The sequence below is a fragment of the Equus asinus genome, chromosome 6 (genome assembly GCF_041296235.1).
Source record: "Equus asinus isolate D_3611 breed Donkey chromosome 6, EquAss-T2T_v2, whole genome shotgun sequence".
Lineage (NCBI taxonomy): Eukaryota > Metazoa > Chordata > Mammalia > Perissodactyla > Equidae > Equus > Equus asinus.
The window spans coordinates 88,120,192-88,192,090 of record NC_091795.1 but is presented as its reverse complement, the minus strand read 5'-3'; the positions used below and the strand labels follow the sequence as shown (position 1 = coordinate 88,192,090).

Genomic DNA, 71,899 nt, shown 5'->3' with positions numbered 1-71,899 from the left:
GAACTAGTGGCAGAGTAACTGGAAAGTTATATGGACATTGATATGGCAACATAACTAGATTGTGGATCTGTAAAACTAGGCGACTACTTAGGATAGTGAAAGGAGGTGGGTAGAAAGAGCTAGAGCTATGGTGAGCTTGAAACACTTCCCACCACAGAGAAACATGGTACCTGCTTGCTTGGCCAGGAGATGGTGCTTCCTCTCACTCCATGTAGTTTGTCTCATACGTCGTCTCTCTGGAGCACCATGAGGCACAGGGGCAGCTCACACTGCTCTGATCAGGAGCAACATCAGCTCTGGTGGGATCGGTGCCAACACTAAGTTGCATTGTTACGGTGAAGTTGACATCTCTCTGGGAGGAGAGAGCACTGGCCTTAGCAGAGCTGCATACTTGTTTTTCACGTGAGGACCTATGGCTAATGTCGGAAGTTTTCACTGAACCAAAGTTGATTAGCTTTCTGTTACACACCCTCATTGGATAGCACATTTCCCTCCTGTCCCCACAAGAGCAGAAGCCTGTGAAGATAGGCTGTTCACTACCATATCCCAGATCCAAAGAGAGTGCCTGGTGCATAATAGGCACAATTCAAATGCGTGGAACAAAAGAACCTAAACATGTGGCCTCAACCTGCTTCCATATAAGTGTCAAACACCACCCTCTTTCCAGGTACCCTCGTGAACCCACACTTGGGTGCTCTTAATGCAACTTGTCTTCAAGGTCTTAAAACTCTGAGTGGGCCTTTGGGACTGCGGGAGGGGTCTGAACGTCTCAGAAAAACAAGTGCAACTAAACTTGACAACCCTTGGTTAGATGCCAAATACCAGTTTCACTACAGTCAAGCTAATTTCATTTAATCAAACTAAGCCAAACCTCCAGCATCTCCCACATAGCCCACTTCTCCATGAACTCTCTTAGGAAGGGGACCCCCGCCCCAGGAATAAGTTGATTTGCCAAGTGGGTGTGATTATAAGTGACACATCACCGAGATGCGTACAAGAGCCCTCAACAGCATTGCTTTTGCGGCATGGGTTTGAGTTGTTGAAGGGAATCCTTTGGATGGGGGTCTGACTCCAGCACTGAGTGGTGCTTTTGTGTCTGACTCAGCTGATGTCCTTTCCCCAAGAAAGGGCTTGGGGAAGCCAAGGGTAGGATTCCCAATATATCAATAACTCAGGGAAGACCCCAAACTCCAAGCCCAGAGCTGCTCCTGAGGCCAACTGTGCACCATCCAAACAAGTGACCCCCAGAGGCCCTGGGACGCTCACCTGTATACAAGTGTAGCAGCTGAGGAGAGATGCCTGCAGGTCCACGTTCCCCTAGTGGTTTGAGAGGATGGTGTAGCCATACCAGGCAGCCAGGGCCTCAGCTATCTTTCTTCCTGAGCCAAACTAGTCTGAACAGAGCCCCAGACAGCTTCTCACCAAATGCCCTTCTCCCTACTCAGCTAAGGGTCAACCCACGAGCCCTCACTTGGTAGATGAGAAAAATCTTGCCTAAGCTCACCCAGCTGATACGAGCTGGAGCCAGGGTTCAAATGCAGGCAATTGACCCAGGGCCTGCACTCTCAGACATTTTTCTTTTTAAACAAAAGTAGAAATTTCGGTAGGCTGCCTCATTGACCCATCTCCCTCAGCCTCCAGCAAGTGCCTGGTACACTGTAGGTGCCTAATGATGCCAGTTAAGGAATAAGTTCCTACGATGTGGCAGGGGCTATGCTGGACACTTGACAACAATTATCATTTCATCCATTCATCCCACTGTCCTCTGCAAAACACACGGCACTCTCCCCAACTTACGGGGAAACTGAGGGTCAAAAGTTGAGTACCCTTCAAAGTCACATAGCTAGTGAAGAATGGAAGTGGAGTTAAATTCCAATCTAAGCCCTCTTCATAATCTGTTGTGGTTTCTATAAGATACACAGCTCCTTTTTGAAGTGTTGGCCACCCTACAACAGTTGTTTCTTATTGATAGTAATCACCTGTTTACATACATACATCCACTCAAATGTGAAATCTACCAATCATGCCTGGGGCCAGAGGTCTAGGTCCCAGTGAAATGATACTCTACAGACAGCAAGAGGGGCTGTGTTAATGCTAAGAGAGCCAGATGGTACCAAGGATTTATGGGAAACTGGAGGCCTTTTTGAGCTCTACTTGCAAAATATGCAATCTTCTGCCAAGAGTAAAACCAAGGAGAGGTTGTACAACCCACTATACCTTGTGAGAATTGAGAGCAGTCAAGGCTGTGCTCCCAAATTACGCGGCACTCACCACCTGCATAAAGTTGAGATACTTGTCGTGTGCGGCCTCTAGAGTTGATCATATGAGGCTCCCTACATAATCTAGGGTCATGAAGTCCGTATCTGCATGCATAGAAGCAAAGAGAAGGGGGGCAACGAGCCTCTGAATACCACTTTTAGCCCCTCCATGCCCAGGGGGACAGGAAAAACCTTATCATCCGCCTGTAGGGGCCCCATGTCTGGAAACCAAAGCTCCTAGAAGAATTAATCTGCGATGGAAAGAAAATGCACACTCTATCATTAAGTCTATACACGAATGCCTTTCCCCCTTCCTGCTCTGAGAAGTAGTGAGAGAAGTTTACCAAACACTCTGAGGAAGGGGAGTTGGGATGGGAGACACGTACACAAACACACACACACAAACACAGATACACACACATGAGACACTCTCACACACATAGACACTCTCACACAGAGACACAGAAAGAGAGAGAGAGGACAGGAGAGACTGAGGACAGAGACCAATCCTCTGAACCCTATTGTCTAAAAGACTGGAACCCTGAGGTCCTGTGGCCTGTCTCAGTTGCAGACCTACAGTAAGAGCCAGGGAGACTTGCTCAGCTCACAGCAAGATGCAGAGGCACGGCACAGCAAGAAGCCCAGCCTGGCTTCTCCACCTTTCTCTGCAGACAACCTCTACTTTCTGCTTGGCCATCAGCATGGAACTGCCTCAGTGGGGCCAGTAGTCACCAGGCGAATCCATTACAGCTGCCCTTCCTCCTTTCCTAGCAATGAGGCAGGATCCAGAAGAGCTACCTTGCAAGGAGGCCCCACCATCTGCTGATTCCTTCCTCAGGCTTCCCTTTCCACCTCACTCAGAATGTTCCACAAACACTCCAGTGGAGGCCCCAAAGTAGGGGTGCCAGACAAAATACAGGATGTCATGTTACATTTGAATTTCAAAAAATATTTGGAATATTGCAATATTTGGAACATACAGTAAAAAATTATCCACTGTTTAGCTGAGATTCAAATTTAACGGGGCATCCTGTATTTTCATTTGCTAAACTCGGCATTCCTACTGCAAAGCTTTTGGTTTTGCTGAGCAGAAAAAGAAAATCTTAGGAGGAGCAAGAATATATATACTTTTCCAAGCAAAAAATTTTTTTCTGCCACTTTTGGTCAGATGTGCAAGTGAAATGGGCAAGCAGGAAAGGCCTGGGAAATGTTCGGCCAAACTCAGTGAAACCAGTCAGGGAGTCAGAAACCCTGAATATGTTTGTGCACCTCGAAAGCGTCTCCTACTTATTGGAATGGGAACTTCTCCATGGCAGGAACACGTCACGGATTAAAACCCTTTTAATGAGGGCCTACTATTTACCAGGGATTGTGCTGGAAACCAGGGATGTGGGAGTGAATAAACAGTTTAATCTCTTGCTTACACGGTTAGTGTCTCACTCTCCTGATAACCTAGCCCCCAGGCTGTTGGTTTGCAACCTCAGGAATTTCCTGGTGAAATCTGAAACTGGCCCCTGAGCACAGAGGGCAAGGGGAGATGGAAGAGAGAGGCAGACCACTCCCTATTAGGAGGTGGCAGGTTCAATCAGCAAGGAACTGACCTATGAGGCTTGTCTTGGGCAGCCACAAGATCAGTAGATATCCACACCTGCCTGCCAGAATCTTACAAGTATATATAGAGGCCTGAACTGGATTCAGTCACATATACTGTCCAGATGGTCTCAACAGCACACTGTTCTCTCAAGGCTGTGTCCCTGAAGCCAGCTCCTACTGTGGGAACAGTGGGCAGAACGTACATTCCAAGGACAAGGGAAGGGGTGAGGAGCATCCAACTGCCGGGGTCTAGCTTGTGGGTAAACCAGTGGTCAGTTCCTCTCAAGGACCTCTCCAACATAGGCGTGGCTCCCGGGACACACTCAGGAGGCATGTGCTGATCTGCACTCTTTGTTAACTTATTAACACTCAGCTGCTAACCCGGATTGGGCACCCAGGGCTCGGAGAAGCTCACTAAGTGGTTCCTGGCTGATGGTCCCTTACTACAGCCTGCCCTGTGATCAACCTCTTACAGGCTCTGGTTTTTCATTTGCTGTCAGCGATGGGCTTAGACCTGGGAGGGTGTGGCTGCCAGTGGAACAGGGCTCAGTGACTACTGGGGGAATTCAGAGATTTATTCACTCACAGTTTGGGACTTCCTGGCTGGTCACATCTGCTGGAGCAGATGCTAAAGCATGACCATGGGGAGAATTCCTAGGGTCTGAAACATCCCTAAACCAACCAAGGAGCATTTACTGGGAACAGGAGAAAGCAGACCCAGGAATGACTCCTGCAGGGCAATGTGAGTGCCCATTTGAGGAGGAACAGTGGGAGAGCTGGGGCCATCCTGGTTGAATATGTAAAACTGACCAAAAAAACTTTGGAAATTGTCCCAGGTGATGTCATCTGATGACACCATTTCAAGGGGTGGGAAGATGCTCTAGTTTGGCAGGTCCAGTATTTCAGAGCTAACAGGGCTTTGGGGTCATAGAAGAGTGTGCTGCATTCCTGGTCTCGACACTCACCAGGTGTGTGACCTTGGGAAACTTATTCAACTCTTTCGAACTGAGGTTCCTTGTCAGTAAAATAGGAACTTTCTGTGCCACAGGGTCTCATGTAAAAAGCACCTGGGAAATTTGGGCACCCATTCAGGAAAGCATGTAAGAAACTTCCTTCTCCCCTCCCTCCCCAACTCCTACCTGGAAGAATAAAGATCCCGAAAAATGTGTGTATGTGTGTGTGTGTGAGAGAGAGAGAGAGAGAGCGAACTACTGAGTGTAAAATAAGTAATTGTTCCTCAGTATTTCAGCAATTACTTTACTGTTTTGTGCAATAATTTTTCTACATTAAAAAAATGCCCAAGAGTTGAAAAATTAAGTAGTCTTGGGCAGTTAAGTGACAAAAGGGTATAGATCTGTATACTTACAGGGCTCATGGAAAGCCAACTGGAAGTAAATACAACAGAATTGTAACGTGATGATTTCCGCCTCTAGGATATACGTTATTCAAAGTTTTGGAGGCGGCAATCTGGCTCAGATGCAATGGCAGGAGCCGGCCACGTGGAGGAGCCTGTGTTCCTCGAATGATTTTTAGGACTGGCCACGGAGAAGCTGGGGCAGAAATTGAGCGCAGAGTGAGCCTTGGGTAGTCCTAGTCCCTGAAAAGGTCCCCCACTGAAATAAAGCCTGAGCTAGCTCAACTCTCCTTTATTACATTAGCTGGCCCCATTAGGCGGGGGGGTGGGAGGGGTCAAAGTGCTTCCGTGAGGCTGAGATTGATGTTCTTGGGTCTGGAGGGTGTGGACCAGGGTCAGGAGACCAGGCTTCCCACTGCCTCACTGGGTTGAGAGGGGCTTTCCCTCTGCTCCCTATGGATCACTAGGAACCAAAGTGAACAGGCGCAATCCCGCCGCGGAGGCGAGTGCCCACCGCAAATTCAGAGGCAGGAGGCTCCAGGAGATTCAGGCAAGAGATTACTGGAAGGGGAGACTGGGCACCTGCCTGAGCAGAGCCCCTGCAGACCTGCCCCCGGCCACCCTAAGCAAACAGGGAGAGAAGTGGAGGACCGGCCGGGAGGGAAGCCGGCTCTATTTCTACCCTTTGGCGGGAGAAGATGGCGAGTTTTCCGTGGGCCGGCTTGATCCCACCCTGGCCCCTGAGGCAGCCAGGTTCGCCTCCTCGGAGAGCTGTCCGGGGAGGGGCCCTAATCGCAAAGGAAAGTGGGAGAGGACAGAAGAGGCGCAATCGGGGCTGGAACCTCCGAGGTAGTGGACCCTGTCAGGTCCTCTGACGTGTGCACACTCCTCATCCCCACCAACCACGGAACTCACGTCGGACACCCAAGAACATCAACGCCAGTGATGGGGACCAGAGGAGCCAGGACCACTAACAGAGAACCACAGCGGTAGCCAATTCAGTAAAAACAAAGAAAAAAGTCCCAAATAACCACACACACACCGCAAAATACTTGTTTTCCCCCCTCTTTCCCTCCTCCCTGCCCCAATATGCTGAAGGTCCTGATCCTAGAGAAGGAACCGGGGCCATTGGGAAAGAGCAAGTCACCTCTCTCCACTCCACGGAGCCTCTGACTCCAGGTCCCTTCAGCCACAGACCAACCAGGAACTGGGGGAAGTGGAAGCTGTGAATTGGCTGTCGGACTATTGGCTGTATGAAATTATACTTCAAACTATCCTGGGCTTTTAACAAGCAAAACTACCTGACAGGTTGTGGCATCTGCCCAGGGTGTCACTAAGGGGAAAAAGGGCCATCGGAGAGGACATGGTTAAAATCTGTGATTGGAAAAAAATTCCTTTTCAGGTTTATTCTCAAGTTGAAGCTGACCAGCAAGCCTCTTGTCTTCAATTTTCTCTTCTTTAGCAAGTGAGCAGCGCTGATCCGTGCTCTTCCCACCCCGCCCAGCCCTGAGCAGGCCAAAGGGGGAGAGCCCTGAGGTAAAATGCATGAGGAAGTGTAAGGTGGTCAGCCCTTCTCTCAATATCCCTGCTCCTCCTCGCCCCTCCCAGGGTCTGACCACTTTCAGCCAAAGCACCTGAGCAGCATCTCTCCAGGCTTCGTGGGATCCAGAGGTGGCTCTTTTTAAAATTTTTATTTATTTTTATCTATTTTTAAGATTGGCACCTGAGCTGACAACGGTTGCCAATCTTTCTTTTTTCTTTTTCTCCCCAAATCTCCCCTGTACACAGTTGTATATTTTAGTTGTGGATCCTTCTAGCTGTGGCATGTGGGATGCCGCCTGAACGTGGCCCAAAGAGTGGTGCCGTGTCCATGCCCAGGATCCAAACCAGTGAAACCCTGGGCCGCCCAAGTGGATCCCACGAACTTAACCACTCGGCTGGCAGTAAGAGGTGGTTCTTTAGTTAACTCGAGAAGAAAAGGGATTGCAAATCACAGGAGAAGAAGGCTTCCACGGGCTGGGGCAGGGTAGGAAAACTTTTCCTGTAAAAGTCGGATGGGAAATATTTTAGGCTTTGGTAGGCCACGCAGTCTTTATTCCAAATATTCAACTCTGCCTTTGTAGTTTGAAAGTAGACAGAGATAATACACAAAGAGTGTGATGGGTTCCAATTCGAGCTTAATTTATGGACAATATTTGAATTTCATATTATTTTCATGTGCTATGAAATATCGTTCTTCTTTTGATTTCTTAACCATTCTTAGCTTGCAGCTGTAGTTTATAGACCCCTGGCCTAGATTGTTCCCTTTAAGATTCTTTTGATCAATAAATATAGCCCTGGGTGTTCCCTGCAATCAGTTTCTCTTAAAAACCACACAAGTGGGAAAGCAGAATGCAGAGGACGTTATAGCTCCCCGCAGACTCTTCCTTCAAGCCCCTGAGCTCCCAGAGCGAGGAGGAGCCTGCTGCTCATTCCACCCCTCAACGCCCCTGGCATTTTTTTTTTTTTTTTTTTGAGGAAGATTAGCCCTGAGCTAACATCTGTGGCCAATCCTCCTCTTTTTGCTGAGGAAGACTGGCCCTGAGCTAACATCCTTGCCCATCTTCCTCTACTTTATATGTAGGATGCCTGCTACAGCATGGCTTGCCGAGTGGTGCTATGTCTATACCCGGGGGATCTGAACCGGCGAACCCTGGGCCGCTGTAGCGGAACGTGCGAACTTAACTGCTGGGCCGCTAGGCCAGCCGCCCCCTGCCCTCCCCCTCCACCCCTGGCATTTTGGCTCAGCTTCAGTCCTTGTCTCATCTCCTCTCTTCGGATGTGAAATTCTCGGAGGATAGTGACTGCCAGCCTCAGTGATGACTAACTGGGAGCCCTGCAGAGTGCATGCAAGAGCATGCGGAATTCATGGAAGAATTCACTCCTTTGCAGGGGAGAACACTGTAGCCCCAAGAGGGAAGTGGTTAACCCAGCACTGCACAGCAGCTCAGCACCCAGGTGGGGACTAGGAAATGGTTAAGTGACCTGCGTGCTTTTGAGAGCCATCTGTGGCTCAGTGCCTTGCTAGCTGCGGTGGGAAAACGGACAGAACAGGTTTTCTGAGGACCCTCTATTCACTGGGCATAAATACAAAATAGTGCTATTTCTTACAGTCACTGTCCCCAGTTGGAATATAGCCGACTCCCCCTGCCCTCGTCTTGGGCAGATCTCACAGGTTATTGTCCCTTATTAAAACTCCAGCCCAGTTTATGATGCCAACGTCACATGTGATTCAAATTTGTTCTCCTCACCCCTTTTAGGAGATTGCCACACTCAGAGGGCTTGCAGCGGAGAGTGGGAGAGTGGGGCACGCTCTCCTTCTCCTCTCCTCCTGCTTCTCTTCTGTCTGCCTCTCCTGCCTAGTCTGGTCTTTAATCCAGCGCAGTGTCAGGGCAAATAGGCGGAAAGGGGGCAGCCGTGTGGTGGTAAATGTTTAACAACCAGCTCTTTGGAAAAGATGCCCCGATTTGTAGTGTTTCTGGATTTCTGTAGGGTAAATGTCCCACCGCAGCTGATTTCAAGCTACAATGTGCTGTCACTGGATGTGGAGTTGGGAAGAGATGTGCAGTGGCACACTCTCCAGAGCTGATGTGAGCTGGTGTGAGCTGGTGTGAGGCAGCGTGAGCTGGAGTGAGCACTCTCTTGGATGAAGGATTAAAGAGCCAGTCTCTACCTGGGCGGGCACAGATATAGTCCTCTTCTGCTGACTGCCACTGTTGCTCTGGCTGACACCGATGGGCGCCAATGTCCTCTGTGGGCTAGGTTTCTGGTGGGTCCCCAGGAGCCCCACTTCTCAGTCCCTGCACATGGGAGACCTAACTCTGCCACTCTTCCTCAGCTCTGGCCACGAGCGGGCAGTCCAGGGTTGTTGCTGATGGAGTCCCTGGGCCAGGTGGGCAGCCTTCCCATGTTGGGTAGCTGCAAGATGATCCAAGCTGAGCCACGTTCCTTAGTGTCTGCTTGACCTATGGGGAAACCGCATATCCTGACACAACATGTGACAGGAATGCAGGTAGTTTATCCCTTATCTCCCCACCCCCAGCTCTTCCTATGAACTATTTTTCACTCTCACAACGCTTCTGACACCAAAAGTGTGGGGTTTCCACTCCAAGCAATTCTCCAGTTCTCTGTGGACACCACCTGGGTGTCCTACAAGTCAATTCAGTTCTGACACTAAGTACCTGGCTTCCTTCCACCTTGTGAGGACACAGTGAGAAGACGGCCACCTATGAACCAGGAAGCCAGTGCTCACCAGACGCCAAATCTACCAGCACCTTGGTCTTAGACCTTCCAGCCTCCAGAATCATGAGAAATAAATTTCTGACCTATGCAGAGAATTTTATGAATGAATGTCATTCAACTTGGGTTTTTTAGAGAAAGTTGGATTCCCTCAGGAGAAAGGAGAGTTTTTCAGCAATACAGCAGAGTTGGCAGGAGGATGTGAGCAGCCACTGGGATCAGTGGTGGTCACATAGGGAGCCTGGACTGGTTCCAGGCTGCAGTGTTGGAGGCTACCAGTTCCCCAAGGCTACTGATTTATGTGCATATGTTGGGGGTGGAGGTGGGGCAGGGCATACAGGGAATGCACTGGTAGGAGACGGTGCCAGAGTTAGCAAAGAAAACAAAGTTTACACATGCACACACACACACGTGTGTACACAGGCCAGGAAGAAGGCTCCCACCAGGAACCAAATCTCCTGGCACCTTGATCTTGGACTTTTCAGCCTCCAGAACTGTGAGAAATAAATGTCTGCTGTTTAAGCCGATGAGTCTATGATATTTTGTTATAGCAGCTAAGCTGGCTAGGATATTATATAGTCCAGTTAAGATTTTTTAGTATAAATACATCCCATACAATCTTTGGAGAATCTTCTAAAAGAGCCATTCTGTCAGAGAGCAATGATTTATGGAATTATAATAAATCAGTGACATTATATGTGTCTTAAAATGAATATGTATCCCCACTCATATTAGAACACACAAAAAATCTGAAAAATTAAAATATGTGTGAATTATTGGACACTAAATAAATGGATTAAAAAAATATTCCCAGGTTTGGAATGCCTTAGTCTGTTCAGCCTTTGATTTTAGATGGGAGTATTACTAGACAAAGTCCTGGTTGAGGAAGCAAAGGAAGGAATAGCCTTAGTTTCTTTTCTGGCGGATGATCATGATGATACTCTTTCCTTTTGGTCTTCTCCAGAGTGCTCACCCTATTCTCGCAGCTAGTCAAGAGAATTCTTGGGAATGTGAACTGTTTGGTGGAGCTTGCATGTTTTATTTTACAGAAAGGAGTGGGAGGGCTATTAGTAATGGTTCTCTGAGTGCTAGCCTGTCCCAACGAGACAGCAAGGGCACTTCCTGACATGTGTGAATTCTCCAGCATCTTTGAGAAATAAGTGGCAGACAGTGTTCCAGTTGAGTGAGCTCTGTTTGGGAAAGGTTTCTTCCAACACCAAGTGAACTGGCCTCACTGACCGAGAGAACTCAATAAATTGGCAGTGGTGGTCAGAGGATAGTCTGGAGTTTGAAAAGAGTAAACCGGGATTACAGCTTTCTAACTGGCAGTCTAATGGACTGCCTGGGTCCTGCGGGGCTGAGCTGGACAGATGGGAACATGGGCCTCTGCACTTGCTCAGGAGAGAGATGGGCTGAGGCCTGTGAGAAGAGATCTGAACTCTGAAGGAGTGGCTAGACAAGGATTTGCACTGAGTTTCACTGATCTTCATGAGCCTTTTATTTTATACACTGATACCAGCTTCAAAGGCTTGGGGTGGTCCTCTATCAGGAGAAAGATCAGGAAAAGCATCTGTGGTATTTGCAAAATTGGTGGAGCTCACCTAAAGGCAACGTCCAACACCCTGTTCATAATGTAGGACTTTCTATAAAGTTAAACTTTTAAGTAGGTCATTATGTCCGTTTCAAGGCTAAGTTGAGTGCTGTGGGGCAGCCCTGGTGCCAGCTCTAGTAAACATTAGTGTTAGCATTTGTCATCAGTCAGGTGGAGGCACAGGGACTTAGGTCTCCTGTCCTGTCTCACCCTCAGACCATCGGCATCACTTCCAATGAGAGACCATGGGGCATCTGAAATGGTGAAGAGACTGATCTCCTGAAGAAGGTGGCATGGCTGACAGCCCAGGAATATCACTGGGACAGGAGACTAGGTGTACATTGGTCACAAATTATGTCACTCTGATCTACCGAAGAAATTTCTCAAAGATCCAGAGATGCAGACAGCAGCCGGGGAAAAGAAACAAGCCTTTCTGGTGGTGAATTTGATAGAGTCCTGGCTGCCAGTGACCAAGAAATGACTGACAAATTTAATCGAAGGGTAATTTCCTGGGAGCTCATAGACTTCACGAGAGAACGGAAGATCATGGTTGGGAATGGACAAGAATCAAGGGCCCTCTGGACTGTCAAGAAGCAAAAAGCAGAAACAGAGACTATATCAAACTGCTGCCACATCCATGGCCACCACCACTGTGACAAACCAGCTCCACCTCTTGCTCATGTTTGCATCACATGCTTACCACACAGCCAGGGCAGAGAGAGGCTGACTGACCAATCGTATACCTCCATATGGAGTTCTTCCTATGGAGTTAAGTTGCTTCTTTTTCTTAAATGGAATCTGAGTTGTTTTGTTTTTTTTAAGAATGATTGGCCCTGAGCTAACATCGGTTGCCAATATTCCTGGTTTTTTTTTTCTCCTCAAAGCCCCCAAGTACATAGTTGCATATCCTAGTTGTGGGTCCTTCTGCTTCTTGTACGTGGGACACCACCTCAGCATGGCTTGATGAGTGGTGCTAGATCTGTACCCAGGATCTGAACCGGCCAAACCCTGGGCCACCAAAGTACAGTGCACGAACTTAACCACTTGGCCATGGGGCCAGCCCTGCTCCCTTTTCTTGAGGAAAGCTAATCACCCCAGCATTCTCCAAGACCCACCCATCTTTTGCTCTGACCAACCTTGTAAATTCAGTGAATATGGGAAGTAACTACTTCCCTTACATAGTGCCTGGACTCACAAAGGACTAAGGACTTAAGAAAAGGCTAGAATAGGAAAAAAATACTCCTATTGGCAAATGAAGCTGACAAGAAAGCTTGACCATTACAGTCTGGATTCTGAGTGGAGTAATTTTTCCTACTCTCGCCATCAGGCATGGGATTTGTATTTACACTATCTTATGGTCCGTAGAACCACGAAACCAACACATTAACCTAAACATGGTGTCCAGATAATAATATATCCAAGAAAAAAAAAGCCTTTTGGTACAACATAGCCTGAAAGCAGACCTTGTAGATACCTTGGATGAGTGGGTTGATGTGTTAATTTGGATGGGTGTGAGATTCTCTTATGCTGTTGGAAGGAACCAGAATGGGAAGGCAAGAGCATCAGATAAGAGACTGAGAGCCTCTATCTGTCCTCTTATCCCGGCCCCACAAATGTTGGGGACAAAGCTGAATCTATGGGTTACTTTACAAACCAGTTTTTGCTAATCACAGCCAGTCTTTGGAGTTTATATTAGATCCAGTCAATTGGCCTAACTTGCCAATTGTGAAAATTTTCCATTGACTGCGAGCTTTTCAATGGCTGGGACCATGTGTGGTTAATATGTATGGAGGTAATATTTTAAAATATTAATCAGAGTGTTTCCCCCTTCCACATATTTTGTACGCAGTCTTTCCCATATTTACTCAAAGGCTAGGATTAGGATTGTTATTATAGGAATGCAAAGAGGAAGAAATGTCAGAGTTTCACTTTTGACTAGCAAAATAGACTCTTGAAGCCCATAACAATGACATTAAGAGACAGAAATTAATTATAGAAGCTCAAGAGCCAAGGTTCCGGCATAAACAATAAATGGGAAAGGGAATAAATGAAGAACCAGTTTTCTAACACAAAGTTGATCGAGCAAGCTCTGAGGTGGCGGGAGGAACTTTGGATCTTAGATCTGAGAGAGTTGGTGGAGGCCCTGAGAAGGAGAGGAAGATGAAAAGGATCCCAGAGCAAAGGATATCACTATTCATTTTTGCAAACCATATAGAGATATCTGCCCCCAACATGGCATTCGAGCCAAAGAGTAGTGGCTGCTGAGTGTGCTGTCTGGGAATATGGGCCTAAGGGTACCTTACGGGTGCCTCACACCCCATGCAGTGCAGGGAAAGGGGCTGAGAGTTTCTAAACCCTGCAGAGGTACTGCAGAAGTTCTGTAAGTGGGGTGATGGCCCAAAAGCACCAGGGTCAGGTCCACGAGGGAACAGGGTGAATTCAACAAGCAACTGAGGGCCCAGGGAAAACGTGGATGTCAGTGATGAGTGTTGGTGTAGGGTCAGTGGGCAGCCCATCCCAGCAGAGGCCCATTGTGGAGACTTCACTCCACTTACCCCCACTGTTAGGGTGATACAAAGCCCTCCACGGATCGTATCGTATGTACCGCAGAGGTTAAGGGAAGGAAAGGAGCGGGGGAGGAGCCTGAATTTATAGAATTTAACTCCAGAAATCACCAGATTTACCAAGATAGTTTTCTGTTGCCTCACAGAATTGAGTTCTTAAGAACTAAGTCAGTGATAGAGAAATAAAGAAAATAAAAAATTTGCACCTCTGAATCTCAGTCTTTGAAATTCACATTCAAAAATTCCAGTCCGTTGCACTGAGCCTGGTATAATGTTAATGTTCAGAAAACACTTGTTGACCAGGAGAAAGGATGAAGGAAAATGTAGCCCTTCTGAGGATTAGGGAGGGCATATTTGGAAGCCACGCTGCCAACCCTCTAGCTAAGGGATCCTGCCTGTCATCATTTGGCAGGACTTGCAGGCTCTGCCCTGGGATGGTTGACATATAATGGGAATGCAGAATGGAAGGGTGTGCTTCAAAGTCTATGTGGGTTTTATATTGATGCTTCTCACTATCCAAGTAGGAATTTATTTTGTTTATGAGAAATTCCTCTTTGTATATAGAAAAGGAGCCTGAGTACCAAGGGCAAGGAAGGAAAGTGGAAGATAATTCACATTTAGTACTCCCTCTTGTGCTTGGTGGGGCACGACAACCTCAAGATAAACTCTTAAGTTAGTATTCTTATCCCCATTTTATGATGGTTAAGTTGTATCTGTGGTTAGTACACTTCCTACTCGATAGAGCTTTAAACATTGGTTGAAGGAATTAACGAATGAAATTTGAGTCACATGCTCAGGGTTACACGGGTGGTAAGTGGTGGAGCCTGGAAAAACCCCTGAAACCTATATACTTCCACTATGCTATGACATGCATTCTAAGATTGTAATTAGTTCCTTGGTGATCATTTATTAAAAACTTCTTTCTCAAGTCTTGAATCTCTGGGTTGTCATTAATTTTTCTCTCCAAAGTACTTGGGTATAAGAATTCTTCCTCAAAGCAGGGGGAACAGCGAAGATGCTGAAGAGTCAGAGAAACTTCACGGTGGACAAGATGGAAGTTGAGGGACCACAGCTCCTGTGTCCTCTATCTTTTCAGTAAGTAGGTGGCCAGATTATCTGCTAAGGATGAGACCGGGGATTGAGTTGGGATGGAGACATTCCAGGACTTTAGAGTGGAAAAGATTTGAATGAGATTTTATGGGAAATGTTGAAAAAATCAAGTTGATAAAAGTTTTGTTGAGCATCAGAGGGTATCCCTAAACAATTTGTGAGGGGAGTTACTCAGCTCACAATTCTCTGAGGACAGAAGTTATTGTTTCTAAGTCGTGGATGATAAAACTGAGAATTTCCCAAGGTTCTACAGTACTATGTGGCATTTTAGATCTGTGTCAGCTCCTGTAAATATCCATACATTCTCACGGAATTGGCTGTCAATATTAATTTCTCAACTGATTATCTGATAGAGTGCTCACTTCTTGAGAGCAGGGGCTAAGTTTCTTCATCTTTGTGTTTTCCGAAGTCTTTAGCTCAATGTGCAGTCCTGAGCAGGCTCTCAAAAGACTGAGATCCAAGTCAGTGGCTGAGCTCCGAGAGGCATCAAAATATAGAAGCAGGGATTGAATCAACTGATAAACTCGTCTAGAGGAGCAGCCCTGGAGGGAGAAGAACAGAGGCTCAGGTGGGAGCTTAATTCACACTCTCATGGAGTGTCCTCCACGAAGGTGAAGCTTCATGATGTCCTGATTGCCCCTGGCTCACCAGGGTTCTCCTTCTGACCCTGAACCGGTGTGTGTGAGAGGGGCTCCTCCTCTTCTGTCTTCTCGCTTAGGGCTCCTCCTTGGTCAAGGATTGACTACGGAGCTTCCTCGCTTTTGGTCTTTAGAACTCAGAACCTACTTTCAGCCAGGATAACGGGTTATTGAAAATAATAACTCACAGTAGCTTAGTGTTCTGGTGAAGGGGGAATCCTTCACAGTCATGGGACCCTTGGAGCCTGCCATCAGTTACAGATGCCAGGATGTACCTCTGTGTGTGTGTGTGTGTGTGTGTGTGTGTGTGTGTGTGTGTGTGTGATGCATACGTCTAGCTTCCTGGGAGTATGTGCACACCCATGCAAGTGTGTGCATTTGAGTGTTTATGCATGTGAAAGAGGGTGCATTTGGGCCCAAGTCCTGTAGAGCAGATTTACTCCCTAGAAGTCTACCCTGTTAGTTCAGAAGAAGGTAGCATTTTCTAGACTTTTCAGTCATAAAACGACCTGAGCCCAAACATTGATTTGAATCTCCTAAATGTAGTTGTGAAAATGCCTGCAATGCAATGCTGCACCACCATAAAACTTGACATTTCAGAAGCTAAAAGAAATTCTTGAAGTCTTCTCTTTTAAAAAATCTCATCAGGTCTTTAAGAGCTAAGCATGAATAAAATTTATCAATATTAAGTATTGTATCAGTTGAGATTAGGATCATTGCACTAATATACACACAGACACACAAATACATTGTTTATTTTTCTCTCAGGTAAAAGACACTCAGTGACTGGCAGTAGCGAGCATTGATAGAATAGATCAGAGAAGCAGTGAGGGCCCCAGATTTCATTGAGCTCACCCTCCACCATCCCTAGGGTCTACCTCTTGTTCTCATGGTCCAAAAAGGCTGCCAGAGCTTCAGTCATCTTATCCACATTTTAGGCCAGACTTGCAGAAAGGAAGGAAAAAGGCATACCTCCTCTTTTTAAAGAGACTCTCTGAGAACACTTGGGCTTACATGTGACTGTTAAAAGTTGCTATGGCCACACTAATTGCAAGAGAGGCTGGGAATGCAGCATGTTTAGTCGGCCACATGACTGCTCTGTAAACACCGGAGTTCTGCTCCTAACATAGATGGGAAGGATGGAAATTCAGTGACAAGTGGCAGTCTCTGTCACATTCTATAGGGCTCTTATCTCTCAGCTATACCATCCTGCTCTGTTATCTTCATCCCCTGCTTGGTGGATAAGGCAGGTGCTATTATCCCAGTGAATTGTGAGCTCTTTCAGGGAGGAGCACTTTTATCAGTATTTTCAATCCTGTCTCTTGAGGTCCCTTCTTTTGCTTGGTATCTGGCGTATTATTAGTTCAAAATCCTCATTTTACAGGTGAGAAAACTGAGCCAAAGGGAGGTGAGGTGACTTACAATGCCATTTCAATTATGAAGGACATTTCTTGTTACACTAAGAAAAAGAGAAATAATTTTTCTTTGTGGTTTCCCCCTTTGGCAAGGATGACATGGAGTCAGTGAGCATGAGGTAGGTCTTCCAACAGCATTTAAGAAAGCCCTTGGTTCAGTCCCACCCAGGCTCTGGCAGTGCCTCATCCTCTGGCTCTCACAACATCCTGCCGTGACTAAGCTCTGTTTTTTCTTTTTGCGGGAATAAACTTTTACCAGACCAGGCACGATGCTGAGTGCTTTATAGCTATCATTCACTTTGATTTTACGACTCTTTGAGTAGGTGTCTGTTCTGATCACCTCCTATTCACCCTGCTAGTGAAGGAGGGATGTTCTGCCCTAAATAGTATGAAGTGGCTGCATACACGACCCCTGACACTGGACAGATGAGACTGACATTGGTTTGTTGGTCACACACACTCACAGCCCTGGGGAGGAGGACGCCACATGGGGCTGCACTCAGGAGCAGAGTCAACCAGCAGGGGATGCAGGATGCAGGCTTTGTAGTGACAAGCAGGTGAAGCGACTCTTGGTTCTCACAGCAGGATGTGATTGGCTAGTTTGAATAGTTTTGTGGACTGGCAGGGAGGTGAAAGCCATTAGGTCGAGGACCTGGTGGGTGCAACTGGTCCAGCTGAGAGAGGAACTAGCCGGGAGGGGAGCCATCCCATTGGGTGGGGGGCATATCCGGCCAGAGCAGGGGAACTCATGGCTAAGCCTCTGGGACCCTGTGAGGCTCAAAGATGTCAAGGCAGCATATGGAGTCTCATAGTAATTGGGGGATATCGTAAAGTATAATTATCCCCATTTTACAAAGGAGGAACTGAGGCCTTGGGACGGCCAAGGTGACACAGCCAGTATGATGCTGAATCTGACACCAAAAGGCTTTTTCTTTCCTTGATATTGTTCTGCATCACAGCATTATCGTATTTGAACCCCACTCCCACTATGTGAGAGAGCATCTTGCCAACGAGGAGACTGAGGGTCAGAGAGAGATGCGAAATGCTCCAAGTCACACAGTAGACAGAGGGCGGGCAGAGCTAAGTTAAAACTCAGGGTGCTCATTCCAGTGCTTTCACCTGCTGGCACAGCTGCCTGTGGGCTTGGCTCTGATATGAGGAGAGTGGTCACAGCCTACCAGCTCCCATATCTCTGCTTAGCATTGGGTAGGACATGCCCTTGGTGAAGCAGATAGGAACATCAGCAAGGTTTCTGCAGCTCTGAGAATTTCTTAAAGATAGCACAAGAGACTGGACTAAACTATTTAGGTAATTTTTTTTGGTTTCTCTGTGGAGAAATAAGGACTGGGACCATCAAATTAAGCATATACATATCCAGGGGTGATATTCAAATATTTAATAACTGCAGGAAAGACAGTCAGTTCTAACTGGACCAGGCATTAACTATGTAGTTGGTGGATGGTGGAAAGTTCTGGGGGCTCCTGAAGAAGGGGCTGGGGCAACAGGAAGGATACTTGGAGATCTTGGGGGCAGGGCTATTTGCCAACCAGCACAGAAGTATTTCAGTATTCTATTTCAGTATTTCTCTCTCTCTTTCTTTTTTTCTGAGGAAGAGTAGCCCTGAGCTAACATCTACCACCAATCCTCCTCTTTTTTTTTTTGCTGAGGAAGATTGGCCCTGAGCCAACATCTGTGCCCATCTTCCCCTACTTTATATGTTGGGACACCTGCCACAGCATGGCTTGATAAGCTGCGCATAGGTCCACACCAGGGATCTGGACCGGTGAACCCCAGGCCACCAAAGCGGAGTGTGCGAACTTAACTGCTGCACCAATGGGCTGGCCCCATATTTCAGTATTTCTATATCAGTTCTGGCCTTACCATATGGCCAGCAATCCTGCTGCTGGATATATATACCCCCTGAAATTCTTCCCAGGTCCATAAGGTGACATGTGCGAAGATGTCCATCCCAGTGTTGTTTGTGGTGGTGGGGCATTGGGGGCATTCTGGACACCATCAATGGGGAGTGGATGATGTACACAGTAATAAAGAGGAGCAGACCAGACAAGCACAGAGCAACAGGGACAGAGCTAAAAGCCACCACACTGTGTGGAGTGATACACACGAGAAGATTGAGATAAAAGATGAATGACTATTTGTATAAATTTTAAATGTATGCATTTGAAACAACCCTACACATTCCACAAGGACACCTGGAAATGGAAGGATATCAATAAGCATATTAGAATGGCTGCCTATGGAGGGTGGGATGGCAATGCAAGTGTGGAATGGGGGAAAAAAGCATAAAAAACAGGAGAGGGGCCTTGTGTGTGCTAATGACGATAATACGTCACAATTGAGAAGTATGAGAAATTTAACCTTCTGCAACCAAGGGGAAAAAAAGAAAAAAGAAAGAAAGAAGAAGTCAGTGCCGCTGACCTGTGCTTATGGGTATTTGCAGCTGCATTTCAAGACGAAGAGTGGGTGCATTCGAGAGAGCGACCTGCCAGTTACTGTGAGTCAAGATCAGCACTTGCTTTCCACCCTGCTCCCCCAGAAAGCTCTTTTGGTTCCTTCGCATAACCATATCTCGATATGGTAGAATTTCCTCATTATTACAGTAGTGCAGCAAGAAGTTGGGATTTTTTCAAAAGAAATTGTAATAGAAAATTTCTTCTGTCCCAAAGACTGAATGGACCACTTTCACTGACATCCCATGGGAAAGAATTCAGTTGCAAGCTCTCCCCTAGTGGCGTGGGGGCTGGTACAGGTGGACTTTATCCTGGGCAGCAATGTACCTACCAGGATGACCAACTGTTCTGATTTGTCTTGGGCTGAGGAGGTTCCTGGGACACTGGACTTTCAGTTTTAAAACTGAGACAATTCCAGGCAGACTGGGAAGAGTTGGGCACCCTACTACCCAGGTAACCACTGGGGAAACTATTACTGGGGAAGCAGAAGAGAAAAGATCATGGGGTTGTACCTAGCAGTCTCTGCCACTTTTCACTCTTCTAGTTGGAAGTGAAGGCTAGATCCTAAGTTCTATCATACAAATGAAGGATTATTAAGATAGGTAGGTGCAGAACTCCCCCAGAGGAAAAACCATGAGTTGACACATCTGGTCTTTGGTGCCTCTAGGTTTGCCTTTGTGCATCCTTCCTGAAGTCTGAAGGCTTTAGTTCATCCATTCATCCATCCATCGATCCACCCATCCTTTTATTCTTAAAGCAGTCACTGAGCATCTATAATGGGCAAGGCTCTGAAGATACTGAGATGAATAATATCACATAGGGCCAGCCCTCAAGGAGTTCACAGTTTAATGCAGGAGACTCAATCCAAAGCAGGTGACAATAGTACAGGGGTATAACTGTATATGAGTATAACTGGAAGTTTGTACAAAGTATAACAGGGCCCAGTAGAAGGAATAGCTAAATATGATTTGGGTTAGGGGAAGTTTCAGAGAAGGGGTGATGGTAGTGGAGGCTAAACTGGTGTTTGCCTGATAGAGAAGGGGATTATAGAAGCAGGCTCCAGGCAGCGCCAAGGCTCAGAGAGCACACAGTGAGCACAGTGGAAAGATGGAGCTCATGTGTGGGCTGCAATCTAAGAGTGGAGAGTGTGTGCGTTGGGGTTGGAGTGTGTGTTGGGATGTATAGGCATGAGTAAGACAGAGAGAAAGGTGCGAAGAGTTCGAAATGTGGCTGAAAAGCTAAGTTTTGGCCAGATTATGAGTCATTTGGAAGTCCATCCCTTGGAGCATTTTTATGACCTGACTTCTCAGACAAAGCCTTTACTATGATAAAGGGTGTTATGAGTATCAACAAGTGGAATGTAATACACACTTGCCCAAAGGCTTTGGACCATGGCACAGGTGTTCTATGGAACTCACCTTGGGAAATGCTCAAGGATTCTCAGACGACACCTCCAAGTACCTGAGGAGAGTGTTTCTTTGACCTGGAGACTTAGGCCATTAGTCTGTCACAGGGTTTTCTGTTTTTAATAATTGATAAACTGTGTCCTTTTATCTGTAGAACTGTAAAGCTTTTAGAGCTGGCAAGGCCCTTGGAGACCATCTCATCCAGACCCAAATAGAGAGCCAGTGAGAGATATCACTGAGCTGATCAGGGGAAGAGGCAGATTAGAATTCAAGCCTTTGGATTTTAAGACCATAAATATTTAAGATACTTTCAATATAAAAATAATATAACAGGGCATTTAAAGTAAGCATAAAATAATTTTGTGAAAGAAGAGTGATCATTGTAGCAATAATCTGGAATAAAAGTCTGCTAACTAATTAACTAGATTCAGTCCTGAGCTGCCTGACATCCAAGCAAAGAGACGGATGTGATGGTTTATGTGTTTTCTTTTTACCTGATAGAAGGTATGATAAAAATAAAGAATGCCAGTTGCCCTCAGGAGCAGATGGAACCGAGCAGCCCTGTGACAGAGCCTTTAGTAATTCACTTTACAAATGTGCAGAGCTTATAAAACGTCCTGGAAATTCAGTCTTTAAGGAGGTTGAAGATAAACAACTAAAATCCAGTATGGTATGTGCTGTGAAAGAGAGAAGTAGAGGGCGCCGAGAGAGGGTGGAGAAGAGATACATAATCCAGGATAGCAGGGGCCTTTCCAGTGGGTGGCGTTTATTGCTTCAGGGAAAGCGAGTTGGTTGAGCAAAGAAGGGCATGGTAGTTGGGAAGCCTATTCCAAGCAGAGGGAGCACTACTGTGAATGCAGGGAGATGTGAAAAAGCCTGGTGAGTTTGGGAAATTTGCAAGTGTTTCAAGTGCTCAGATGGGCTGGGGTGACATTCAGCCTGCTGGCTAAAGGGTAATGAGTAAGAGGCGCCAACTGAATAAATGTTAACTATTCATTCCTAATAGCCCTCACTCTCCACCTTCCTCCCGGAGATGAGAGCATCTTCATTTTCACAGGTAGACCTGTCCCAATTTAAAAAGAAAATTAGTACTTAACTTCCCTCCAGGAGTGACAGCCAGCTGGTTTTCTGTCATTTGACTTTTAGTGAGAATGAAAGGTCAAGGACAAGTTCAGGTGGGGAGAGGGAAGGGAGTACATGGACGTGTGGGTAAGTGGGTAAGAGAGAGAGACTTCAAAAAGGGGAAAGTATCAGAGCAAGGAGACTCTGGAGGCCTGCCAGACAGACTGCACGCACCCCACGTGTGCTTGAGGCATTTCCAATGACTCTGGGTGTCCTTTCTGAAGCCGTGGAGGAGTGAGTGCCATTGTCATCTGATGGTTAGCCCCTTACAGGTTAGTGCATGGCTTATCTAGACGCTCTCCTATGGGCATGGTTAATGAAGAGGGGATAGGATGTCATAGCATGTGGCACAAAGATGTTTTGATGGGGCAGGAAGTGGGCGTGTGGGAGGGAAGAGGCAGTTGGACAGCTCAGAGCACGCACTGTGGCGATGGTGACTGAGGCCAGAGAAAGGGCCTATGGACACAGGGAGTGAGAGCAGTGCGTGTGTGTGCCTGTGCACATGCATGCACGTGTGCCTGTGTGTGTAGGAGTGCATTCATCACTTTGCCTGGCTCAACCTGGGTAAACTTTCAGGGAACAGGCATGCTTTTTATGGTCCATAGAACACTTTCCTGTTTATTATTTCATTTGCTTCGCATGATCACCCTCGAGGGAGGAACTTTTCTTACAGATGAAGAAACCAGGGCTGAAGGGCTAAGTGACGTGCTCGCGGGGCTCCCCACAGGGTACAGCAGGCTGACAACCCCAGTCTGTATGACTCTCAAATCTGCACCCCCTCTACATCCACCCCCTCGTATGCCCACAGTGGAGGCCTGTCCTTCCTGTCCTCAGTCTTCACAGATGCCAGGTGGGGGCCCTTTCTGGTGCCTTCCCTCCAGTGCACATGCGCCATCCAGACCTGGTGAGAAGGACCTCACTCCCTGACTCTTCTGCACTGCAGACGCCTTCCGCAGTGCTTAGAGATTCTGAATATATTTCATTCTCGGGTAAACAATGCTGGACTTTTTAGATAAATTTAGTGGTTTAAAAATGATTAAATAGCTAACTGCTGGGAGAGATCTGGGAGCATTCTTCTCAGGTGCTGATAAAATGTAAACATATTTTGAGAATAATCTTAGATCTTATGCTAAAGATGATGAATTGTGTATGAAAATTACCTTCTTCAGCTGCTTGCAAACAGCAGTGTAGACAAATGCTTTGGATCCTCTTTCACAAGAGAGGGGGTAGGCTCAGGGGAGCCAAAGAACCATGGGATTAGGGACAGAGGGCCCCCAACACCTGTTCCCCAGCCACCTGCATCTCCACCTTGCCTTCCACGAGCTGGACCACCATGCTGGAGTCTGAGAGAAGACTGGCTTTTGCTTTTGCTTCTCCTCTGCCGTTTCTACTTGCTACTACCCTCTCCTCTGCCAAACCTCCCCGTAAGGTGCAGGTTTCACCTCCTCTTAGAAGCCTACCAGACAGTGTAAACATGGCTCCTTTTGTCTCACTCCCACTGTGGGTTTTGGTCAAATAAAAATGATGAGGAAACCCAGACACCATCCGGTACTTCGATGAGGTCAGAGAAAGTGTCTTTCACCTTTTCCATACATCCCTTTGCCACATGCCCTCCCCTATGCCTGGCTCAGTGCCTGGAGCGGAACTACATGTGGTCTTTCTAGGTGGTTCTCTGAGGCGAGTGGTCAGCAGGTGCCGGGTTGGGGGCAGCTGGCAGATCGCGGGATGTGGGTCGGGAACCCAGAGAACACTGGGTGCCTACAGCTTGGAGCAGCTGGCTCTGAAGAATTATTGCAAGTCTGCACAACTTAAAAATCTGCAGTTTGGGGGCGGGAGGGGGAGCGCGGGGGTGGGTCCCCGAGCGTCCCATTTCTCCTCCGGGCGGTTCACTGAACGTTCTCGCTCACTGCAGAGGGGTCAGAGATGCCTTCTGGACCACACGCTGCCCTCGCTGAGGTCCTGGTTTGTTCCTCAACCTCAGCCTAAGGCATCTCCATCTGATGTCCTCTTCCACGCTTTGGCAAGGGGACCCGACTCGTCCCCCCTTCCGTTCAGTGCATATGTCTGCTACCTCTTCTGAAATGGTAAGTCGAGGAATCGAGCGCGTAAAACAATTTCCTTCTGCACTGTGCCTGAGTCTTCAGGCAGCTGGGCTGGTGGTAAATAGGAAGGACCGGAGGCTGTTTCCTCCTTCGCACTTTGTTTTAAAACAACTTGGGGCCTCGAGACCTCCTAGGAAAATCCCAGCAAATTTGCAGAGTGTAGCTTGGGCGGCGACTTTCCAGAGGCAGTTGCCGGAGCCGCCGGGGCCACCGGGTCGTGATGCTCCCAGCCCTGGAGGGCGCGCAGGTGGGAAGCGCGGGGCACGCTCCTGCTGCCACCCGGACAGGGTACGCCGCTCCAGGGGTGACTCTGCACTTGAGTCTGGGCGGGGGCGCGCGTCCCGCAAGGCCGCCTCTCTGTCCATCCATCGGTCTGCCTGTCGCGCGGCCTGACGCCCGCAGGCAACAACCGCCGGAGGCTGAGCGCCGCGCCCTCGGCTAGGGGAGCACAGGCTGCGGGCCCGATACAAGGCGGCGGGCGGAGCTGGGACTAATGGGGCGGTGGCCGAACGTCTGGCCCCGCCCCGCCCCGCCCGTGGCTCCGGGGCGCCGCGCTCCTGCCAGGCGGGACCGACCGACGGACCAACGCCGGCCACCCGGCTCTCCTTGCCGCCGCCGCGGCAGGCGCGGGACCGCGCGGCGAGGCCTGATCCCTGCAGCGCGGACGGGCGGCGTCGCAGAACGGAGCCAGCCAGAAGCGCCCGGACTCCTGCAGGTACCCGCTGGTGTACCCACCTCCGAGCGCGCTCCGGAGACTTCACCGTGCCACCCCTCAACTTTCCCCACCTTTTGCTGCCTGACTCCCTCCCGTGGTCATGGGTGCACGACCTCGTAGGTCTATGCCCGCAGGGGACTTTGCGTCCTGCTGGGTGCCTGTCTCGCGGCGCTCCTCATCCTCCGGTCCCTAGAGCCCGGAGTCGTCGCTGGAGCCTTAAGGATCCGCCTGTTGCGCGAACTGCGGGCAGTCGGGATGGTGTCTGAGTCCCTCGGAAAGCTGCTCTTGGGGGTAGGGTGGTTGGGGTGGAGTGGAGGACGGGCTTGGAGGCGGGAGAATCGCTGAGGCAGGCAAAGGCGGCACTTCGCGGAGGGGCATCCCTGGGGCGTTTCCTTAGCTGGGAAGCCGTTCCTTCCCTTCCTCAAGAGGAGGCGCTTTCCCGACGAATGTAAGTGCTCTCCAGGCCGCCTGCTCCGCCTTCTTCCCTGTCATTCCTCCCCTCCCCTTTGCCCTGCAGCGGTGCAAGGAGCCCCGCGACAGTTGCAGGGAAGAGCGCACCAGGTCCCTTGTCCTGGCGCAGTGCTGCGCCCAGGAACTGCGGGCGCGCTCGGGGTGGGAGCCCCTTGGGGTTTGCAGGGCCCATATCGAGTCGCCTGCAGCCTCCCCACGTTTGGATCAGTGGTGGTGGTGGGAGTAGGTGGTCCGGGGTCGGAAACTTCCCTGTCTTTCTGGAGGTGAATGGGCTGGCGAGCGAGTCAGACCTGCCGGCAGGGGCCGCGGCAAGCCAGGCTGGGCGCCTTTCGCATTGCAGGGCTCATTCTGAGCAACACCACGCCCCCCCCCCCCCCCCCCCCCGGTCCCCCCCAGCTTTGTGTCTCCTCGTCTCTTTTGGGAAAGGAGCACCTTTTGCGCCCTTGGTGTCTCCACCATCTCGGCTGGGGAGACTGAGCTGGAGTCTAACTCAGGCAGCTTTCGGCAGGAGGGGAGGACAGCAAAGAACTGCCTTCACCCGCCGGAATAACCCGGGGACCCTGGTTTGATGCCCGAGTGAGGGGCGGGGGGCGGGGGTGTTCCTTGTCCTCATAGAAGGTAGACTTTTGGTTCGCCCCACTCTTGGTTCTTCTACTTCATCTTACCCTCTGAAGAGTAGGGCAGGTGGGGAAAACCAGATCAGAAACCTTCCCCTTTTCATATATTTGCTTAAGCGATTTGCATGACCATTCGCTTAGAACTGTGTAAGTTACCCCTAGCTGCCCCCCTTTTTGGACTACTTGCAAATACCTGCCCAAGTAAACAGGAAGGAAGCATTTTCCTGCGCACCTGCCCCCTTGCTAAAGGCGGATGCTACAATGTCTGTCCTCCCCACGTATCTCAGGCTGAAAGAGGGTGGCATTGATTCTGTGGTTGCACTTGGTGTGATGTATAGGTCTCTCTCCTTCCCTGGGTTCTGAACTCCTTGAGGACGTTGATTCATTCAGTCTGTGTTTGCAACCAGCCCAGGGTGGGTGGGCCAGGCCATGGGCTCTGCTCACTAGCATACACTGTAAGGGATGAAGTTTCTGCTCCAGTCTAGTTCAGTTCTTCCTTTTTTTCTCACCAGATTCCTTCCTTTGCCTTTTCTAATATTAAATTTGTCATTTCAGAACTAGGAATTGTCAATATTGGGATAGGGAGGAGAAGGTGATGCTGAAGTGCTTAAGAACTCTGAATCAATAGCTTGCTGTGCATATTCTAAGGAGATTTGTGGGATCTGTTTTAATTCAGTCTCGCGTCTGAACCATTATTACCTGGAAAAGCAGCCCAGATAAAGCCATTAATGAGCTCTTGCTGGTCAAGTGTATGAGAGCAAATGGGGAGGTTGGAAGCAGACTTTGTTCTGTTCAGAAGTATTAAAATTTTAAAAATCCAATGCTCTGATGCTTGGGTTTGCCAGCAAAGCACCAGCTAAGCTTTTTCTTCTTTTTTTATTATTGTTTTTTTAATAAAGAGAAGGAAGAATGGGGACTCCAGCCACCCCCTCTGTCTTCAGTGAATTTTGCCCTTCCCTGTAATCCTTCACAGACTCTGCATCCCTCTGTTCTACCAGAGATCTCAGTCTGCGCTGTGTCTGGCATTTGGGATGAGAATGTGTGTCAGCTTTGAGAGAGCAGGCACCACAGGGTTTTCCTCCTCCTCCTCTTTTTCTTAATAGATAACATTTGTTGGCTGGGTACCGTATGCCAGCTACTCTGCTCGGCACTTTTCCAGGCATTATGTCATTTAATCCTCAGAACAGTCCCATTAGGAATTGAGACTTTCCTTCTTCATCGAAGTATTTCCGTGGGAGCCAGCAGTAGCTGGAACCCCTCTAGGTGCATTCTGATTGCATGGGGCTGGGCCGGAGGTCTCACTGGCAGGAGAGGACAGCTATTCAGGGTAGGTTGAGGCAGAGGGGAAGGTGGGTGTGTTTTTTGCCCCACTTATAAGGTGTCAGGAAGTACCTCCAGAGTACCACTGGGTGAAATACCCACAAGGAGAGGTCACAGAGAACACACTAAGGCTGGGGACCTAGGGTCCAGCCCTGATGTCTACCTGTGTATGGCTCCTTGACTTGACATAAGTATCTAGGCTTCTCTGAGTCTCAATCTGTTTAGCTACAAGGATCCAGATGTTTAATATTTGTCTTTACCGTGTAATAGGACTGCACTGTATTAACTCATTTCATCCTGATGAAAACCTTAGGAGAGGCTCTATTATTACCCTATTTTAGATGAGAAAAGAGACAAACTGAGTAACTGGTGCAAAGTCACACAACTGGGACAATGTAAAGCCAGGATTCTATCCTGGCTGTTTGGCTGCAGAGCCGTTGTGAGATTCTGTTCTCCTTGTTTATTCCTACAGCCTCAACACTGTGCCTTGTGCTTAGTAGGACTAAGACTGGGTTCATTGAATGGTGACAGGTAGAGGTGGCTTGCCATTACCAAGTGGCTTTTTGGCCCCCTGCCCCCCATCTCATCCTTAAAAGAAACCTTGAAAACTGTGCTAGAAAAATGTTCTATTTGCTTTCGCCAAAGTAGTTGTCTTTCCAATGGAATTCTGCCCAGCTGGTTGGGAAAAAGGAAGACAGACCATACAGATCATGGGCTAGGTAAACATTATGGCTATTTCCAGAAAATATTATCAATGAAAAACCCAGAAATGTGCCAGCACACTGCACTCTGAGTCAAATCCATCAAAAAAGCAAACCGGTAACCAATAGTCCTTCCACAAAAATTTATCGTGTGGGTGCCATGTGCCCAGTACTGCAGGCACAAGGGCAGGCAGAATCTGAGACATGTCCTCCAAGCTTGAACTTACAGTGGACCTGAGACTCACACATGTGTCAGCACATGAGTATGGTGATGGATGGTAATCAGTCTTTGGGTGGTGAACGTGATATAGTCTACACAGAAATCGAAATATAATAATGTACACCTGAAATTTATATAATGTTATAAACCAGTGTTACCTCAATTAAAAAAAAGCAAATACCTATAAAATATAAATAGGAGAACACTTTGTTATTTGCATTATAATTTAAATTTCGTTATTTTTTAACTTGTGTTTTATCATAGAGGTGACCGGCAAAAAAAAGATTGACAAGCACAAGACAGGACAATACTAGGTGGTAAATATGAGTCCTGGTAAAGATCACCATGCTTGTCCCATTTGTATAGCCTGTTGGAGTTTGTAGAAACTTTCACTGAGTTATCTCATTTCAGTTCTCGTAGTAACTGAGTGTGATAAGCGACAGGCAGGGTGGAGGTTAGGAAGCCCATATTGCAGATGAAGAAAATAAGGCAAAGTGAGGCGTGGACTTGGCCATAGCCAGGGGTCTTCTGAGTCCAAGTCTGTCATCTTTCTGCTTCACAATGAGGGCAGTGGAGGGTCCTTGGAGGTGGCGGAGTTTGAATTTCATCCTGAATCTAGCTTTTGGTTACTGCTCTTGGCTTGCCAGCGTACTTAGTAGGGGCTGGAAAGGAGGAGGAAGTACTTTTTGCTGTTTTATTTTTGCATTCAGGGACCCTGTATGTGAAGAATGGAGAGAAATTGCAATTCTGATGAACACAATAACAATTTTTAGAATGTGCAATCAAATATCGAAGCTGACTTAGAAGAATTTCCATCCTTGTGTTCCTTTATCATTTCTCTGGAGCACCTTTTGCAACTTTGCAACACATGCACACATCCCCCTTATAAAAACAAACTCTTTTTTCTAAGCTGTAGTTAGTAGATTAGGTTGTAGTATATTTCTTTGTGGGCAAGGGGGGCTCGCTCTCTTTGCAATCCTGCAGAGCCTTGCACCATTTGTTTTCTCTGAGTAGACACCCTGTAAAATTGTCTTTAATTGCACAAGCATTGAATGATAAAGGCCCAATATCTGCTTTTAGTCAATCATTTTATAGATAAGCAGTTATGTTGACAGCAGCTGGCTTCAGTTTGCTTGTTGAAGTCCCCAGTGAATGAAGCATCCTGCTGATCATCCAGAGCAGATCAACTGAGTTCAACTGAACACCCCGCAGATGATTACCAATGTTGACTTAATAATTATCTTATGTAGTCATAAATATCCTCTTTACAAATACAAATATGTACAAGCGTTCGTTCAACATGTATGGGAGTACTTACCCAGTGTTACATACTATACTAGGGTCTGGGTACCCCCAGGGTAAAGGAAACAGTTACAGGGGGTGGGAGGTTGGCAAGTAGACAGACCTTACACCAACAAATGCAAACATTTAAGTAGTGGCAAATGCTCTAGAGAACTTCATAGGGAAGAATAGCAAGGGTAGGGAGGGCCCTAGTTCAGCTGGGGCAGCTGGGGAGACCTTTCTGAGGAAAAGACTTCATTCTGAGGGATAGGTAGGAGTTTATCAAGTGAAAAGTGGGAGAAAGGGAATCCCTGGCTGTGGAAGTGGTGTGAGGATTCTAAGGCAGGAATGAGCATTGAGTGTCGGAGGAACTCCAGGAAAAGAGGTGGTTGGGAGGAGGTTGGGGAGAAGAGCAGAGACCAGATCATGCTGCACCCTTTGGGCCAGCTTCAGGATCTTTGAGTTTATCCCAAGGGCTGTGGGAAGGAATTCATGGATTTGTAGCAGGGGAGTGTCAAGAGCCAATTTATATTTCTAGGAGATCACCTGTGAAGCCTAGATTAGAGAAGAAAAGATTAGAGAGGTTCAAGTGTGGCAGATGGGAGCCTACTTAAGAGGTGTGTGTGAGAGGTGGGACCTAAAGCCAGATTGGACTGAGTGAAAAATGAATGGGAGGTGAAGAAGTGAAGACCATACATGTATAGGTTGGTTATGAAAGGGAACAGAGGGACAGGGTGGGTGTGGGGGAGGGTTTGCGTACATGCATGTCTACAGAGAAGGCGACCTTGGCTGAGGTTAGGGAGCTGAGTCCAACTCTTCAATAAATCAACGCATGCACATCTCTGTGTGTAGACTTATATGGTGCTAGCACTTCTAGAAGATTAGAAGTGTGAGTCCTATCTCTGGCCTTGTCTCCAATTGCTGAGTAAGTTTGAGTATGCTCCCTCATGAAGACTTCTTTCAGGAAGGCTGAATTATATCCTGGCAAATAATTAGTGTGTTGAAATAAGAGAATGCTGGCAGACTAAAATTTTGCGCTTGAACATACTTACACGTTTTCACTTTCATTCTTCTCTGGACTGGTTTGGCTTTCCTAAGTCCTGATTGACATGCCCAGGTGAGCCTGAAAGCATTTCCTATGATTTACTTAAGGTAAGGCGTTTGATTGGCCAAAGAGATGGGAGAACTCCGTGGTTGAAGACTGTGGTTTGTAGATTTGGATTGAGAAGAGATACCTGGGTTCTGGAAAGGATATTTCAGTAGTTTTGTCTTTGAGGTCAGTAAATCATACCTTCTGGGGAGTGTTTTTCTTTTGGGTTTTTAAGATCCCAATTTTCGAAGTGTGGTACCCTCATGAGGTCACTGACATGAGACCTCTGTCCACCTACCTCCCTTTGGTGATGATTTACCTGGCCAAGATTTATATCCCAGTCTGTTTCAGGGTCGAGCCTTCCTGGTGAAGCTTGTCTCCTCTGAGCTAAAAGTGTAAATGAGAAGTGTCATTATGTGGCAGTGTCCTTGTATCTATCAATCAATCAATCTATCTATCATCTATCATTATCTTTGCTGAAGTGTCAAAGGTATTGATATCTCCATACCTTCTCATCATCTCCTTAAGTCACAAATCCTGCAGTGTAGGATCTCTAGATATGCAAAAATAGGAATCTCATGAAAGTTCATATGTTGCCTGAGAACTTCGCCTTTTAAGCAGTTTCCCCAGACTTCTTGATCTAATTAGAAATCAAATCTCAGCATGATGCATCTTTTTGGTGATGAGCACTGTGTTTTCTTCTCTCAGCTCCTCCAGACTTAAAATGTGGAAGGTGCATCATACTTACCTTTTTATCTCGTGTCTTTTGTATGGGGCTTTGAAGTAAAGGGTACAGGATGCACAGTTATGTAATGTGGCCCTAAACTCTAATGGGTTTGCTTTTAGTTGTTTTGTTTTTTTTTTACCTGTCACTCCTATTGCCCACATCAGTAGTTAAGAACACACAAGCAAGTCCTGTTTTACAACCCTTCATCTGTCAGTTAGTGTCAGCAACTCGGAAATCATTCCCACTTAAGCATTATTAGACATTGGGGTTAGGTTTCAGAATGCCCCACAAATGCATTACATTAGATGGTTTTGAGTCGTGGAACTGCAGGGCTGTGTGGTATGGAAGGAAGAGAGGGAGTTCTCTCTCCTGGGAACAGGGCCCTGCTCCACACACCCATACGCACAGACACACACCCTAGAGACTTAGTGCTCATTACTGTGGGCTGCTTAGCTGATTGGATAGAAGTAAACAAACCACAGAAAAGGCCATATTGGGTATAGAGTTTCAGTTTTACAAGATTAAAAGCTTTCTGGAAATGGTGGTGAAGGCCGCATAACATCATGAATGCATATAATACCCTTGACTGTACATTTAAAAATGATTAAGATGGTAAATTTTATGTCATGTTTAATTTAGCACAATAAAAAATTGGAAAAAAAATTGAGATTCTAATGCTATGAAACAGTATTCTCAGGTGTTTTGGTCTCAGGACCTTTATATGCTTAAAAGTTGTTGAGAATCCCTGAAAAGCTTTTGTTAATGTGGGTTATATCTGTCAATATTTATGTTAGAAATTAAAAACTATATATTTTAAAATATTTACTTACTAATTTATATAAAATAACAATAATACTCTCATTGCATGCTAACATAAATGGCATATTTTTATGAAAAATGTCTTTTTCAAAACAAAAAAATTTTCAGTGGCACTGTTTTACATTTTTACAAATTTATTTATTGTCCGATTTACTAGAAGACAGTGGGATTCTTAGATTTGCTTCTCCATTTAGTCTATTATGTTCTCACACATCATATGCCCTCTGGAAGACTCCATTGGATACTTGTGAGAGAGTAAGAGTGAAACAGGAAAATAACATCTTAGTTCATTGTGAAAATAATTTTGACCACATGGACCCTTTAAAAGGTCTTAGGAACCCCAAGGGTTCCCTGACCACACTTTGAGAACTACTACTATAGAATAAATTCACCGCCAAGTTAATTTTTTTCTTATGTGGTATGTTTTAGCCTCTTTTCCTCTAATATTTTCTGAATTTGAACTTTAGCAGTTCAATATATTGCTTATCTATGATTTCAAATAAAAGAACTAGGTGACTTCTTAAAAAAAATGTGCCATCTTATTTTTTTCTGAGTTTACGTGACAAACAACAACAATGCTCCCCAAACCCTGTTTGCACCATTCCATTGTGAATCTCTTCAGAAGCTAACAATTAGTCAAGTGCAGAATTAGTTTGAATTTTTCTTGCTAAACCAACTTGAGTAGAAAACTCTTAGACATGGAAACTTTGAGTGTGAAAACAGGTAAAGCTAGCCATGTTTTACTCCAGAGTCCACAAGCTTGTTGTTTCTTCCGACTGCGCTCCTCTGTCCTGTGCAGTAAGGACTTTCTTTCTGCATCTCAAGGGGAAAGCCTGTGCTTGTACCGAGACCGTGCCTACAGCTGTCTCCGGGGCTTGGTCCTGAGTTGTCAGCTGTCACCGCCGTGCTCGCTGGAGGGCGTGGGTGCTCCTCAGAGGATCTCCTCTTCTTCCTTCCTGCTCTGTCCCACCTTGTTTTTCTTTCTATGGAGAACTTGGAAACTTAGAGGGGGCGGTGCGCTTAGGAAACAGATTGGAGAAAGGAGAGGAGTGCGAATTAATTTTAAGAAGTCAAACTGAAAACTCTTTTGACTTACATTGCTGTGGCATCTCATTATTTCATGATTTTTTTCATCTTGATGAAATGTGGAATTACTCATAGCAGATAGTTCTGGGCAAAGCATTAAAAAAAAAATCCTCCCAGGAGCTGGATGTGGATGTTTCTGAAGCGTAAAAACGTTCTTTTTTCTACCTTCCAAATAATGGATAAGATGCTGTATGAAACCATCCCATTTATTTCACTATATCTTTTAAAAACTTAAGTGAAACTTTTTTTTGTCATGCCATGAAATAGATAGTCACTGTGGCAACTTTCTACAGCAATAGACGCTTGGCGCTCTGAGAGTTTTGTTGTTAAATATGCTGAGGATTTATGATTTGGCAAAAGCGCTCTGTTACTTCTAGCAGCAATAAATGCCTTTCTACAATCCTTTAGAAATTCCAGAACATGTCAGGTGCTCAGACTGGGTAGAGAGAAACAATAGCTTGGTCAGACATTCTCTTCCCACCGTCCTGGCGCCTCGAGGAAGGGCTATGTGATGGAAAGGGACCTCCCAAACAGCCTTCTCCACTCTATTTTGAGCAGGAAAATCCTTGTCTTTTACCCTGAAGCAGAAAAATCATTGAGCCATCCATACACCAGACATCTCCCACTTAGCTGCTGTGTAGCAGACACTGATATCACTATGTATCAATGTGCTAAGAAGTAGGATTCTGCAAACACAAGGGGGAGGTGCCTATTTAGCATTACAAGTGTGTGTGTGTGTGCGCGCGTGTGTGTGTGTGTGTATTCACATGTGCATGTGTGGTACATCAAAGGAAAGTGTCCCGGCAGACGTGACATTTTGGGCTGATTTCTTGAAGACAAAACTGGAATTAACTGAAAAAGAAAGGAACAGAGGGAACAGCTTCAGTGAGGTTTGGAAATGAGAGCTCACCATAAGGTTGAGGATGGTAAATAATTTGACAGCGCTGAGGCAGAGGAGTTTGAAGTAGATTGGTGGGCGCTGAGACCAGAGAGAAAGGCAGGGATGTTTTTGCTTGACATTAGAGGAGGAGTTTGGACTCTATCCTGAAGATGCTGTGGGACCACTGAAGGTTTGTGTAGCGTACAGACACATACGTTCTAACTTGTAGTTTAGACAAGTCCCTCTGGCGGGCTGTGGAGGGGAAAGGGGCATTAATGAGAAGTGGGGGCAAGATAATGTCACTGACGTGTCTTCTAGTGTGATTTGGGGACACTGGATAAGGGCTTCTGTCACCTAGGTAGTTAATTTGGCCTGTTCCTTGAAGCCTGACCTTCCTTAAACTTCTATATTCTCTGCATAAATTTACATTTATATTTTAAGTTCAAGAATGGAGAACTCTCTGGGAAGATTGAATGGAATTTTTGGCCACACATCTGTTTCTTCTTCCTGAAGCCTCCTAATTTCCTTTGGGTAATTATCTCTCCCTGTTGAATGTTGTCTTGGTGGGATGCTACACGATAAGGACATCCTCCGAGGTTCCTCCTGCCCCAGTCCAGCCATTGGGTAGGCAGGTGGCATAAGTCCAGCCTATCAGACACTTTGTCAATGGAGTTACTCTAGGATGGAAGAGACCACTGAATGTGTTCCTTCCTGTGGCGGCTCCCTGACCAAACCTCTTCTTCCATGAGTTGTTTCTGCCTTCAAGTCCTTCTGAAGTGAACAGACAGGAGCCAGGTGTGCTTCTTCAAACTTCTGTTTGACCCTGAGAGCTTCATGTAGACTTCTGAAGTAAGCTGAATTTGTTTAGTGGGCTAACACCAGTTGCTCTTGCTTGTGTCCAAAGAACCCTAATAGAAATGGGAAATGCTTGGAGGCATTCACATCAGAGCCTAAAGACTAATCTCTTAGGGGAACAGGGAGCAAACACCAGGATCGTGTTTGCTGAAAGGGAGCAAGGGATGTACTGACAGGACATAAGAAACTAAGGCCCTGCAGACGAGCTTTGCTGGCTTCCCAGTGATGCTGCCGTGGTCCTGCTACTGGTGTGTCTACCTGGAGGGGTCAAAATAGCATCAAATAGAGGGGGAAATTTCTGTGTGCTTAGAATCCAGTTCTCACTCAGATGCCACTCAGAGTTCTGGCAACACTCAATGATAAAAGTAATAATAATAAATATTTATATAGCACTTGTGTGCTGGGCACTGTTATAAATGTGATATAAATACTAACTCATTTAATTCTCATAACAATATCTTTTATTAAATGGTTATATTACTTCTTCTATCTATTTATCTATCTATCTCTCAATCAACAGATGAGGAAACATCAAGGAGAGATTTTAATAATTTACCCAAATCATAAACTAGAAAGTGGCAGAACTGGGGTTCAAATCAAGGTACAGAGTCTGTGCTCTCACCTATGAATTTGAATCTTAGCTCCACCACTACTGTCTGGGAAAGTTATTTAACCTCTCTGGCCTCAGTTTCTCCATCTGCCCAGTGGGGATAATGATAGCATCTGCCTGAAGGTAGATAAAATAAGGTGTTTGAAGCAGTGCCTAGTACAGAGTAAGCACTATCAAAAAGTTATTTTGTAACAGACACTATAAAAACAATTGAGTGTATATTCTTTATAGAGGTTAGCACAGAAAAAATCATGAGTTTTCTCATGATCACCTGTGTTCTATACAATGACCTTTGTAGCTCTTCATACGAAGAGCATGAAATGATAAAAAGTCATTTTTGTTCTTCCCACACTCATTTCGGGAGACAAGACAAAAGTAAATTTTGTTTTAGGGACATGAGCCTGGGGCGTAAGGACAGACAGCAAACCACCGCCCACAGGAGCAGAGTGTGACCAGCTTCCCCAGCACGGGCCTCACTGGGAGAGCCGGACATGGGCTCTGGGCTGCCACCTCCCTTCCATAATTAACCATTCTGAACCTCAATTTCCTCATCCATAAACGGTGGGTGCCTCTTTGGGGTGACCTGGGGATTAAAGGAGATCATTCATTCATTCAGTATTTTTGCTGGGCATTAAGGGTGCAAAGATTAAGGAAAAACAGGCCCTGCCTTTGCGGAGCCCACAGTGCCATGGTAGAGGCTTTGAGGAAATTGTTCTACTGCACTTCAGCAAGTTAAATACTCGGATGGAGAGAGGCACTGGTGGATGGGGTCGGGGGGCCAGGTTTTGGGGTAGGGAGAGGTCTGGGGTCAGGGCTTGGTTCTGGAGAATGTAATAGACCTGAATCTTGAAGGCCATTTTGAGCAGACAAGTGAGAAGTCGAGGCACTTTTGGAAAATTTCAAGTAATTCTTTATAGTTCTTGAGTTTGAGTTGGGTTGTGGCAGGCGAGGATAAGGGATGAACAGTACTGATGACAATACCAAGCACCGAAGACTTTATTTTTTTATTTCATTTTCATTCCTCCTAACTGCTTTATGTGATAGGAGGTATTTAGTATCCATATTTTACAAATGAGGAAGTAGAGACTCAGAGAACTTAAATGGCTTGCCCAAGGTCACACAGCTGGTGAGTGGTGAAGCTGGGATTCAAGCAGTCTGGACCCAGAATTTGTCCTGAAGGCCAAGAGGACTTTAAGCCTGTGCATTTTAGAATGAATTTGAGGCCAGGGAATAGGGATAAGTCTAAGGCAGGGGAGCAATTAGAAGTCTACTGTAGTAAACCATGGAAAATGACTGAGTGTCTGAATTAAAGCAGAGGCAGGAGGGAGAGAGAAAGGAAAGGGATTTGAGAGACGTCTTGAATGTCCCAATGGGACACTCAAATGGACATGTCCAGCAGGCAGTTATATGAGTTCGAAATGAAGGAGTCAGATCTGGGTTGGAGATACACATCTGGGCTCCTAGTTAGATGAAATTCCTGGGGTGAAGAGCAGAGGGTCGGGGGAACCCATGGAGGGGTGCAGTGGGGTGGGGAGAGGACACAAATTTGAGGCCTGCACATTGTATCCAGGCTACAGATCTGTTTGATTTGGCTTACAGTATTAAAATAGTAAAAACGAAAGTTGCCAACATTTAAAAAATTGAGAAATTTCCCGTAAAAATAAGATTTGTGGGTGTTCTTGACAATGTGTGCAATCCGACCAGGTGATGCCGACAGATAAGGGCTAGCAGTCCCCTTTTTGCAGTGCCGGTGCTCTCTAGCTTGTCACAGTGGCCAGGTGTCCTCTTCTTTTTCATTCTGGACACCTGCCCTGCCCCTGCAGGTATTTTATTGTATGACCTCAGATTTAAGGTTTGGGAAGAGGAAGCAGTTTCCCAGGAAACCAAGAATGAGTAGTCAGACAAGTGGTGTCAGTGACCTGCAGGGCTGAGAGGTTGGCAGTGACAATGCCTGGCACAAATCAGTCACATGCAGATGAGTAGTGTCTTTGAGGTTTGGTCACCTGGAGCTGCCTTTAGCCTAAACACTTAGTGGAGCGTTGGGGCAAGATTTGTAGGAGCAGATGGAAGGATGCATGTTAAAAAATGATTTCAAGAAGCTTTGTTGCAAAGAGGAATTTGCGGTTGGGAGGTTTTATTTTGTTACTTTTTAATATGTGAGCGACTTGCACATATCCGTATAAGGACACCTGTGATATGATAACACTTTCTTTATTTGTCCTTGACTTACAGTTTATAACTACAAGGAGTCCAGTCTTAGCCTTGGTAGTTCTTAAAACAGGGTATAGAATGGAGTGAAGTGCTTTACGTCTGAAGACAGCCCTGCCAACTTCAGATCTTACCAGTGTTAAATGCATATTTGCTCTTTTAATACGTAAGCAGCGGTGCCTAGGTGGGTAGGTCTGCGTTGGAACAGCAGCAGGTTAAGTCAAGCAGTGCCCACGTGGTGATTCATCCCCTGCGTTGACTCATGTGTCTGTACGCTTCCATTTTCTTTTATCATTTCCAGGTGGAATCTGCGTGACGCTCTTAATCAGCATCGCTTCTATTGCAATCTGGCATAGGGTGTTTTTATTGCTTTTATGCCATATGCCAATTTTTCCATTTACTTTTTTGTGTTTGTTTTATGATCTAACTTGATCCAAAATCTTATCTTCTGAGTGTGTTAGAACTTATCTATCTTGTCTTTGATGAACACTCTTTTTATTAAGGAAAAAAATATATCGCCCTTCTTCAGCGGCTAATAAATAAACTGCTTTGCTTCTGTGGTGACCACTATTTCAAAAGCACATTTGCTGTGATTTTTCTTTTCTCCCAGTAATGCAATGGGCAAGAGAGACTTTAAAGTTCGACATGGAATGGAAGCAGGCAGTAGCCAAGCCGTGTGACAAATGTCAACCAACTAATTGATTCATCAATTAATTCAACAAATAATTTTTAAGAACCTACTGTGTGTCAGGTGAGGTTCTGGGTACTTGGGACATGGTGGTGTAAATGATAGACACAAATTCCTGCCTCCATGGAGCTCATATCTGAGTGGGGAAACAAACAATAAATAAGATAAAGAAATAAAATATATGTCCCTAAGTGTATTTTAGGGCATGATAAATGCTAAAGAGAAAATATAAAGCAAGGAGGGCAAACAGGAATTTTGTTGGGGGCTATTTTAGATAGGGTAACCAAGGAAAGTCTCATTTGGAAGATATCATTTGAGTTAAGATCTGAAAGAAGTGAGGAAACAGGCCATGCAATCCCCTGGGGATAAAGCATTCCAGGCATAGAGATCAGCCTGTGCAAAGGCCCTGAGGCAGGAATGCGCCTCACTTGGCATGATTAAGGAATAGCAGGGAGACCAGTATGCTGCATGGCAATGAAAGAGAGTGATAGGAGTCCCAGATCAAGTCAGATGAGTACAGTGGGGGAGCGAAGGGAGTTTTACTTTGAGTAACATGGAAACCACTGAAGGGTTAAACATAGGAGTGACACGATGTGACATATTCTAACAAGATCTCTAGTTAAGGGATTCTTAACCTTTTTTGTGCCAGGGATCCCTTTGGTAGTCTGGGGGAGCCTAGGGACCACTTGTCAGAACAGCGTTTTTAAATGCAAAAATAAAAGCCATAGGATATAAGGGAATCCAATTGTATGGAAATACCATTATCAAAATATTTAAACCAATTTGTGATTTAGCAATATACGTGCTTCTTTATTAACTCCTTAAAGTAAATCTAGCAGTAGGTCTGTAACTACTGTGATTCCAAAGAAATCATGAATGTACGTGATATTTTGACGGACCTGCAACAACTCTGATATGATATGAAATTATCTGGGATTTCTGTTGGGGTGAAGTCACAGGTACAGCCAATACTGCCCTTGCCCACTGCCTGCATTTTTAATGGAGGAATTGCTAAATGTCAGTTCAAGATTAGTGAAAATCAAGATTTTTTTTTCCCATCTAATTTCAAGGACCTTCTGAATTCTCTGTGCAGACCCTTGCTCTGTGAGGTGGGAAATAGATTAAATGGGATACAAAAGAGCATGGGGTGATCTAATGAAATGTTGCGATGTTTCTGCTTGTGTCGCTCTCTGCATTTCGGAAGGAATTGCTGGAATTCACTGCTTGCCATTTCAGGTCACTGCACTTCTTGGTGGACTGTGGAACCCAGTGACAGCCTCCAAATTATGAGACATTCTAGGAACAGTGATAGCTCCAAGAGGTTTTTTTTATCTTTCTCTGACTGGTTCCTTGTGGCTAAATAGTTCGGAGACCTGGGATATGGTCCCTTAGTTTCAGCAGATTCTCTGTATGGCACGTGAGATCCATTCTCCTTTCCCAGTGACATCTTGCACCTCGGTTAATTCCTAGCTCACACAGGTGTGGATGGTAAGGGCAGAGTTCTTTATATTCTAAGAAGAAATAATCTATATAAATATCTCTAGGTCATGTGGCTACATATTGGCCAAACTCATGTATTTTCTGCTCCCTGTACATACCACAGCTTTCTAGCCCTCACATCTCTACACGTATTCTTGCCTTTCCTTGGAGAGTGGCCTTACTCTTACTTGTCTCCTTTACTTGTTCATATCTGACCCGACCTCAGGGCTCAGCTCAAATGCCACCTGTTCATGTGGTTGTCCCTACTTCCCGGAGGGACCTGTTACCTCCTCTGAACTTTTGTGGCACCTTCTTGGTTCCTCTCCTCGTTGATACCTGACATACGCTGCCTTGTAGTGCAGCTATTTATTTACCTCTTTACCCTCCTACAACCTCTTCTAAGCTCCTTAAGCTCTGAGGGCAAGAGTGATGTTGTCTTTTGTCTTCGTAGTTCCCAGGACCATGCCTGCCAGAAAGCAGACGTGAATGAACAGCAGAAGCAGAAGCTGCAAATGACACAGGAGGACATCCGCGGAGCATTCGATCTCACCCAAATCCGTAAGTTCACGTCATGTCCATCCCACCCCCCTCCCCCCTCCCCCAATACCGACCAGGGCTGCTTAGGACTTCCTATTTCCCAAGTAGAATAACTATTTTCATAAGAGTTTTATAATACTTGTAAAGAAATTCACACACTGTTGAGAGGTACAGAATAGAAAGCAAAAATCACCCCAAATTTCATCATCCAGACAGAATGTATTTAACATTTTGGTGTATATTCTTACAGATTTTTTTTCACTTTATAAAGTCATACATATTTTATAAAGATCAGATCAAGCCATATATTGTATGATACTTATTTTTATTTTCACTTAGCATATTGTGACTGTCTTTTCATGAGTCTACAGGCAGTGGAGCATAGTGGTTAAGAGAATGGCTTTAGATCATTATTGTTTGAATTTAAACTTGAAGCTATCACTTAATAAGCTATTGACCCTGTAGATAGTTTTCTCCATTTACCAGTTTCTCCATCTGTAAAATGAATCCACTATAAATACTACTTGTACGAGTGTTGTGAGGATTAAATGTGTTCTGACCCATAGAACTCAGGGCCTGACTCAGTACGTGGGAGCTCTTACTGTCATTATTTCAGCATTAGTAATGGCCACAGAGTCTTCCACGGCATGGCCACCTCTGAATCTATTGAACCATTCCTTTGTTGACGGGCGTTTAGGTTGCCTTTGACTTTTCACTCTTGTGAATAATTCATGATGCAGTGAATATCCTTGTACTTACATCCTTGCACACTTGTCTGCTTTATTTCCTCAGGATATATTCCAAAATGTGAGACTGTGGGATTTTGTGATACACGTTGCTACGCTGTCCTCCAGAAGGTTTCCTTTAACTGATTTACACCACTATTAACGTTGTGTAATATTTTTTTTCCCTACTCCCTCCAAAACTGCTTGCTTTCGTTGCTCATTTTATCCCTGTGTTAGTGCAGATGTTTGATGCATCAGCCACTGAAAATATGGGGACAGATGAGGCCGAGGGCACACTCAAAAGCCCCCAGGTGGGCTGATTTGCTGCAGCCTAAGCCCCTGCTTTTGGTCAGCCACGCTGCAGGGGGACTCCTGCAAGGTGGAGGGTCCAGGGCAATTCCTTCCTGGGGCCACTGGAATGGCGGCAGTCATGTGGGCCACTCAGGGTGGCCCCAGAGCCCTGTCAACACGTGGGGGACTATGTTGGGGTCAGTGGCTGTGTGGTCCTGTGCTCTTATGAGATGCACATCCTTCCATGGGGCTTTTCCTGGCTTTCCTTTTGTAGATTGTCTTTGGAGGTACTCAGCAGCAGTCCGCTGCCTCCCTCTGCTCCCCGGGGAGGTTGTCTAGGAACACAGATCCCAAGGAGAGGGGAGTGGGGTTTACTTACCCTTAGGGATTTCTGGAGATGGCATTGCATTTATTCACTCTGGATGGCCAAGAGAAATGTAATTTATATTAACCTTTCAAATATGATTTGGAGTCTTTGCTTTGGAAAGCACTTACTGGTTTTTTCTCTGAAGACCAGAACTTCTATAAATTTATTTTTAATCCCCAAATATATTAGATCCTGAGAAGTTTTTATTATCTTCTTGAGATAGAGCAAAATAGAGAAAAAAAATCATTGTTAATTCAAGGATTTCTCATATTAACTTAAGATACTTCTTGAAATTTGATAATTTGGAAAAAGTAAGTAGTTTGGAGATATTCTTAGTAATCTAGGGTCTGAATCCACTGGAAGGAGTTGTATTATTCTGATTGCTTTGGATTATAGAATTTAAATATAAGTATAACACTTCTGGCACACAAATCCAATTATAGTAGTCTGATTGTGATAGTTTCATTTTATTTAAGCAAAACCTTGGACCACAATTCTCCTTAGTTAAGTAAGATAGAGGTAGGGTCGAATTTCACGTTTTGTTATTTTTCTTATTGTTTCATTACTCTCAGATTTTATTGAAAACTGGTCTGTGATTGATGAATAGTGGCAAGACTACAAAACTGACACGTAATTGCGTTTTTCCTGGGGTGTCCATGAGTTTCCACAAGATTGGAGCTTTGGTCAGGAGTGGGTCTGGTCAGGAGGAATAGCAGTGCCTGCAGAAAGCTGTAGTAAGCCATGTCTTTGAAACTGTATTAGTGCACGTGCACTGGGTGTCATTCCAGCACCAACAATGTTGTCAAGTGTAAGACAGACACTCAGAGAAAATCACTAACCTTTACTCTGGACTCAAATTGCATGAAACATGCTTTGAATTTCAACAAAAGGTTAACTTTGCTTTTATCTTTCCTCATTTGCAAAGTTTTGCTTGTATGACACTGGAAATGCCACCGGAATTCACTGGAAATGAATTCTAGAAGAACAAGTATTCGGGAGAATATCCCCAGGCCCTGTCAGTGGATGAAGTATTAGTACAATCTGTCATTCTGAGCTTTCTGAACTTACAGCTCCCAAACAGATGTTTGAGGTCTTTCTTTTCTCCTTGTAGAGCAGTGGTTCACAACTGGGGAGTGTTTTGCTCTCCAGGCGACATTTGGCAATATCTGGAGATGTTTTGGTGTTACCAACCCTGGGGGCCAGAAGGAGGTGTGCTGCTGGCATCTAGTGGGTAGAGGCCAGGGATGCTGCTAAACATCCTACGGTACACAGGACGGCCTCCACAAAAGGAATGATCTGGCCTTAAAATGTCAATGCTGCTGAGGCTGAGAAATCCTGCTGTAGAAGGTAGGAGGGTCAGGATGTCTCCAGGGAAACTGGCTGGCTGCCAGGAGGGTGCTCAAAGGTGCTGTTCACCTGCTACCCTTATCACAGTTTAGGGTCAGGCTCTTTCTCAGCCTTGCAACTTCAGATCCTAACTTTCAGGTGTCCCAGAGCTAATCAGACTCTGGGAGGTTGACTCGCATGGAGACTCACAGGACATTGAGTAACTTACCTCTTCCTCCCTTATTAAGTTTCACCAGTACCTAGAACTAGAGGACAGAGTGATGCTTGTGCTGGTCGCAGAGCTCATTGCTTCCCTGTTGGCCAGGTGCTTGGGAGCTCAAGTTGCCAGGAAGTGCCTTGGGGAGCTTGGAAGCAGAACAAGAGGAGATTTTTGGCTGCCTAATGATACCTGAACCTCTGAGGTCTGGACACTTAAAACTCCACTCAAGGTGCATCACATCGGGTTGGAGATGCTGCGTCTTCAGGATAAACTCTTCTCCTTTAGAAAGAACTGGGATGGGTCTTGGCAGCTAACTTTGATCTTTTACACTTTCCTCCTCTGCTTCCATTGCTGATCAACTGCCTTCCATTATCCATATTGACTCTTTTAATTAATGCACTCTTTAGTCTTATTGGCTTAGGGGAGAGGAATTGGTTCAATAAAAATGTGTCAAGCACCATTGTGTAACGGGGATAATTAATATGAAGATTGATGTTAGGACACTGTCCCTAATTGGAGGCTTCTCAGTCTAGTGGGTGGCACTGAGGTCACAACATTTCAGAAAAATGTGAGCAGGGCAGTGACAACTACACTCAGGATTCTTTGCAAGTACAGGGGACACAGACTTATGTTGCAATGTCACTTGGAGTGTCTGCTTTGATCTCTCAGGCACTGATTTTGTGGTGTAATTTTGGGAGGGCAACCTTATTCCTGTGATTCTGAGTTCCGGGAGAAGGGCATAGGTAGTCATGATCACTCCTGTGTACTGTGTGCTTGTCCATTTAATTTTCCTCGTTCTATTCCAGCATTGGATACCCGCTCTCTGGATGATGGAAGAGTCCAATATGCCACTTAAATCTTCACCTTTTCCCTCTCAGTAATGGAGGCAGTCATTTTGTATATGTTTGAATGTTGTAGTCAACCCGCAAGGAAATAGAGCCTGGCTAGAGGGAAGTCCAAGGATGCTGCAGAGGGTCTCCCTTTTCGTTGTGAAGAGAGGAGTTATGCAGAGGCCAGCAATACTTGAGTGAGCTTGTCAGGTTTTGCCAGGATCCTGCTGAATCACTCAGCAAAGTCAGAAACCTACTTAAGTGCAGAATCACAAGCAATACTCTCTTCTTAGTTATACATTGATAGGGATCTTAGGAACATAGAGAAATGGAAACATTTAGTGGTTTTGTTAAGCAGGAATGGGAGAATGTGTTGGATGTACATATTTTTCTTCCCCATAGCCTGCTAGTTTGGGCCACGTTCTTTCCACCTCTCCTAATCCTTCCCTAACCTCCCCCAACTAGTAAAAGTAGATCTTGATTTTCTACACTAATTGAAGTCAGAAAGACCTACCTGAGTTTGAATCTGGGCTCTGGCACTCACTGGGTGTGGGACTTTGCGCAAATGGCTCCTCTGAGCCTCACTGTCCCACCCATAAGATGGGAATGACCACGTAGAGGGGTTGAGGATAGGGGAAATGTGTGTGAAACTCCTGAGAAGGTTCTTGGCATGTTGTAGGGACTCAGAAGATGATAGTTATCATTTTTTATCATTTTGTGTGGAGAGGTCACACTTGGAATGTGAATGCCCTGAGACGGGTGTGAATTGGCATAGCATCACACTGAGAGGTATTGACTGATGTATGTCTTCCAAGCATCCGGTTTTTTTGGACAGGAGTCATGGTGATGGAAAATGGGGCAAGGCACAAGAATTCTGAATTTTGGGGGGAAGGAGAGAGAAAGGACCTGCCTGGGATGTTATCATTCATCAGACATTGATGGAAGGCCTACTGGGCACCAGTTTCTGTAAAAAAAGATATACTTGGCGAACCTCATGGTCTGTCACTGGGCCAGCCCTGTCCTTCTGTGATGAGCCAGTGCCCACAGTGCTTGGGGTTTCTTGGAAGTGCTGATTAGCCTAAGTACTTTGTTAATTTTTTCTTCAGTAATTGATATAGTCATATCAAAGCTATTTGCAGTTAACTATGTCCCAATCAGATTAATCTTACCTTCCCTTAAAATGTGCTACATTTGGAATGGTGCCTGATAGGGAAAAGAAGACTATACACGTGTGCTATATCCTTTAAAAAAGACACAGCAGCATTTTTGCATTTCAGTGGAACGCAGATATTTGAGGCTGACCTAATAGTGTGCTGCTGGGAGGCTGTGGAAGAGAAAAAGGAGGAAGAGGAGAAGGAGGAGGAGGAGGAGGAGGAAAGGGAGGACTTTAGCTCCTGAATTGATTTTCTTTACCCCTGTTGAGATTTCTCTACCTCTTCTGCCAAGAGTCCTGTCTCAGAAGTTCATTTTTGGTAGAGCTACATTTTTTTCTGGATCTTTCCTTTCTATCATCTCCATTAGAGGTGGAAATTCACTGAAGGATTGCTCTGGCCCTTGTTGGAACCTCTGTTCCTGCTTTGCTCCCCCTCCGTTGCCCCCTTGATGTTGGTAGGACAGCATGACTTGTTATTGTTTGGTTTGGGCCTGTGAGCTCCTGGAGGGGAGGCAGGGGCAGGCACTGTGTCTTGTTTGTAGTCTCAGTGCCTAGGATAATTCCAAGCAGATCTCAGACTAGAATGAATGTTTGTTTAATGACTGACAGAGCCGGAGGCACTTCTTTCACTTCCTTTCTGAAGCTCAGAATCAATCTTTTCTTCTCCCCCTTCAACCCCTCTTTTGGACCTAGCGTTGATTGCAAAACATGAAAATCAATGGCTGGATGCTTAGATACCAGTATAAATCTATGGGAATGCATCAACATGAGGCAAGGCTTACCTCATTGGGATTTGGAATTTTTTTTTTTCTTTCTTTAACTTATTCAGAGAGAGCAATTGCAATTTGTCCTTTTGTTTTGATACAAACTTAACCCTCCCCTCATACACACCACACACACACAGGCACACACACTCATGCACACACATGCACGTGCCTTAACCAGAGGGCTCTGATGTAGCATGGGTATCATTTCTGATCTGTGAAATACAGCAATGGACTAATAAAGCAAAATTGAATTTGGCCAGCCTTTAAAACCTATTGATTTCAAATTAGAGCAGCAGTGTTAATTCTATTAGGGCAGTCACACTCAGAACTTGGTATCTGGAATGGATTAAAAGGTACTCATTTGGAAGTTTATAAATATATCCTTGATGAATTAGCTAGGAGAATAACACTCCTGTAAGAAACTGTGTGGGAGGCGAGTGACTGTGGCCTAATGCTTGTGCCTTGTTTTATCTTTGGATGTTTTGTTGGCCTCAGGGTCAGTGGGGATGTCCCAAGTGTCCACTGTGGTCAAGGTCTGAGAGTCCTTAAGCCAGCTGCTGTTATGAATCAGGTCCTGGGGCTTCGCAATGTCTTTCTATCCACATGTCCAGTGGGAGTGATGGTTGCGTGGGAGGAAAAGACTGCCCCCTCCCTGAGAGTTAGATGGGGCTCTAAGATATGGGTCTAATCAGGCAAGGGCCCAGAGCACCGAGTCTGAGATAGAATGTCTTGGATGTGTTTCTTCCTTGGAACTACAGCCTGACTGGTGGTTTCTTCTGCAGGTGAGAGTGATTTCCCAGCCATTGATTTGGCCAGGACAACCAGAAAACAGGATTCTTATCTTCTTTTTGGCCGCTAAATGCCTATGTGCACCACACATTCCAGTGAAGGAAGAAGAGCAGAACTTCTTGGATGACGATGGATATTCTACTGGGCAGGATGAGGGCAGAGTGTGTGACATCAACACCACAAGGGTAAGAGCTGCCTCTCTGGATTTTTCTCTTGCACCATTGTTTATCAAAGGAAGGGGAGAGTGAACCTTACAGTGTAGTGACAAAATGAAGGTCAGACACCAGGAAGACTATTCTGACTGTAAAATCCACTGAGCAGTTGGGGTAGATGACTAAAGGAGAAGGGACAGTGCCAGCTTGGAAGGATTAGGTTGGGTTGTACTGGTGGATTCAGCAGGCCAACTATGGAAGATTCCATATTCTACATTGCCCCTATTCCCTTTTGACATTTAGAGTTCAGTCTTGAAAGAGTAACACTACTGTTATTGTGACAAGATTTCATTTGTGTCCATTTGAGTCAGTCTGGCTTAAAATGGGAACTGTGGAGCTGGGGTTGGTGAGAGTCTGGCTCCGGTCCCAGATTGGAGGCTTAGCAAGAGCACCTGGCACAGAGACACACTTTTGTTTGAGCCACATAATGTTGAAAACATGTTGGATCAATTCTAATTAAAGTTGAGCTATGCCACATAAAAATCAGGATTTCCAGGTTCTCCGGAGCACTATAAGATACACCTTTACTGGCCCTCTGTTCTTACGAAGCACTCTGGCGCTGAGTAGCCTCTGCCTCTGGATAGTTCACCACAGTCCCCAACCAGCCCGCTTCATTTGTTCAGCTTACCTGCTTGGCCACTGGAGGCATTTCATTTTGCCTTGCCTGGTCTAGATCATTTTGCTAGCTCTTCGACAAAAATAGTGATAGCTTTTGTTAATTCTTCCAGATAGAAGTGAGTATCTTTCACTAGACTATGGGCAGCAATTAGCAGAAGGGGCTGTGCTATGGAGATGACAATACGTGATCCCTTCCATGGAAGAGCTTAGAGTCTAGTGATAGCAATGGTCAGACTTGTGGGGGGTAAGGAGAACTGTAAAGAAATTACAATATCTTGTGTGGGTGCCAAAATAAAAGCACACCTGAAGAGCAGTGGGGGAAGGTGAGTAGAGTGGGGCAGTTGGGGGGAGAACTATTCATTTGGCCTAGGCTCATTCAAATTCTCCAAAACTCCTGCCCCTGGATGGCAGGTCTTCACTGTTCCAGCCATTTATGTGGTCTCCTCTATGTAACATGACTCAGTTGGAGACTTGGTGGGTACCTACTGCAGTTAAGGCTCCACTCTTGTGGTAAAGTCCACATTTTTCCTATTTCTGGTTGAAAATCTTTTGTCTGTGATTCTTTGCTTTTTACAAATAGGACAGATTGCTACGTATTTGGCTCACTTAATCACTCAGTCCTTTGAGCAGCCCTCTGCTTGGAGATGAGCTGTGTGAATTACAGGGAGGGCTGGAGTTTCCAGAGGGGAGCAGCCACAGTAAATAGAGGTCTGGAGGGAGTAAAGACCACTCTAATGTGACTGTCTCACATGGAGGGAGCAAGAGAGTGAAAGGAGTTGGGGTAGGGGATAGTGGGGAAAAGGTACGGTTAGCTTAATCTCCTATTTTGGAATAAGGTTTTACATGTATCCTGTGCTTTGTGTTTTCAAAATATTTTTGCATTTATTAATTTACCATCAAGGTGTGTTTATCATCTTTTATAGATGAAGAATCTATCCACACAAGGTCATGTAGCTGGGAAGTGGCAGCTTAAACACAAGTTTTTGGAGTCTTTGATTTTCTCTCTTTTCTTTAGTTGGTTCTGAAAACTCAGCATGGATAAAGGAACCTGGTGGGTTTGTTTCGTTCAGCTCAACATTTAAAAGTTGGGTTCAGGTTATGAATGTTCTGAAGTAGGGCAACCTGGGACCCCAATGACTACTTGGACCTGGGCCATTGATGTATGGTCAGCTGTGCCCTGTGCTGTCAGAACATTTCAGACCTGGAGCAGACCTAGTGGGGAGTTTCCTTGCTGTCTACTTGCCCAATGGGACTCACATGTTATGCCCTGGCTTCCTCACTGGCTGGGCTGAACCACTGGGAAGGCTACTGGAGGGAATGGCTCCATGGAGGAGCCTCAGGATGCCCAGGGAATTCTGATCCCTGGAAACAAAGACTCAGATTCAGAAGGCTTTTTGAAGTTCCATGTGTTCTGCACTCTGGCTCTGCACATGTCCTTCTAGATGTCTCATAAACAGCTGCTTGTTTCTCAGAATTGCACTATTTTAGCTGCTGCAAAAAACACTCTGATTCACAAAGGGCTGGACCGACGACCACCAGAATCTCCATTTTCAAATCCACATAATGGATAATTCAATGCCATTGACATTTCGTTATACTCTCTGCTCTTCTCTGGCCTTCATGGATTTCCGATTTTCTTTTTACTCGTTGCTCACACCAGTTCACAGGGAGCTTGCTGTAAGAGAAGATGATCACCGAGGAAGGTGCCTGGTGGGAGGGTGCTCAATCCGTGGGTGTGGATTGAGTTTAGATTTTCAATTCTGTTTACGTTTGTTTGGTTCTATTTGGAATATTCTTACATGGAATGGCCAGAAATAGAATTTAGCATCATCTACCCATTTTAAATGCATAAATGATTTTTTCTTTTAAATTTAGTAGAATGAAGTATAGCTCTTAGAAGAATGCTCCAAAAAGATGGCAATATTAGTGCTAAAAAATGCCGTATTTTTTTCTTTGATGAAAGGACCAATGTAGATTGTGGGCAAATGGGAAGGAAAAAAGAATCTAGGTTTTTGTTTACTTTTGTGGAATTGATTTTAAAAAGTGGCTCTGCCCAATAAAATACTGACTTCTATTTGTTATACTTCTGAGCAAAGCAAGCCACTCATGCACAGTGCATGTATACGTGCCAGCCTTGAAAAGACACAGTTTTCAAAGTATTTTCTAAGTGAGTCTGAGAGCATAAAGCAGAGAGAGGGAAGTGGACTAGGAAGAGGTGAGTAAGAGGTTAATAGCTTTGAAATGGCTTCACAGGTGCCACTTGGAGAGAAGTGGTTCAATGTGGTTTTTCTTTTAAGCTGCCAGTGAATATCTTGGACTTTTGACGTCTTTTTCTTTCTTTTCAATCTTACAAACATCAAGAAGCTCAAGGTGGCCAAATACAGTATATAGTGTTCTCACCACGAGTGATTTGGGTTGATAGTAGGTAGAGAGATTGATACAGTGAGCCTAAGCTCTTTTTGAGGAAGAGAATGAAAATAACAATTGATTTTTCTACCGTGTGGCCAAATGCCTTTTGTACCCACATGTGTGTCTGATTGGAGACCCCATGAGCTCTCAGCGTGCTAGTACCAAACCCCTACCAAAGAGTATGGCATTCTTTAACAAGCATGACTGATAAAACATGTCAATTCGAAGATCAGCCAGTCCCTCTTCCCTCCCACTTAAAAAAAAAAATTTAAATACTCATATGTGAGGTATAGTGCGAGCAGTCTGCCCCATCAAAGCTGAACAATGTTGGCCAAACGCTGAGCCTCATGTTTTTCTATTGGCAACATGGGGACATAAGATCTACCACTTAGGATTATTGGAGAGTTAAAGGAAGTGATTCATTCATTCAGTGACATTACTCATTGTCTACTAGTGTCCAGGTACTGACTGAGCTGCTGGGAATTAAAGAATGGACAAGAGTGTATATGAAAGCACTTACTACAATGAACAGCCAAAAAAGGTGCTTAGTAAATTTTTCTTAAAACATTTTCGATAGAGAACTTTAACATATATAAAAATAGAATAATACATTTAACTCCTCTGTACTCATCATTCAGCTGCAACAATTATCAATTTATGGCCCGAGCAATGTCTTGTATGATCAATGTCAAACCTCCTCCCCCACATCCTCTGGTGCCCTCGGTGGATTATTTTGAAATGAATCTCAAATGTGGTACAATTTTATGCATAAAATTTTAGAATATATATTACAAAAGATAAGATTCTTTTTAAGAGCATAATTACAATACCTTTAGCACGTTGAAAAATTAACCATAATTCTTTTATATTATCAAGTGTTTAGTTGGTGTGCAATTGTCCCTGATTTTCATATATTTTTTAAGCATTTGGCAAGTTAGGATCCGTACAAAGCCCACATATTGGATCTATTTGATATGTCCCTTGTTTGATCTGGGTCATTTGTCCTGTACGAGTTTCCACAGTGTGAATTTTGTTGATTGTGTCCCTACAGTGTCATTGAACATGCCCCTCTGAAATCTCTATTTGATTTAAACTGGTAAGTCTAGAGTCTCCATAAAATTTTGCCCTGATTTTTTGGGGGGGTTGTAATACTATAAAATTGTGTATATATATTTCTATCAGGAGGCACGTTATATCCAATTGTCTCTTTTTTGTTATGCTAAGCTTGATCATTGCTCTCAGGTGTTGTTACTCTGATCTACCTCTTATGAAGTTCCCCATCAGTTTTTTATCTGCATTTTAGCAGCCATTTGTAATCATTGCTGGATCTGTTATTTCACTATGAGTTGCAAAATAGTGAGATTTTAATTCTATCATTCCTTCATTAGTTGGAATACCTTTTTAAATAATAGTTTTATTGTGATATATTTCACTTAAAATAAAATTTTCCTTTTTAAAATGTATAATTCAGTGGCTCTTAGTATATTCGTAAGGTTGTGCAACCATCTAATTCCAGACATTTTTATCACCCATAAAAGAAACACATAACCATTAGCAGTCGCATTCCATTCTCCTTTCCTCCCAACCCCTAGCAACTTCTAATCTACTTTCTGTCTCTATGGTTTACTTATTCTGGATATTTCATATAAATGGAATCATACAATATGTGGCCTTTTTTGGTCTGCCTTCTTTCATTAGCACAAGGTTTTCAAAGTTCATCCATGTTGTAGCATGAATCAGTATTTTGTTCCTTTTTATGGCCAATTAGTATTCTATTGCATGGATATATCATTTTGTTTAACTATTCATCAATTGATGGACATTTGGGTTGTTTCCCCTTTTTGTCTATTATGAATAATGCTACTATGAACGTTAATGTAAATATTTTTGATTGAACATATGTTTTCAGTTCTTTGGGGAATATACCTAGGAGTGGAATTGCTGGATCCTATCGTAACTCTGTATTTAACTTTTTGAAAAATGGGCCTAAATTGTTTTCCAAAATGGCAGCACCATTTTAAATTACCATCAGCAATGCATGAAGGTTCCAATTTCTCCACATCCTCACTAACACTTGTATTATAATACAACACTTGTATTATTATTACTTTTTGGTTATAGCCATCCTAGCGGTGTGAAGTGATATCTCATTGTGATTTTGATTTGCATTTCCCTAATGACTAATGATGTTGAGCATCTTTTCATGCACTTTTTGGGCATTTGTATATCTTCAGAGAAATGTCTACTAAAATCCTTTGCTCATTTTTAAGTAGATTCTTTGTCTTTTTATTGTTGAGTTTAGGGGTTCCTTATCTATGCTGGATAGTAAACCCGTATCAGATATATGATTTGCAAACACTTTCTGCCATTTTGTGGATTGTCTTTCACTTTTTTAATACTTGTCCTCTGACTTGATAAAGTCCTTTGAAGCACAAAATTTTTAATTTTGATGAAGTCGATCTATTTAATTTATCTTTTATTTTATTGTCATTTTGGTGTCTTATCTAAGAAGTCGTTGCCTAATCCAAGATCACAAAACTTTATGCCTGTATTTTCTTGTAAGAATTTTATAGTTTTAGTACCTATCCTTAGGTCTTTCATCCACTTTAAGTTAATTTTTGCATATGGTGTGAGGTAGGCATCCGTTTCATTCTTTTGCATGTGGCTATCCAGTTGTCCTAATATCATGTATTGAAAAGACTATTTTTCCCCCATTGGATTGCTTGACACTCTTGTAGAAAATCAGTTGGCCATAGATGGGGCTTATTTTTGGATTCTCAGTTCTATTCCCTTGATCAACCTGTGTATCCTATGTCAGTACCACCTTGTCTTGGTTACTGTAGCTTTGTGGCAAGTTTTGAAACCATGAAATATGAGTCTTCCAACTTTGTTCTTTTTCAAGATTGTTTGTCCATTCTGGGTCTCTTACATTTCCATATGAACTTTAGAATTAGCTGGTCAATTTCTGAAAAAAAGGCAGCAAAATATTTTGATAAGAGTTGTGTTGAACCTATAGATTAGTTTGAGGGATTATTGCTGTTTTAACAATAGTAAATCTTTTAATCCATGAATTTGGGATGTCTTTCTATTTATTTATGTCTAAAATTTCTTTCAATAGTATTTGTAGGTTTCATTGTACAAGTTTGCACCATTTTTGTTAAATTTATTCCTACATAATATCTTTTTGATGATTTTGTAAATGGAATTTTCTTAATTTCATATTTGTGTTTTCTCATTGCTCATGTATAGAAATACAATTGATCTTTGGATATTGATTTTGTATTCTGCAACATTGCTGAATTTATTTATTTGTTCTAATAACTATTTTTGGTGTGTGTATCCCATAGGATTTTCTAGATACATGACCACGTCATCTGCAAATAGTATTTTTGGGCTTTGTTGCTAGGTACATCTGTATTTATAATTCTTATGCTTTCTTGATGAATTGACCCTTTTATTATTATAAAATGCTATTTGTCTCTAGTAACAGTTTTTATCTTAAATTTTGTTTTGTAGATAGTTGTATAACCACTTCTGTTCTCTTTCAGGTACTGTTTGCATCCTTTTACTTTCAACCTGTTTATATTTTTAAATCTAGATAAATATTTTCAGGTGTACCATTTTACTTGTTTCTGTTACTATTGTTTTTGAATTATTGGAATATTTTTATAAGGAAAAATTTTCCTCATTGCCTACTATATGTTTCTTCTAAGGTGCAATTCATGCAGGAAGGCAGGATAAATGTTTGATTTTTCTCTTTATTTCTTGCATTACAGAATAATGGGTTGGTACTCAAGCACCTTCCAAACATGATCAATCTATTTCTTTCATTTTTAAAAATATCACTAACTCAGGAATTTTAGCATGCTTGATGTGTTTCAGTCCATTGGATATTTTTTTTGTTTTTGATGCACAAATTTCCCTTCTTTGACCAGTAGGAATCTCCTTTTGGCTCTTGCCCTGTCCTTGTTGATAGCTTCCTTGCCTTCTGGTATAACAAGATATTCCAGGCTTATCTTGTCCAGTTACTGCCCCAGACCTTGGATTAGCTATGTCTTCAAGGAGCTCTTGTTCTTTTAGTGAGAAATTGTATTTTGATGCTTCATTTGCATGAACTCAAGATGTTCAATGCTCCTGAATTGGTGTCTTCAGTTGGGTTCTTCAGGAAATAGACTGAGACAGAGATTTATGTGCAGGAAGTCTGCTGGGAGGTGCGCTTGGGATCAGCATCTGTGGGAAATGAAGGAAGGAGGATTGCACAGAGGAAGGAGTTGAACTGAGATAAAGTTGCAACAGAAATCTCAGCTGATCCTATGGAGAGCTCTGGAGCTGGGTTGCCTACCTTGAGAAAAGGATGCTGGGTCTTTATAGCCCCTCATAGATAAGTTATTGGATGTGAGCTGGCCTGAGGAGGGTGTGTGACCTTGGGCAAGGCTACTCTCCTTGGCTAAGAGTGATTCCCAAAGCAGGACTTAGCTGAGAGCCTCTAGCTATTAACACTCCCAGCAGGTGTGAGAGCCTCAGTTCCTAAGGGGAGATGGGGTGATGCTTTACAGCATCTGCTAGAGTTAGTCATTTTGCTCTAGGCCTGTTCAATGGAAATAAGACTTTCTTTTAATAAAAAATAGATCATGAGTTATACTGATATTTCCAATTCAAATTTAGGATTGTTGGATTTACTTAATTTCTTTGATTTTTATATTTGTGTTTCTTTTATTTTGCACCCAAATCTTGAGGGTTCCTAATGGCATTAACATAATCATTTATTTGCTTTACCCTTTGTGTGTGTGTATATAAAAGTTTCAGAAGAATTATGCAAATATGAATACTAAAAACATTTTAAGATTTTACAGTTTATTTGTCCTGGGGTGTATAGCACTAGGGATGTACAGTCAGATTATGATGTTTTAAAAAAGCCTCTAAATAATTCAGCTCTCTGAGGTTAATGACCAACTTGCTACACAGTAAGGTTAAATTTTTAGGGATTCTATTTTTCATTTTTATTTAATTTTGTGTTGTAATTATGTAAAACATTTACATGGTTCTCCAGTCCACCTTCCAACACTGTCTGCTATGCCCACTTGCTCTCTTCCCATATCTGGAAGCATTTTATTCATTTTTGGTTTATCCTTCCACTGTTTCTTTTTCTTTACATAAGCATGTGTGTGTGTGTGTGTGTGTGTGTATATGTGTGTATACATGTGTATATGTGTGTATATATGTATATATAGTCGTAACTTTCCCTTTGTAGATAAATTATAGCATGCTACATACATTTTTCTCTAACTAGCTTTCCCCCCTACTTAAATAATATATTCTAAAAATCACTCTATTGCGTATATAGAGAGAGGGATAGGCCAAACTTATTCACCGAATCATCTATTGATGGATATTTGGATTGTTTCCAGTTATCCAAGTGTTTTCAATCTTTGCCTGTTTCTCTTTGGGAGAAATTTCTACAAGAAAGATTGCTGGGTCAAAGGGTAAATGTGTGTGCAGTTTGGCTAGATCTTAGCAAATTCCCCTCCAGAATGATTCTCCTTTCTTTTGCATCTCCACCTGCAATGTGTGAGTGTCTGCGTCCTCACAGACTCATTCACAGAGTATGTGGTCCAAGTTTTGGACTTTTTTCCAGTTAGATAGATTAGATATGATGCTTCAGCATAGTTTTAATGTGAATTTATCTTATTATGAGCAAGGTAGAACATTCTTTTTCCTTTTTTAAGGCACATTTAATTTTTTTCTGTTAACTGTCTGTTCCTATCCCTTGTCTGTTTTCCCATTGTTGTTATTGTTTCTATCGTCCATTTTTATCATTGTTGCTCTTGTTCTTTTTATCCAAAGGTCTTTATATGTTAGGTATATTAACCTCTTGTCTCTCATATAAGTGGCAAATATTTTTTCCCATATTCTCTTTTTAATGTTGCTTATGGCATGTTTTTTCACACAAAAAATTTTGCTTTTATATAATAAAATTTATTTCTTTTGTTATTTTTTCTATATTTTGAGTCAGCATTAGGAAAGTTTATCCCGCTTATAGAGAAATTGACTCATATTTTTATTTAGTATGTGTGTGGTTGACTTTATACACACACATGTATATACCTTTATATATATATATATATACATCTTATACAAATGTAAATTTATAATTTATAAATATATAAATTATGAATATACATAAGTACGTATACAGATAACTTTGATCTAGTAAATATTTTCTGAATAGGAGTAAAAGAATGGCTGTTAAATAAATGTTGACCTGAATATAGGAATCTTGGAAATAATGATGTTCTGAATCTGCTTTTCTTTATGTCACCTTGAATGTGAGCACCATCATGCTGTAGAGTCGTGAGCTCTGGGGTTGGCATAGGGGCCCTGGGTTGGGCCTCTGTTCTAACCCTTAATAGCTGCATAATGCCCACTCATGTCTTCTGATCCTGCTTCCTCGTCTGCAAAATCCCAGGGTAGCAGTGAGGAGCACATGATGTAAGGAGTGTTTGTAATCGACGAGGGACTGTCTGCATCAGAGGGGACCTTCCAACCGTGTGTAAAGGCAGGAGCTCCTTCTTCCCTGCCCCTGTCAGCTGCCATGGACACACAGGGAAGGCAGCACTGTATTCTTGCCACTGTGACTTGGAAAATCTCAGCTTGCCTCTGAGCTGAAGGATGTGATCTGATCCAGAGATGCTTTCCCTTTTCTCTCTTCTGAAAGCCCCACAGCAAGAAACTCCTGGTTTTATGACATGTGTTGCTTGGTGATTAGACTTTGTGGAATGACTGGACCTCATAATGGGCTCTTTCACTGGCATGGAATGAATAAAAAGCAAGGAGGACAGAGCAAAAAGACTGATATCATGGGTGATAGCAGTGTTCTGTAGAGAAGCGACTGCAGAATGATTGGGAAACAGATACATCCCCTCTGCTTACCAGACTGACTTATGCAGATAGTATCATGAAGACTGATGCTGGCTTTCTATCATGTGGCTTTCCAGGCTAGCCAAGGAGATTAAAAATAAGGCACCAGAAGATAGCGTCCATGAAAACTTAATGCCAGCTTAGCTAAATGTAGCTCCTTGGAACATTTTACTACTACCCTTGCCGTGAGCATTAGCCTGCTTTTGGAGATCTGAAGTTCCATAACTATTTGGACCAAGCCATGAGCTCTGATTTAGGCCCTTCAAAGAAGATATCTAACTAAAAATAGAAAGCAGAGGCGGAAAAAAATCAAGTCTTTTGAAGAGATCAGCAAATCTATTAAATGCTGTGTCAAGCCATAATGTGGTCTCTAGTTTCGTGGGAACATATTCAGTGTTGATGTCTCGAGAGCAGATGCCCATGCCTTCTTTGTGACCATCGGGTTCCTCCTGGGGTGGATGGCAGAGGGCCGTACTTGAAGGCTGTGTCCTCTAGTGTGTCCTTTTCGCAGGAGGAATCTCTTGTCTCACTGACAGCCTTGGCTTTCCATAAGCATAAGGAGAAATTCCTTTCTGACATTTCTGCCTCCTCTAATGGTGTCGCCATCCACCCACTTATGCAAAGTAGGAAACATCCTCCTTCAGCCTTTCTGCTTCCTTGTCCCTTCTTTCCAGTCAATCACCAAGTACTGTCAATTCCACTTTATCAACTGCCCTTGAATTTGTCACTTCCTCTTCTATACACCACCGCTGTATGAGGTCAGGTCCTCTCACCTTCTCTCACTTGCTCTATTGCAGCCCTATCTACTTGGCCCCAGCCTTTCTCTCAATCAGTCTTGACCCTGCTGTCAGTGGTCTTTCTAAGTCATAGTTACAACCATGTCCACTCACTGATTAAGATCTTGCTCACAAGATAAAGTCTAGACCCTTTAGACTAATATACAAGATCCTTCACAATCTGGCTTCTGCACATCCTTTGGTGCCTGCTGTTGGGAAGGCCCTTTTCCCTTGTTTTGAGCTCTGCTTGAACCTTTAACATTTGAGATGATGGTAACCTCTACTATGAAGCTTCTCCAGACAGAAGTCATTGTTCTTTTCTCAATAATCCCAAAGATGCTTGAGTCACTTCTATTATAGTGCTTCCCATATTGGATTATTGGATTGTAATAAGGAAGAAAATGGAGGGTATATAGCATGGGCTTTGGAGTTAATCCAAGCCGGGTTTAAATCCTGGCTCTACCATTTATCTATCCTGTGATCTTAGACTCAGCCTCTCTGAGTATCCATTTTCCTATACACCTAGCTCATAGCGTTGGAAGGATTAAATGAAATAATAAGTACAAAGCATCTAATATTACCCAGTAGGAACTCAGTATTTGATAGTCTCCTACCCTTCTTTTATCTACATTATCTGCTCTAAGGAAGCATCATTCTATTGGATAATGGTCAAAATTTATTATTTTCTCTCTGAGAAGTGGGTCTGGTACATCCTAGTTAGTATCAGGACTGAGAACAAGCTATATGTGCTGGGCAAGCATAGACTTGGGTGTCATAGGTTGGAAGTGTGTGAGAGACCATCTGTGATGCGAGGGAGGAGATGGGGGAGGAGAGTGTATGTGTCAGGAAACTGATAGTGCAATTAGCTTAAAAAGGTTTCTCCAAGTCAGTTTCTTCCATTGTGGATGTACCTGAAATCCCATCCCATAAAGTGTAACTATACCTTGAAGATATATGGTACTTAAGGGCAGGGAGATAATTATATTCTCTGATTGTCCACAACAAACATAGGGAATAGGACTTTCTCTTGAAGGAGTGGAACACTGGAGCATAAGGAGAAACCCACATCTTTTGTAAGAGCTGAGCTGATACCCCAGAGATGTGTGGGTTGGGGGTGAGGTGCAAAGCAGAGGAGAGCGCTCTTTCTGAGGGTGCATGACCGAGCCCTGGGAACAGGGAGAGATGAGCTGTGAGCCAGCCAGCAACTAACCTATCATGTCTGAGTGGAGCATTCCCAAATGCCGGAGCCTTATGGGTGAGACTGGAGATGCTTGTATTGTGTAAGTGACCCTTGCTTTTTTTGGGAGGTGGGAGGTGAATTTTGGATGCTTGATAAATAGAGTAATAGAAATTAGTGTTCATAAAAGTTATATGGCAGTCTTTTCTTTTTCCTAAAAAATGGCCCTATCAACCCTAGTTTTTGAAAAAAACCCCTCTGTTTTGTGTTGATTTTCTTTTAGTCAAAATGTGCAATACTGTATTCCTTTTTATTGTATTTTCTGCTTTGCTTTTAATGTAGTCTATCATCCTGGAAAGGGCAGATAAAAATAAGCTTGGCAAGGCACGATGGGACAGTGCTAATGCCATCTTGTGCTCCTTCCAGGTGCAGCGTGAATTTCCTCGTCTCCCTCCCCAGCCAGCTCTCTGCCCTCTGTATCCACCATGGTGTTTGGTGAGTTTTTCCATCGCCCGGGACAAGACGAGGAACTTGTCAACTTGAATGTGGGGGGCTTTAAGCAGTCTGTTGACCAAAGCACCCTCCTGCGGTTTCCTCACACCAGACTTGGGAAGCTGCTCACCTGCCACTCAGAAGAGGCCATTCTGGAGCTGTGCGATGACTACAGTGTGGCCGATAAGGAGTACTATTTTGATCGGAACCCCTCCTTGTTCAGATATGTTTTGAATTTTTATTACACCGGGAAGCTGCATGTCATGGAGGACCTGTGCGTGTTCTCGTTCTGCCAGGAGATTGAGTACTGGGGCATCAATGAGCTCTTCATCGATTCCTGCTGCAGTAATCGCTACCAGGAACGCAAGGAGGAAAACCACGAGAAGGACTGGGACCAGAAAAGCAATGATGTGAGTACTGACTCCTCTTTCGAAGAGTCGTCTCTGTTTGAAAAGGAGCTGGAGAAGTTTGACAAGCTGCGATTTGGTCAGCTCCGCAAGAAGATCTGGATTCGAATGGAAAACCCAGCCTACTGCCTGTCTGCCAAGCTCATCGCCATTTCTTCCTTGAGTGTGGTACTGGCCTCCATTGTGGCCATGTGTGTTCACAGCATGTCAGAGTTCCAGAATGAGGATGGAGAGGTGGATGACCCTGTGCTGGAAGGTGTGGAGATTGCGTGCATTGCTTGGTTCACTGGAGAGCTTGTCATCCGGCTGGTTGCTGCTCCCTGTCAAAAGAAATTCTGGAAAAACCCTCTGAACATAATTGACTTTGTCTCCATTATTCCCTTCTATGCCACGTTGGCTGTAGACACCAAGGAGGAAGAGAGTGAGGACATTGAGAACATGGGCAAAGTGGTCCAGATCCTCAGGCTGATGAGGATTTTCCGAATTCTCAAGCTTGCCCGGCACTCGGTAGGACTTCGCTCTCTAGGTGCCACACTGAGACACAGCTATCATGAAGTTGGGCTGCTGCTTCTCTTCCTATCTGTGGGCATTTCCATCTTTTCTGTGCTTATCTACTCTGTGGAGAAAGATGAACACACATCCAGCCTCACCAGCATCCCCATCTGCTGGTGGTGGGCCACCATTAGTATGACGACTGTGGGCTATGGAGACACCCACCCAGTCACCTTGGCTGGGAAGCTTATTGCCAGCACCTGCATCATCTGTGGCATCTTGGTTGTGGCCCTTCCTATCACTATCATCTTCAACAAGTTTTCCAAGTACTACCAGAAACAAAAGGACATTGATGTGGACCAGTGCAGCGAGGACCCACCAGAGAAGTGTCATGAGCTACCTTACTTCAACATTAGGGACATTTATGCACAGCGGATGCACGCCTTCATTACCAGTCTATCTTCTGTGGGAATTGTGGTGAGCGATCCCGATTCCACAGACGCTTCAAGCATTGAAGACAACGAGGATGTTTATAACATGGCATCCTTGGAGAATTGCACAGCAAAATGAGCAGGGATGTTTGTGCCTGTGTCTTGTGTCCCTTCCCGATGTTAGGTTAACACAGCTTTATAAACCTCAATGGATTCGTTAAAATCATTTAATTCTCAGGGTGTATCTTTCAGCCATAGTTGGACAGTCATTGCTCTGAAATGATAGAATCGTCTTTATTTTTTGTGTGAAGTGAATTAAATGCCTTGTTCTGAAATTTATTTTTTTATAAGAGAGAGTTGTATACGATTTTGGAAAAAACGGTTAATGGTATTGGGAGGGATTTGTTGATATGGCTTATATATCATTCCGTGTTTGTCATTTACTCACATTGAGCTAGCTGTAAATTACTGACAAGTAGAGTCAAAGGCCCAGCTGACCGAAGACTGCATGCATGTAAGAGCCACAAAGTGAGACAACGCATGTAAACCCATGTTCACGTTCTAGACATGCAAATTAGGAGCCTAATAAACTGCCTACTTCAGTATGGAGAATGTCTTAGTTGGATGTTTTATGTCATGTAAGTACATTTCAGTATAGTCAAAGTTGGCTTGGTAGGGAAATGCTCTTTTTGGAGAACAGAGAGTCCTTTCCTTGTGTTCCTGAATTTTGGACATATACCAACAATGAGCTAGTTCTTTTGTGCAGTGGATGTGGTGGTGGTCGGCAGGTGGAAGGATCATGTCCATGATTAAACCATACTCTCCATTGTACACTGATCAAACATGTACGTGTTTAGGATGTACTCAAATTGACATATATGAATGAAACATGTGCCCTTACAGATATGTTTCAGGGTATGTTTTGTATTTTACAATTTGTTCTGCTAAGATGAAACCTCATCACCTGAAAATTATGCAGAGCAGAGTAAACCCACACACTCATAGGCGCAGGTACGTTCAGTGAATGGAGGAAGGAAAAATGTACAAACAGACAGCTGTGATTCATTATAGCCAGAGGAGTGAAACTTAAATCACTGAAAAAAGCTGTGCCAGCAGCTATAAAATGAGCCAATATTTTAAAATTGCCTTAGAGACAGTAATGTCTGCATCTTATGTAGATACCCCTCACAATGAAAGAAAATATCCATATTCGTTCCCAGAGCAGTGACAGAGCAATTCTATCCCATGCAGAGAGAATTTAGCTAAAGTCTTTTTTTTTTAGGTATGCCTTTTTTTTGGTGAAGAAGATTGGCCCTGAGCTAACATTGCCAGTCTTTCCCCCGCTTTTTTTTTCTCCCCAGAGCCCCAGTACATAGTTGTATATCCTAGTTGTAAGTCCTTCTAGTTCTTCTATGTGGGAGGCCACCACAGCATGGCATGATGGGTGGTGTGTAGGTCTGCGCCCAGCATCTGAACAGGTGAACCCTGGGCCACCAAAGTGGAGCATGTGAACTTAACCACTATGCAACCAGGCTGGCCCCATAGCTGAAATCTTAATTTTGGAGAAGTTCAGCAACTCTAACTCTTGCTGTCAGGTTGCATTCTTTCCCTGAGATCTTTTGAATGGAAGAGCCACATGGATTTATTATCCAACTTTTTGTGTTTGTAGATTGTGCATTTCCTTGAAAGAAAGATATTGTTTGTAGGTTATCTGATCAAGGTAACTCTTCAAGACATCACTCCTCTTTATATTTCCATGACTTCTGAGATGCCTGTAACTAAACAGGGTTTATAGTTGCTTTTAAATCTGGAGGTTTATTACATGTGTGTGTCATCACCTGCCCATTTAAAACAATTTCTTTTCCCCAAAGTGCTTTTGAGGTTGCCATAAGTATAGCTTTGAGGCATAACAACAGAATTTGGGATCTGGTTTTATTAAAGATTTCCCAATCAGTATTGAAGTAACTGAAGACTGCTTATGTACTAACACTAATGGTATTGGTAATAGTGAGAGTAACGATAAGGGTGGTAGTAATAGCAACAACAACAACAATAATAATAAGCTACTATGTAAGTGCTTTACCTGTATAATCTCATTTATTCCTTACAACATGTCTAGCAGCAAGAGCTTTTTACTGTCTCCATTTTAAGATGAGGAAACTGAGGCTCACAGGAAAAGTGTCTTGCTTAGGTTCACACAGCGAGTAATGGAATTGGGCTTAGAACCCTGGGAGCTGGATTCCAGAGCCTGTGCTTTGAGCCCTGCATCCCACTGCCTCCCGCTCCTCTGTGTTCAGGAGTGAACTTAAGGATACATCAGGATACAGTTAATTTGAAGAGACAAAGAACAACGCACTCTGTCAGACTTTGATTTTTCCAGTACGTGAGGTGAAAGGGGAAAATGCTGGTTTATGTACCTTTCGTCTTCTGACCCACAAAGCAGGCATATTTGTTTACAGAGCAGAGTCTTCTAGAATACCCTTGAAGCCACAGCAGGCTCTAGGGTCCTTCCTTGACCCTGAGTGACAGACGCAGTGGGAAAGCTGTGGCTCTACAAGAATTCGGCTGAGGAATATGGGTACTGACGGGGAGCTTCCACACCTAGATCCTTTTCCCGTGAGCGTTTATGATCCAAGGCATATGGGAGTTGTGTTTCTGTCTGTATCTTTTGTGTGTTAATTCCCAGAGGCAGCTTGCCAGGGCGCTCAGCAGTGGGTGGAGTGGGTGGCGGTGGCGGCCTCCCTCTGGGCTCGGCAGGCTGGACATCTCTCTCCCTAACCTTCACCAGTCCCTGCCGAGATCATCAGTCAGATTCCCTGCTGCATCATTAGGCCTCTAGGGACACAAAGCTGCAGTGCCTGCTGGTGTTTATGCAGCTCTCAGCTTTCCTGCTATCCACGCACGTCAGCTGTTGTTCATCCTCACATGAGGAGATGGCGGGTTCCTTCTTGCCGAAGGGGTTGAGTCCATGGCTTAACGCCCCCTGCAAGGGGACGCTCATGGTGGAGTGGGGCACTGAGGGGCCGAGCAGGCAGCGGGCACCACGACATCACCATGGCACTGCTTGTTTCTTTGTTGATTAGTCCTGGGCATTGGGGTTCATTCAAGTGGGACCAGGCCACTTTGGGGGATGTTGTCTTTTAATTCTTTCAAATTCCTTGTCCTTACCCTGTGACCTCTTCTTCCATTTCCTCTCCAGCAGCAGTTCTTTATGGTGTTTTGGAAGGCCATCAAATCACCCAGGGACCCGTCCCACCAGGCCTGATTTCCTCCTTCCCAGTCCTTCTCTGCAGAGATTGCTTTAGCTTGCTGGTGTTTCCACCCAGCATGTCCCGAAGGCTTAATGTGGTGTGTGCTCAGCGCAGGCGCTGGGAATAAAAGAATAAGACACGGTCCTTGTCCTCAGGGAGCCTTTAGGCTAATGGGAGATAGATAAGTCAACTGACTTACCTGAGTGTGTGTGTATGAGTGTGAGTGTGGGAAGGCTTCCTGGAGGAGGTGACACCTGAGCTGTGTCCCTGGGACATTAGTTTTTGAGATCTTGGTGAGTTCAATTCAGTTTTCAGGATAAAACCTTCATTGACACTGGACAGGTCCCAGCCACAGGCACTGCTAATCTCTGCCTTTTGGGCTTCTCTTTTCTCCCACTCTTTTTTACTAAAGGATCTTCCACCTTTAGATGTGCTGATTCTTGTGGAGGTTTAACTATGCCCATAGAGCTAGACTTTGTGACTTTGCTTGTTCTTCCTGTTTTTTTGGGGTTATTTTTTGCTGGAAATATTTTGTTGCAGTTGCTTTTGTACATGCCTGAGCTCAACCCCATGTGTTGACTTTATATTTAACTCAGAATTAAATATAACTTAGAGTTTTGGGGGCACTTGATCTTGTACCCATCTAGAGGGTCATGGGAGGGCTGTTGCTTTGGGACTTCTGGCTGAGACCCCTGTTCTATTTTGTAGAGGTTGATTAACATTATTGGGGAAGCTTTTTCTAACATTCAGAAGAGGATGATTTGCATCATATGAAATTGTCGTTATTCTATCATTTTTGACCTAGAGTAACAGCAGTCTCAGTGTGGTTTCGTTTAGTGTTAAGGTTTTGCCTGTGTTAGCAGAAAGGCATTTCTCATGTCTTAGACAAACTCGGGACTGATCCTGTCTATACGTCTAGTTTAAGGAAGAGCTGGGCCTTGGGAAGCCTGGGGACTTGGTCTGAGCACCAAGGCTCACTAGCTGTGTGGTCAGGAGGCCAGGCAGCCCCTCTCTGATTTTCTCAGATTGGAGGTGAGTGTAATAACCTCCAGAATCCTTTCTATCTCCGACACTTACGTAATCTACTTTCTTTCTGCAAATTGGCGAGTTCCCCTCTAACTTTGTTCATGTTATAAATTTGGATACCAAAAACCGATTTTAACCTGCCAACTAATTTTTCTTATATTCTCTATTAGTAGAGTCCTAACCAATGAAGTTTTATTTCTTGTTGTTGGGGACATGGGGAATTGGTTTGCCTTAAAACTTAGGCTATTAAAAACATTTGCAAGGACTTCTTTATGTCCCTTTGTCTGGCGGTGAGGCATGAAGGCCCTCAAATGCGGGAGGGTGATGCGGGGTCAAGGGCTCTTGAACATCAATAGATGCATGATTGTGATTGGCTTGAAAATCACTCAGTGGCTTCCCTTTGCTCATTTTCAGCATCTGCTACTTTGTCCTTCCCAGGAAGAATGCCAAAGCCTTTAGGAACACTGGAGAGAGGAGGGGTGAGATGAGAAAGAGGGCATGCAGGATGGCTAGGGCGCTACCTAAAGCCATGAGATAGGACAGCTCAGAGGGCCTGAGAGGTTATCCGGCCCACCTCCTCAGTTTGCAGATGAGGAAAAGGAGCCACTCAGGCAAGGCCGCGCAGCTCCGTAGAGACCAAATCTTGGCAGCACCACAACCACAGTGCCTTCATTCCTCCCTCCCTCTGGCCCTCACTTCTTTCCTTCCTGCTTTTTATTATGAGAAATTTCAAACATATACAAAAGTTGCGAGAATACTATGAGGTACCTCCATGGGTCTATCACCCGGCTTCAGTAATTATTAACTCATAAGAAACTTATTTCATCTCTTCCCTGGCTCACTTCCTCTCCTCCCCAGTTTATTTTGAAGCAAGTCTCAGTCATATCATTTAATCCATAAGTATTTCAGTAAGTATCTTTCAAAGTGTAATCTTTTTATAAACATAATTGCAATGCCATTGATAGAACTAAAAATAAACAATAATTTCTTGATACTATCACATATCCAGTCTTAGAAGGTGTTGCATAGCCATCAATTTCCAGTTACTTGGCATTTCGGAACACCCGGTCAGGTAAGAATTTCTATAAATCATGTGTTAAAGAGTCACGGGAAAACAGGGAGCCTCAAAAGATAATTGAAATGATTTCTGCATAGACCCTCAAATTATCTGAGACAGATAACTGTTTTCTCAGTTTTTAAAGCTCTCCAGAGGCTGAGAGAACACACCTCACAGCTTACATTTAACCTCAACGCTGCCAACAGCAGTTGAAAGTTCATTTGTCTTTGTTTCCCACTCACTGAAGTGAAACCACTACAACCGCCCCTGTGTCTCCAAGCCATTCGGTTTCCATTCTGAGCTCTCTTCTCCTGCTACAAAGAATCTCAGTTTTGAAAGCTTTACCCAATCTTTCTTTTCTGGAAGGTAAGAGAAGAAGAGCCAATATTTATTGGGTGTGACCCAATTTGACCAACATCCAAATGAGGTATGTGTTTTAGTAGAGAGCTTAAACAACTTTTCCAAGACTGTTAGTTTCCTATGGCTGCTATGACAAGTTATCACAAACTTGGTGGCTTCAAACAGCAGAAATTGGTTCTCTCACAGGACTGGAGGCCACAAGTTCAAACTGAGTCCTAGGGGCTAAATTAAGGTGTCAGCAGGGCTGGTTCCTTCTGGAGGCTCCAGGAGGAGAATCAGTTCCATGCCTCTTCCAGTTTCTGATGGCTGCTGGCATTCCTTAGCTTGTGGACACATTGTTCCAATCTCTGCTTCCGTGGTTGCATTGCCTTCTCCTCTTCTGTGTCACACTTTATGATTACATTTAGGGTCCACTTGGTTAATCCAGGGTAATCTCTCGATGTCAAGATCCTCAGTTTAATCATATCTTCAAAGTCCCTTCACATTCACAGGTTCCGGGATTAGGACCTGGGTGTCTGAGGGCTGATATTCAGCCTACTACGCCAAAGTTACACAGCGACTAAGAGCCTTAATTTTACTGGTGTACTAATAGAATGCATCTTATTGATTGGGAAAAAGGAACAGTGGATCAGAGCATGGTTTTTGGTGTCAGACAGACTTAAGTCCTATTACTAGCTTTGTGTGTGATCATAGACAAGGTCTTTAACCTCTCTGAGTCTCAGTCTTCTCATCCATAGACGGGGTTGACACCAACCTTCTTAGAGGGACAGTGTAGGGATTAAATTGGCTAGTCAATATAAAGTACTGAGTGCAGGGCTTGGTGTATAGTATGCACTCCATAAATAGCCCTCCATATTATTTTAATGCAAGACTTCTTTTGGCTCATCCCAAGTGATACCTGCGTAGGACGGGGTACTTTCTGTCTGACTGTAGTACATTGATGAACCCAAACACAGTTTGACTGTAAAACATTTACAGGTATCAGTAGAAAGGTTATTTTTGAAGTATTATTGTGTGAAAAGACACAAGCTAATTTAAAGTTAAGAAATATAAATCTAAAGTAGAGGAATCACATTTAATGTTGAACAACTTTTAAGTGGATTGTAAGGCTTTTTGGAAGACAGGAAAAGTCACTGAGATGCAATGGATTTGAAGATGGAAAAGAGAACTGGACGGAGTCAGAATATCTTTTGTTTGCCTCCTGGTCTGTTTGTTTCTCTCTGAATGGGCTTGGGGAAGCCACTTCACTTCTCAGTGTCTTAATGTATGAAAAGGGAACAACAAGATCCTGGCTATGAGGATGTAAAAATGCTTCACGTATGTTCTACAAACATTTCATAGTAAGAAGCTATCAGGAGGCCTCTTTCCCTGATAAGAAAGACAGAGAAAAAGCAACTGCATGTGTGTCTATGATGGGCTTTGTTGCATCATTAAAAAAAAAAATCAATGAACAGAACATTTGATTCCTGAAGCATTGTAGCTTTATTTGAACAGAGTTTTCTTTCCAAATGAGTCCTGCCAGCTACCAAAGTGAGTATACATTTTGTGGGAAAGTTCCATGGTGCTGTAAGGCCAGATGTATGAAGCACGCACAGAGCTCTTTTCCAGGAGCAATTATCTGATGAAATTGCGCCTTGTCTGCAGCAGGCAAACCGGATATATTCCCATTGGAGTAGGGAGCACGTGCCATGGTATTTATAAACTCTAAAAGATGTTTGTCAGCAGGCACAGCACATGCTTTCATCCCTGAGCACTGGCGAGAAATAGCCTCATTGTTTCTGAAGAGCTAATGATGGATTCATAAATTCTGTCAGCAAATCTATTGCTGAAAGGGTTTCTCTCCCTAGATGATGATGACTCCAGCATGTGCGGTTCTAGCTGTGGACTGAATAAAGTGTAAGGCCCAAGATCGGACACATGGCCCATCCTTCCCTGGGCTGAACCCTCAAAGGTTCCAGAAGCAAGGGAAGAGTCATGGGGTACAGTCCCTGGTGTTATAGAGAAGATGAATCGTTGGAGGTCAGCACATAGTCCTCATCTTCATCTCTCCCACTACCTGGCAGGAGAAAGCTTTCAGAGCCATCTCAGACACATCTCACCCCTACTACTGGGGCTTCTGTGTAGGCCAGGACTTTTGAATCCTTTCCAAGCTCTCAAAGGGATTGGCTTTGTTAGGGTTGGGGGCAAGATTGGTTCATGTTTGTTACACCCTTTGCGTCTGGGCCAACCTGACTGTCTAGCCCGTGGAAGTGAGCTGCAAGCTGCAGCAATAGATCCAGGCTCTCTTCACTGGTCCTTTCCAGCTTCTGATGGGTCAGGGTGTGATGTGGCTCCTGACTCTCAGCTTTGACTTTTGTTTACCATCTGCCCTTGTATCTTGGCAAATGATTTCTCTGTTCCTCACTTCAGTTTGCCACATACCCTCAGTCTATTTCTCTCCTCATTTCAGACCATTTTCAATGTGAGCTTACCCCAGCCAGCCTCTCAGGAAAACCCCAAGCCCCAACCAGCCAGGGTTCAGCCCAATCTGCTAAAAGCCCTGCAGGGAGAGACCGGGACATTTCAGCCTGTTGGTATCCATGAGCTCAGCTGACTGATATAGGCCTGGTCAGACTCCACTCTAGATTTCATGGTAAGGGTTATCAACTAACACTGGGAGACTAGGGTCAAAGCTAAGATATTGTGTGATGTCTAATAGGATTGTAAATGGACCACTCTTCCCTTGCATATTCCCAGGACCTCCAATAGAATTGTCCCTTCTAACTAACCAGCCCCAGTGGCTCTCGATGGTTGTCTATACGGGACTTTGTGGCAGCTTTCCAGGGTGAGAGGAAAGGACCCAAGAACTCTTATTCTGGGTGATTGCCTTCAAGGACCCAGATTATTTATTATGATTTTTCCTGATATCCAATTTCATTTGTTTAATAAACACTTATTAAAGGCTAGTCTATGTTATGTTCCATTTTATAAATATATATGTGTTCTGACATTGATATACTGGTGAAAAGGACACAGTTCCTGCTTATAAGAAGCTCACGGTGTGATAGAATGGGCATCTACGGCTGTGTTGCCTGAGGCAGAGCAGGAAAAGAGCACAGATCTTGGAGTGCAGACTTTGGTTCAGGGTCTGGCTTCACCACTTATTTCTTTGTGATCACGGTCAGGTTACTTAACCTCTCTGAAGCTTATTCAACTGTTCGACAGGGGCTAATATAGCCCATCTCACAAGGTTGAGATAATGCACATTAAGGACACATAGTAGGTCCTCAATAAACATTACTTTCCTCCTCCTTTTGTTAACTAATATCACACTCTTGGCTAAGCATTTGTAAGGTGAACTGTAGACTTGACATGTATTTAGTGAATCTGAAGAGTGTGGCCAGTAAACCAGGTGATTCAGACTTACAATCTCTTTGCTCTCCACCTCATCCTTTGCCTGATAAACTCGTGTTGATTCATCAGTGTGATATTAAATGCTGGTGCTGCTCTGAGGTCGAGAGCAGGCTTCTCTGCTCTGACTGATTGCTGTACAGACCTTTCTCTCGTCCCCTGATGAGCATACGCATCATAAGGCAGGAGACCCCGAGCCCAGGCAGCTTCCTTGAGCAGCTACAGCCTTGCCGACGTTTGTGAATCCAATATTGCCTTGTCAAACAATGAGGGATTCTGAAAACAATGTGGGCCCAAAATAACTGCCTTGTGAACATGGTATTTGAGTGCTGACAATCATCACTGTGGTTCATAAACGTTTTGGCAAGTGTTTCCATCTCTCCCTGAGCACTAGACTTCTACAACATTGCTGCACGGGTTTGTCCTAGGACAAGCATCCTTCATTTCTGATGGTTAAATGTTTCAATCCATCTCAGGAAATCATCTGCAATCAGCAGATCTAATAAAGCTGGAGTTGTTAAAGTAGTTTTGGTGCCACTGAAATGTGCTGCTGCATTTGGAATGCCAGCCATACAATAATAATATTACATGTGTGCTTGGCATCATTTAAATATTTTATATAAATTAACTTATTTAATCTTTGCAATAACTCCATGAAGTAAGGTACTGCTATTATCCTCATTTTACCATTAAGAAAATGGAAGAACAGATGGGTCATAACATTTGCTCAAAGTCATGCAGCTAATAATTAGGGAGCTGGGATTTGAACCCAGGCACCTGGTTTGACCTCAGAATTCATACTCTCAACTGCTACAATATACTCTGCCAATACTAATTTAAGTCATATGACTAATGGTATTTAGAATCTGAGTTGAAAAGATTTTGGCTATCTCAAGAGGCTGAGTTTTGAACATTTACTGATAGTCTGACTTCTAAATGTGAATGCTGAGCATTGATTGCTCATTATTCTTGTCATTTCTGTTATTGTTGAGGTCCTACAATGTAACAAAGACTTTCTTGGTTATCGGGGAGAAGACTGGAGGATTGTTAGACATGATCCTGTCGAGAAGTGTGAAGAGTCTGGAATTTTACCCTGCTTACATGGTAACAAGTTAGTCTGCCACAGATTGATGGATGCTGGCAGTGGACACACAGTTCCTGGCTCAGAGACAAAGGGCAGTTCGTTAGTCACAGCAATGGCACTAACCAGGGTATCAGCGTCTATGTCTGTTCCCTGAGCCTGTTTCCATAGGGCGACGCAAAGTGGGTCAGAAGAGGTCACTTGAGCTGAGGGAACTCAAATCTTTTATAATGGGAAGTAAGCATGTCTGTCCTTTGCCCTAGAGGTAACATTACCTTCATTGTACTGGACAGGAAGCAAACTTGCCCTTTGTTCTGGAGGGTACTATCTGGAGACTCTCTGTCTATCTTCCAAGGCTGTTTGTTCTACAAATATTCTTGAAAAAGTAGATCAGAGCATAGGCAGTTCATGGGTCTCTTGTGTTTCTTCCCATCTTGTGAGCAGGAATTATCTCTCAATAGGTCCTTCTACTCCCAAGAATCTAGAATGTCAATGTGTGGCTAGGAATAACAGACACAAAACACTATAAGACTAATCCACGGGGATTGCATCACTTGTACAACAAATATAAAGGGCTTCTTGGAGGGAAAAGTCGGTGTGAACTAGGGTAGGTGTAGAAGTCTTCTTGGATGAGGAGAGATTCCACTAAGTCAGAAGAAACTGGAGAGTGGAAAGAAGGTGAATATTTTATGTTGCGTCATAGCTGAGGCTAGGTGCTCAATTTGAGTCGGGATCAGACTTGTGTTCCAATCATGGCTCAGTCGTTTATTAGTTATGTGCCTTAGGCAACCTCTCTGAACCTTCTGGTTGTTGTTTATTGAATCTTTCTTTCTTTTTCTGCAGTATATGAATATTTATTACCTGCAGATGTAGAGATCAGAATTTTGGTCAATATCATACTGAAAAATGGCAAGAGCTTCGCTTATCTACACCCTTAACAGAGAGTTGAGAAAATGAGTTGGATTTTCCTTTTATTGAGGGAAATTGTTGATATGACCACAGCTTACGCAGATTCTTTGAATAATTGTTGATTCTGCTATCTTTACCACCAAGACCCAGGCACATGACCTCCCTTCTCCAGGAAGTTTTCTTTACTCTCCCTAGCCTGCTCTGGCTTTTGTCTGTCTG

General features: G+C 44.3%; 1 protein-coding gene across 5 annotated transcripts; it reads left to right on the top strand.

The window, feature by feature from the left end:
- Positions 1 to 22,392: 22,392 nt before the first annotated feature.
- Positions 22,393 to 66,770, top strand: KCNS3 (potassium voltage-gated channel modifier subfamily S member 3). Of its 5 annotated transcripts, XM_014848056.3 has the most exons (5): positions 24,462 to 24,617; positions 40,121 to 40,227; positions 46,668 to 46,859; positions 50,965 to 51,009; positions 59,211 to 66,770. In XM_014848056.3, the coding sequence occupies exon 5, from the start codon at positions 59,270 to 59,272 to the stop codon at positions 60,743 to 60,745; it is 1,476 nt and encodes a 491-aa protein (XP_014703542.1). In that variant the 5' UTR covers positions 24,462 to 24,617; positions 40,121 to 40,227; positions 46,668 to 46,859; positions 50,965 to 51,009; positions 59,211 to 59,269; the 3' UTR covers positions 60,746 to 66,770. The 5 variants fall into 5 exon arrangements, with proteins under 5 accessions (XP_014703543.1, XP_014703541.1, XP_014703542.1 ...); XM_014848057.3 differs by lacking the exons at positions 24,462 to 24,617; positions 50,965 to 51,009 and adding an exon at positions 22,393 to 23,884 and having other exon boundaries at positions 59,211 to 66,769; XM_014848055.3 differs by lacking the exon at positions 50,965 to 51,009 and having other exon boundaries at positions 24,373 to 24,617; positions 59,211 to 66,769.
- The last annotated feature ends 5,129 nt before the right edge of the window (positions 66,771 to 71,899 follow it).

Bases quoted from the DNA above. Each gene is read 5' to 3' on its own strand.
- KCNS3 (XM_014848056.3), top strand. From the start codon at position 59,270: ATGGTGTTTGGTGAGTTTTTCCATCGCCCGGGACAAGACGAGGAACTT.